Source organism: Ursus americanus, chromosome 12, assembly GCF_024610735.1.
Source record: "Ursus americanus isolate L20-20 chromosome 12, mUrsAme1.1.p, whole genome shotgun sequence".
In the NCBI taxonomy this organism is placed as follows: domain Eukaryota; kingdom Metazoa; phylum Chordata; class Mammalia; order Carnivora; family Ursidae; genus Ursus; species Ursus americanus.
This window is the reverse complement of record NC_142138.1, coordinates 5,364,901-5,436,989: the sequence shown is the minus strand read 5'-3', so window position 1 is coordinate 5,436,989 and position 72,089 is coordinate 5,364,901. Positions and strand designations below refer to the sequence as shown.

At 41.0% G+C, this 72,089-nt stretch overlaps 1 protein-coding gene and 1 pseudogene across 1 annotated transcript; one reads left to right on the top strand and one right to left on the bottom strand.

Moving 5' to 3' along the window:
• Positions 1–13,994: 13,994 nt before the first annotated feature.
• On the bottom strand, positions 13,995–59,877 carry LOC123793726 (cytochrome P450 4X1). The gene is made up of 12 exons (XM_045799625.2): positions 59,573–59,877; positions 49,644–49,785; positions 48,237–48,281; positions 46,722–46,849; positions 43,977–44,104; positions 43,737–43,891; positions 23,111–23,217; positions 22,361–22,551; positions 19,290–19,423; positions 17,936–18,000; positions 15,602–15,684; positions 13,995–14,820 (listed from the first exon to the last, which is right to left on the bottom strand). The coding sequence occupies exons 1-12, from the start codon at positions 59,747–59,749 to the stop codon at positions 14,652–14,654; spliced, it is 1,524 nt and encodes a 507-aa protein (XP_045655581.1). The 5' UTR covers positions 59,750–59,877; the 3' UTR covers positions 13,995–14,651.
• Positions 23,656–31,717, top strand: LOC123793603 (cytochrome c oxidase subunit FA4 pseudogene; annotated as a pseudogene).
• Positions 59,878–72,089: the final 12,212 nt, after the last annotated feature.

Here is a 72,089-nt window from a genome sequence, read left to right as displayed (position 1 = left end):
GGAACAAGAGACTGGGAAGGGCCTTCCCTCAAGCCCATACACAGTGATGGTGGGGGCGGCGGTGCTGGTTTTTACATAGAAGCTGAGGGCTACTGCGCGGCAGGGAGACTGCTTTGTGATTGGAGCCTCATTCTGATCCTACCAGGTGGATATAACTGGGCCCATTTTCTTAGGGAGAAAATGCAGACTCAGAAAGGGAGGTGACTTTAGTGGCACTGGCCTAGTTAGTGGCATTGGGCTAGTTAATGGCATTGGCCTCTAGTCTTTTGACTTCAAATCCATTGCTAATTCTACCCCAGCATAGAGCTCTCTGTGTGTGGGGTGTGTGTGTGTGTGTGTGTGTGTGTGTGTGTGTGTGTGTGTGTGTGTGTGAGAAATGGGGAACTGAAGAAAACAGAGGGTTTGCCATTGCAAACTTACAGTGTATTTGGAAAGATGCATCTGGGAAAGTGGAGAGGGTTCCCTTCAAGTATCTAAGAGGAGTGGTCAACATTTGCCGTTTCTGCCTCCAACCTTCCCACCTGCTCCTCAACCTCGTAGCCTCAATTCCACCCCTCACACTGCCGAGACGGCTCTCACAAGGGCGCTAGAGTCCCATCTTCTCATCACCAGGTGTGATGCTTTATCTGAACCTTCCGCTCTCAACATAACAGGATCATGGCCCTTTTCTCTACGGCGCTGCTCCTGGCCCCCTGCGCTCATCTCACCAGGTCCCCACAGGACTGTGGGCTCAGGTTGGTCATGGCATTGCTCTCTGAGCAAGACTGTGAACTTGGCATTCCATGAGGCAGAGACGCACCTGTCTTGGTATTGTAGTGTCTGAGTGCCCAGCACAGGCCCAGAATCCTGCGGGTCCCAGGACGTGTTTGTCGAAGGAATGACATGGGAATCCCATCCACTCAGTTCATTCCCATTACTGCCGTGAAGTATCAACTTCCAAATCAGTCCCATTCCATCTGGTCCCCAGTTGCCTCCTGAACCACTCCCTGGGCACCTTAGATGCAAAAGGAACCCCGATATTTCGCTAACCTGAGTCCTCTGTCCCTGTTAGTGGTACCAGCACTCATCCACCCAGGCCAGAGATGGGATTCATACCGAATTTGCCTCTCTCAGCCCCACTCCTCCTCCCCTGCTTCTGGCCTCCAGCTCGCACCGGATGTTCGGATGTTCGCAGCTGCTTTTCCTGTCTACCTGTTTTCACTCACGCTGCGAGCTCACACCAGCCTCCACGCTGCCACTAGAGAGACTTTCCCCAAACACAGCCAGCTGGGGCCCAGCCCTTTACACCTGCGAGGCCAACCCCACTGCTGCAGGCGGGTGTGGCTTAGTGGCTGTGGGCATGGGCTTGAAGCCAGACTTCCTTGGGCAAATCCCTCCCTGCCAACTTTATATTAGCATGATGTTGGGCAAGTTCGTAACAAAGGCACCTTAGTGCCTGGGTCTGAAAATTAGGGATAAAACGATGCCCATCTTATAGGGTTGCAGTGAAGAGAAAATGAGTGAATGCAGCATAGGACGCATATAGTGAATAGTGGGTGAGTGCCTGCAACAGCCGGCATGGATGTCCTTTCAGTTGTACCTGCGTATCTTGAGCAGCCAATAGATGGCCACACTGTGACCTTCTGTGACTTGCCGTCCTTCTACCTCTCTCGCTCTTGGCTGCACACTTGACCCTGCCTGAAGTTCTCCAGCCTTCTGTTCCCTCTCCTCCCCTACTGCTTCACATCTTTGCACCTGTGTTGCTCATGTTCTCGGCTTGTGTTCCTTTTGCCAGCCTCACGTCCTTCAGGATGGCTCTCTGACACCCCTTTCCCTCCCCATGCTCTATGCCTGCGAGCTCCTGGAGGGCAGGACATCCCCAGGACATCTGGCATAATCCCTGCATAGAGCAAGGGCTTGGTGTTTGTTGAATGACTGAATATGTCAGCTAGTCCCAGCTCTGCCAATTAAATCCTCGCCAGGGGATTTGCATGACCTTGAGCAAATCACTTCATGCCCACCCCTTTCCCCCAGACTCAGTTTTCTTTTCCTTGAATGGACATTAAAGAGAGGATCTACTTCATGGTTGGGGTGAGAGTCCAGCGTAAGGCGCTAGTGTAAGACCCCGCATGCTTGTCGGGACCCTTCTCACTCCTGAGAGCTTTTTCTGTATCTTCACTTAATAAACTTCTATTGCTTTACACACACACACACACACACACACACACACACACACACACACAAACACAAAGACCTGGCGTGCGGTAGCCCCAGGGTTGCCACACCCAGTCACCTGCCTATCACTCACCGTGCATTCCCATTGCCTGCCAGCTGTGGCCCACCTGTGCTTACCCTTTTCACCTGGCCCAGTTGAGGGTATTAAAAATGGTTTTACCTTGGGGCGCCTGGGTGGCTCAGTCAGTTAAGCATCTGCCTTTGGGATTATGTGTGATCATGACCCGCATCGGGCTCCTTACTCAGTGGGGAGTCTGCTTCTTTCTCTCCCTCTGCCTGCTGCTTCCCCTGCTTGTGCTCTATCAAGTAAATAAATAAAAGTCTTTAAAAAAATGGTTTTACCTCTTCCCAAAGGTCCTTCTTTACCAAGTAGGGTCTGGGATTAGTCTGTAAGCCAGCGGGGGTGGGTGGACCTAGGCTTGGCTGACAGATCAACTGAGCCCGGTGAGCTCCCATTTGCCTGGAAAGAGTAGCCTAGTCTCCCCCTTCCCTGAAGCCCCATTGTGCCTCCCAGATGACTGCATTCCCAGGTCTTATTTTCTCCATCCACACTTTCCTGATGTCCCAGCTCAGGCTGGGGTGGGGTTGGAGCTCCTAACCACTCCCCGTGGATCTCTGCACTTGGACAGTGCCTCTATCTGGATGACCCTGGTCATGGCGCCTCTTCCATCAAAGCCCTGAATCAATAACCCTTCCTCAGGACAAACTCCCAGGAGTGGAGTGACTCCATCAAAGAATATGAGCATTTCTTTTTTTCAAGATTTTATTTTTAAGTAATCTCTATGCCCAACATGGGGCTTGAACTCACAACCCCAAGATCAAGAGTCACCAGCTCCACCAACCAAGTCAGCCAGGCGCCCCAAGAATATGAGCATTTCTAAGGCTCCTGTAAGGTACATGCTCTCTATTGGTTTCTCTAAGGGTTGAATCCATTTACACTTAATCAGTTCTACCACAGTATAAACAGTAAGGGAAGGGAGGAGATTCCAATTCGCTTTGAGCCCTAACACTTTCTAAAAGCTCATTCACAAAATACAGTGCTTTCTTTTTGCCAGTGTCTGTTCCTGTTATCCTTTCTCCCCATTGCTTATAACATCTTGATTCGCCACCAGATGGCAGAGCTTACGCGGTCCCTGGGAAGATCAATGTGGGACCAGTAACCCGCCTTTTCCTGTGCAGAGAGAGGAGACTGCCCAGGCTGGAAGTCTGGGTGGAGTGACCACTGATGGGATCCTTGGGGAGATGTGGGGGTGGCCCTAATGGATAGAACACTGGCTGGAGTACAGGAGTTTGGGATTCTAGAACTGGCCCTGCCCTGATTCACGTTTAGCGACCATTCCTTTCTTGAGAATTACCTGTAAGCTCCATGTTGTCTAAGCACCACCGCAGAAGCATCCGTCATCGGCATTTGTGTCTCAGGCAACTGGTTGTTTTAGGCAAGTCTCAGGCAATGCAAAGCCCAAGACAAGCGTGTGTGCTCATTGGCCACTAGACAGTATTTATTAAAATGGAGGTTTTGATGGCTGAATTTGTAAACTAGATATGGTGATGCAAAAAAGTGTGCTGGCCAAGGCGGATGAGTTTCCTTTTGTTAAGCACTGCTTCTAGGCAGAATTTAGAAATATTGGAAGAGAGGAAGTGGAGGAACGTGCTAATGGATGGAACAGTGGATGGTGAATGAGTTTGCCTCCTGTCCTTTAGTCACTGAACGCTCTCCTTTAGTCACTGCCCTGGTGACTGAAGGCACACTTCATAACGGTGTCCAGGGTCATTAGGAAATGTGTTCAAAGACATTCAGGTTTGGGTTTGGGGTAATGGGCCTCTCTCATATGTCCTGGAAAGAGAGATGAAGATCACGTCATACCAAATGCTCATCGGTGTCTACTGGCCCCTTTTCCTACATGTCCCTGATGCTCAAATTTTATGGTGCCTTTTAGAGCTTCTTTGAGCTCTGAAGTAGAGAGATATGGTACAAAATAAATGTACAGTATAATTATAAGTACTACAAAGTGAAACAACCAGAAAGCCCTGAATGGAAATGCTGCGTCCAAATTGCCCACTTCTCATCAGTTGTATCACTAGGCTCTGCCAATATGTTTTTTGACTTCCAAAAGATAATTCCCTCTTCAGTGAGCTGACCAGAGCTCTTACAGTTCTTTACACACAATGTTCAGCTTTTAATACAAACTCAGCTGAAATGCCAAGAAACAGTCCCAATTGATCAAAAAAGCAAAAGAAAAAACCTCAGACAATAAAAAGAGTCCCCTGGGTGACCCAGAGAGTGAGTAGCCAGACAGAGACATTGAAATAACTATGACTAATGTGTTTAGAATATAGAGGGGAAAAAAGAAGAATTTCATCAAATAATTTAATCTATAAAAAAGTGTGAAATGGAAAAAAAAAGAGTGAAATGGAAATTCTAGAATTACTTAGCAAAGTTTTATAGTTTGGGTCTATAGGTTTGAACATATTCTTGTAAAACTTGCTCCTACATGTTTTATACTTGGGGCTACTACTGTAAATGGACTTGTGTTTCTAGTTTCACTTTACAATTCTTCATTGCTCCCATCTACAAATACAACTGATTTTTATATGCTGACCTATTGGCCTTTGTGTTGGGGGTTCCCAAGACCACCATCAGGTTTGAGGATTCACTGGAAGAACTCAGAGAATTCAGAAAAGCTGTTCTACTCACAATTACACTGTATTACAGTGAAAGGATGTACATTAAAATCAGCAAAGGAAACAGGCACATGGAGACCAGAAGTGAGATTCATGCTCTCTTCTACCAGTGGAGTCAACAGCACTTGATTCTCCCAGCAATGACATGTGACAACGCATACAAAGAATGGCCAACCAGGGGAGTTTGCCTTAGCCTTGGTGTCCAGGATTTAATTTTCTTGGGAGTCAGTAATTTAAGAATGGAGAATGTGACTGACCTTAGTTACTCAATCTCTCCAGCCTCTTTGGAGGTGGAAATGATACAGCATGGCCCAAGGTCTCCACCATAAATCACATTGTTAGCATAAACTCTCTGGTGAGGTCTGAGGCCCCAGGTGTATTAGGACACTCATCAGGCAAGATATTTTAAGAGCTTATAGCTTAATTCCCCGGAGTCCATCAAAAGGCAGTCTGTTTTCTGGCACGAGTAGGGTTTGAACATCTCAAGTCTGGTGAGTTAATTCTTTAGTGCACAACCTTCTCTCTTGTAACCTTCCCAACTTAGTTATTAGTTTTGGTAGCTTTTTATCTTTTTAAGATTTTATTTATTTATTTTAAAGAGAAAGCATGAGCTGGGGGAAGGGGGAGACAGAGGCAGAGGAAGAAGCAGACTCCCTGCTAAGTAGGGAGCCCAGTGTGGGGCTTGATCTCAGGACCCTGAGATCATGACCTGAGCCGAAGGCAGACGCTTAACCAACTGATCCACCCAGGCGCCCCTTGGTGGCCTTTTTTGTAGATCCCCTAGGATTATTTTAATTGACTTTATTTTTAGAATGGTTTTATATTTATAGAGAAATTGACGAGATAATATAGAGTTCCCATATTCTGCACCTAGTTTCTCCTATTATTGACATTTTTACATTATGTGGTACATTTGTTACAATTAATGAAATGGCAATAGTTTTATTCAGCTTTCCTTAGCTTTTACCAAATGTCCATTTTCTGTTCCACGATCCCATTCAGGATACCACGTTGTATTTAGTTGTCACGTCTCCTCTGGCTCCTCTTGGCTGTGCTATGGGAGTTTCACAGACTCTACTTGTTTTAGATGACTTTGATAGTTTTAAGGAGTCCTGGTCAGGTATTTTTTAAGATGCTCCATTAATAGAATTTGATATTTTTCTCATGATAAGACTGGATTATGAGTTATTGGGAAGAAGACTACAGACGTTTTGACAACATCAGAGGGTCTATTAAGCCACTCCAACTTACAAAGTACTATTCTAGAATGAATTTCAAAATACTCACAGGATCAGATGATGATCAAGGATGTCCTAAGAGCACTGCTTAGCTTAGCCAGAACATAGGGGATCCAGAAAGTTCTTCTGGCCATGGAGTCATGCCCAGCAAACCACCTAGCCCAAACGTCCTCACTGGACAAGTTTTTCCTCTGTAGATTGGTACAATAGCACCATTTAAAAAGTGAAACATGATACTTTGAGTCAATAGATTCAAGAATAAAAATAATTCCCTACGAATTCAAATGTTATTCAACTGTGGACACAACTTTGAAGAACAAGTCAAAATACTTAAAGGAAATGAAATGCTTTGAGCCAGTTTATTTCATAAAGAAAAAATTGTGATACCCTGATTCAGGAGATGGAAAGCTTTTGACAGCACAGGTGTGTGGTCTCACACAGTAAGTTCGTTAGCTTCAGAGCCAAGTAAGGTCTTAGCTCTGTCATTAGCTCTTGTTGAAATAGTTAAGAACAGGCAAGATGAAACAAGAAGAAAGCGTTTCATTCCTTTAAAGGAAGCTTACTCAGCACGCACCCAAGGAAGTTACTCAAGGCTGGGAAAGCATACCTGAACGTCTTAGCAGGAACAAAATCAAAGGTTCATGGTCTGGGAATATTTTGTGTTCCCACCAAAAGAGTGAAAAACCTCAGAATTCATAAGCCATCAGGTAAAGTACTCAAAGGGAGTTTGTCATAGTAGTAGGACAGAATGAGACCTAGACTTAATGCTGTGCTGGTCCAACACAGCATGGAAATAAGACTTGAAAGGACCACACTGTCTCTGAATAACTTAACTGCCCCCTTTAAGAATAAAGACCCCAGATACTCACAGCTATTCACCTAGTGACCAACAGTGAAATCAGTTTATGGATCTAGAATAGATCAACAAATCAGGCCTAAACCAACATTAACAGAAGATGTAGGCAGACTCATGCTGTGCATTCCAAAAGGTACCTGGTTGAAACCAATCAGATCAATGGACAATCTTTATCACTGCTTGTGTTAGGACTTCATGACCATGAAGAAGAAACTGTCTTCCTCATGCTGAAAAAGCCCTACCTAAACATTAAGAAGCCACTCCTCCTATATCAGCATTGACATGAGAGTGGGCTGTGCGAGAGAAGGCATATGGAGGAATGGAAAAGGCCAGCACTAACAGATGACAGTACGACCCTGGGATGGGGAGACCTGAGGGCCTGTTGACTTCAGAGGCATTTCCGGAGGAAGGTGCTAGGGTGGGCAAGGGAGATGGTGGCAAGCCCTCCCTGATCCAGAATCTTTTGTTTGACTGTTTCTTGAGACTTCTCTTGAAAGGTAGAGTTATGTAAGTACGCTCAGAATTTCCTGATTATTATTGTAGAAGTGAAGGAGGAGTCATAGCAGACAGACTTCCTGTTAACAGGAAAGTTAACTTTGGCTTTCCAAGAACTCCAGACCCTGGCTACAACTTTAGTCTGACCCTGTAGGGTCTTGGTAACCTTGACTGTTAAAACTGAATGAAAATGGTAGACAATCTGGTTAGTCTTTAGCTGAACTGAACAATTGTAAGACAAATGAAAACTTAGATTTGAGGATTTAATCCAGGGTTTATTCAAGGTTCTCCAGAGAAACATAACCAATAGGTTGTGTGTGTGTGTGTATACACACACACACACACACACACACACACATATATATATATAATGTTATATATATAACATTGTGTGTGTGTAAGGAATTATCTCATGCAGTTATGGAGGCTGAGAAGTCTCAAGATATGCAGTCAGCACTTTGGAGACCCAGGAAAGCCAATGTGTAGTGTTCCATCTCGAATCTGAAGGCCTGAGAACCATAAGAGCTAATGGTGTAGCTCCAATCCAAAAGCCAGCAGGCTTAGGACCCAAGAAGAGCCAGTGTTTGAGTCCAAGTGTGAAGGCTGGAAAAGATTGATTTTCCAGCCCAGCAGTCAGGCAGGAAGTGCTCATTTAGGTCTTCTATTTAGTTAATTGGATGATGCACATCCACACTGGGGAGCGTAATCTGTTCTCCTCAGTCTACCCATTCAAGCAGTAAGGTCATTTGGAAACTCCCTTACAGACGCACCCAGAATAATGCCTGGCCCAATGTCTGGCATCTGGGACCTAGTCACATTGGCACATTGGATTAACCACTGCATTCAGCAACTGATATGCAGTAAACTCGGGGGGAATGTGCAAAGAACATGTGACTAGAGTCGAAAGTCTGTTGTAGGAAATTATGTTCCTGGCAGTGTGACTTAGTAGAAAATAAACTTAATTCCTTCAGTCTTCCAACAGATAAAACCAGCTCTCAGAGGAAAGGCAATTGAAGAGGGCAGGCACAGGTGGAAGGAGGAAAGGAGAAGCAAGCCAGAAGCAAAGAAGAAGATGGCAGGAAATAGAGAAAAGAAAGCAAAAGTTGTAGAGAAATAGAGAGAAAGGCCAAAGAACTGAGAGCTGCAGGTTTTTTGTTTTTTTCAAATGAGCACTTTGGGGGATCAAGTCATAAAATGTTAATTTTAAATATTGGGTCTTCCAAAGTTGTTGTTGCCCTCATGGCACATATCCAGTCATTTATGGTGTCCCTCTGCACTCTCCAATATGTTAGGAGGGAAAACAGTTCTAAGGGTTTTTGATGATCTTTGGTTGCTATTTTGTGAGCTCCTTGAGGTCTGTACCAGCACTAAAAGTGTCAGCTGAGAAACGGGACGGCATAATCAAAACTCAATGTATGGTATGTAACAATGGCAGAAGAGCTTTACGGACAGCACTCAAATTCCAAGTCTCCACATTAGAATTTTAGAGGTCGTTTTCCATTCTATCCCATGAAGCCTGTGGATGAAAAATTTTCTTGGTCTCTTCTCAGATCATCCTCTTGGTAATTCTGTTTCCATCCATATTGTGTTCATTATACAACAGCTGTCTTTATTACCATCTCATTAATATCTCTGAGGGGAGTCATTTCCATGGTGATGCTAAAACTTATACCTTTAGAGATGTTACTAACGCTCACTGGTTTAGAGTGCCCCTCACGGCTGATTGAGTGGAGGCCAGCTTGGAGTCAATGTGTCATGGCAATTGTCCCTCCCACATCCTTTATGTAGGAATTTTATCAGTAATGTTGGATTAGTTGAGATGAGCACTTAGCAACATGAAGTCTCCCAGAAAATTATTTCCTTGATTCTAAGTAATATTGCTGCTTGCCATATTCATGAAGGAGCCCAGCCTGATAGTAAGGGTCTACAAAAAGAGGCATCACTTCCTTTGGGAAGCATGTCCTACCTGACTTACCATCGCCATCACCACATGGCTGCTTAGCAATCACTCCCTTAGGCTCCCATTGCACCCTGGGCAAATCTGAGGAACAGTGCCCTTCACGATGCATTATAAACATTGTTTTACTTACCTTCTTCCTCACTGTACTCCTCTCAATAAAAAAAACATGCCTAATTATCTTTGATATCTTCAATTTCTAACATGATTCCTAGCCCACAGTAGAGTCAATAAATGAATCAGTGAATGAATGTGTTGCTAATAAAAATGGAGAAAAGGAGTTGAATTCAAGAGAAAATTAGAAAACAGACTTTGTGACTGAGTCTGATGAGTGGGGATAGGAGGGAAGTAGATGGCTCTCTAGCTTTAGTAACTGGGTGGTTGTTAGAATCATTAATAAAGTTAATGAAAGTTTGTTTTGTTTTGGTGGGAGAACATAGAAGTATAGTATTGGGTTTTTGGATTTTTTGGGTTTTTTTTTTAGTATTTATTTTAACTTTTTTCTTCTTTTTTTAAAGTAAGCTCTACACCAATGTGGGGCTTGAACTGGCAATCCTGAGATCAAGAGTCATGTGTTCCACTGATTGAGCCGGCCAGGTGCCCCGAAGTATGGTAGTGTTTTGCACTGGTCTCAGCCTATCAGTAACCGATGTGGCTGGACCAGCCCTTGTGGTTCTTATGAATGCAAGACACCCTTCAGCAACAACCACCAGGAAACCTTGAAAAAATAAAGGTTTATTACTTAGAAGACCTGTAAATTACACAGCACAGCTAGGGCCATCCAGCAAAGTTGTGGGTAAAGAGAGCGTACATGGGTCTGGTATTCCGCTTTTATTGGGGTTGAGGGTTTGTCAGGCTCACTCTTTTTTGGTGTATTTAAAACGTAAGAGTAGAATTTAAAGTACAGGAGGAGAAAAAACAAGTGGCCCAAATGGTCAGTTATCAAAATCAACCAAAATCCTTTCAACCCTTGGGAAAGGGGAGAGGAGATCTAGAGCAAGCAGCTTGGTATTAAAATATGACATGATCCAATCATCATATTGATTTTACTCATATCCCATTGGCCTAAACTAAGTCTCATAGCCACACCTAACAGCAAGAACATCTGAGAAATACAGTCTTTTGGGATAGGGTTGAGGGTCTTTATTACAATTTTCCTGTCTCTTCTCCATCATTAAGTGAAGAGAACTCATCTTTTAGTTCATAGAACCCTAGAACACAAGGAGTCCTATCCAGGCCTGATGAAGAGAAATGAGCATCACTCAGAGATTTTAGATATCCAGCAAGATAGGACTTTTGCTGTCATGCTCACGGAGGGAGTAAATGCAGTCTGTATTTGGGAAGAAAATAAACCAAAGGGATAGACTGGCACAGAGAAGGGCAATATTTGTTTTGGGGCATTTGTTGGTTACTACAGCTAGTCTAACCCTAAGTAATGTATTCATTTATTCACTTACTTTTTAACAGTTTGGGTCCCCTCTTGAATATAAGCTTCAAGAGGTCAGTCTTTGTCTGTTTATTCCTTACAACGTCCCCAGTGCCTAGAACAGTGCCTGGCGCACAGGTGTTCCACAAGTATCTATGACTGAAGAAGGGCAGACCGAATTATGTCCCCTGCAGTGGGCAGGAGCTATGCGAACCCACACAACGTCTCACCAAACCGTGGCTGAGACTGACATCATGATTAACTCAGAGCTGCAACATTTATTTTGTCTGAACATACATAACTCTTTGTTGGCTGGACAGTCAGTACAACAGCTGGGGCTAGAGATCAGCTCGTGATCATAGTTCATTTGTTCACTCATCCATCCATGAATTCATTCATTCATTAACCAAATATGTTTTGAGTGCCTACTCTGTAGTAGGGTATACAGAGCTACGAGGTCAACCTGTGGCAAGAGGTGGGGCCAATCTATAGTTAGATGTAGTCAAGCAGGTATAGTTCCGTATTCCACAACAAATGTCCCTAATCTTGACTGAGAAAAAGGAAGAGTGTGGGTGGTTCAGCACAGCCTGTTTCTAGCCAACAGTATTCTGAAGCGCTATTGTCAATGACAAATGCCTAGGGATGCAGTGACTTGCTTCCTGAACTGACGGGAACCTCCATTACTAGACACAGCTGTCTGCTAAGGTTCTTACGGATAGGAGGGCAGTGGAAAGGCTATCAACTGGGTCCAGGCATGGGCTCGTGGAGTCCACCAACGTCATGAAATTACAAACTCTGTCGGTACTTGGGGTGCACACACATCTCTGGAGAAAAACCACAATTTTCTTTAGATTTGTAAAAAAGCCAATGATTCACAAAAGATAAAGAATAAAAACAGGGTACTTGATATTACTTACAACTCTGTTGAGTGTATTATCCCATCTAGACTTGAAGAAACTGAGCACAGTTTTGTTTTGTTTTTTTTTTTTTTTTTTGCTTATGTGCCATCTTCCAGTTGAGGAGACAGAGAGAGTCAGAGTATTTCATCCAGGACTATGTGGTTCCTTCAAGATGCTTGCCCACCCCATCCGTTTCTGGCTTGGGACCGAGTATTTATAAATTTACGTGTATGGCCTGTTGAATGCTGGCTCTTGATTACTATACTCTGAATGCTAAGATACCTTCATGGTCAGCAATATCTCCTATACTATTTCTAGTTTAAAGGACCTGTTCTAGTCCATGCTTAAATGATAGACTTTTGGTGGCAGTGGTGACTCGGTGTCCCTTCAGCATCTCTTCTCCACTCCTACAGAAATAGAAGATTTAGCTGAGCACGAGCTTGCCAGCCAAAGACCATATTTCCCAGTTTCCCTTTCAGCTCTCGGAGGGACTGGGTTTTCCGCAGAGCTGTGAGCAGAGTGATGAGTACAACTTCCAGCTAATATCCTAAAAAGGAAAGGCACCTGCCTTCCCATTCCCTTTCGTCTCCTCCCACTTGCTCGAAGGTAGATGTGGTGGCAGGGGCTAGCAACTTAGCTTAGATCATTCATTGACTCATTCATTGACAGCCGTGTGTTGAAGATGGAGAACAAGATATGCAGAGCCTAGATACCTGACGATCCTGTAGACCAAACTACCCCAGTAGTTCTGGACCACCTCCCTCCTCAAGACTTTCATATGAGAGAAAAAGACATTTTTATCTTGTTTAAGCTCCTCTCTTTGGGGATATTTTTGCTATAGCAAGCCGTTATGGATGTGACCAGGACTTTATTTTCATTTCTTATCCATCCAGATAGTCAAGATCAGTTTGCTTTTACTTGGCAAGGACAATATCAGGGCTAACAAAAATTTTTTTTATTTGAGTATAGCTTACACCCAATGCTACATTAGTTTCAGGTGTACAACATAGTGATTCCACTTCTCTATATGTTATGATATGCTCAGCACAAGTGTAACTACCACCTGTCACCAGACAATGCTATTAAAATATCATGGACTATATTCGCTACACTGTGCCTTTTATTCCCATGATTTATTCTTTCTTTTTTTTAAAATTTTTTAATTTTATTTTTTATTTTTTAATTATTTTTTTAATTAAAAAAAGTTTTTTTTAAAGTTCCGTGATTTATTACTTGCGTATAACACCCAGTGCACCATGCAATACATGCCCTCCTTAATACCCATCACCAGCCTATCCAGAGGGGAGGGGGGCGGGGAAATGGGATAGGCTGATTTATTCTTTCTATAACTAAAAGTGTTTCGGAGCTATTTAAATTGTCCAATGAATTGCCATAATTTTGCCCCTAGGGGGCATCTGAGAAAGAGTAGGGTTAGCCTTCTAGGCTTTGAGGTCACAACTTACAGAGGATTTTCTAGACAACCCAATCTAAAGTAAGTTCCCCTTCATTACTATCTAGCTCAGCCCATTTGTTTCCTTCATGGTACTTAGTGAAATTTGTAATTATTTGTCTGTTATCCATCTTCCCCTTTAGGATACAAGCTCCGTGAAGGCAGGGGTCATGTCTGTTCATTCACTGAATGCGTATCACAATATCTGACATGTAGTGAACACATAAACATCAAATAAGTGATGAATCTGGAAATAATAATAACATTATTAATATTTGGAAATTATTTAAAAATTCCTGCTCAGGCTTCACAAGCATTGTTAGCACCAGGAAACGACATAGACTATTTAGATAATATTCCAAATGGAGGTTTTCTTATCCAAGATTACAACCCAGAAACCATAAAGAAAAGTTTATTTATCTTATTTCATGAAAATTTAGTTCTGTATGCTAACAGACACCATTCAGTTTTATAAAAGCAAAAGATTGGGGAAAACTATAAAGAAAAGTTACAATCAAGGACAATCACCCACTGTATTAAAGAACTCATATAGAACTCCACGGAAAAAGAAGCATAAGTGATGTATGAGTCACAGACAACAACATAAACACAAGTGGCCAATAAGCATTTTTTTTAAACCACAAATAATTTAAATATCCAATAATAAGAAAATAGTTCAATAAATTATAATACATCCATATTATAGAATATCATGAATCTACGATTAGGAATAAGATGTATTTTTTATTAAGTGAAAAAAGCAAGAATAATATGGATACGATCCCATTTGTAAGAATACATACATACATACATATGTATTTATGAAAGGTATAGGAAAAGTTCTGAAAGAATGCACACCAAACTATTCTGTTTTTAGGAAAATGAGTAGGATTGGTCAGGGCAGAGAGGTGGACAGTATGTGGAGTGGGATTTTTACTTTTTGTTCTACATGCTTTTTGAATATTGGATATCTTCTACTGTAAGCATATGTGCACCTATTGTGTAATTCCAAAAACTATCTTAAAAAGCAACAGAAAATATATGGAAGTCACCCAGCAAAATTCTTGGTATATGGCATTAACAGCAGCCAGAATAAAACAGAAATGATTGGAAAATTTCCCCAAATCATACAGACACACATCTAGGTGACACAGGGTATCACCTAGAAATGGTTTTGGATAATGTACAGTTACACAGAGACCCCCATCCCACCTACCCCTAACCCTCCCACCATATTTTTTGATTCCTTTTCATTTTCTTGGCCCAGTAGCTGTAGTTTAACTTTAAAACTATATATATAGTATGTATATATATAGTATGGATGGATGGATATATATATCCAAGCTGTATGTGTGTGTGTGTATATATATATATATATATATATATATATACAGTTTGAATATATACATAATCTTTGTACCCGGGGCTGTAACATCAGGAGAGTTTCTTCAGGTGCAAGTGGACCCCGTCCTTGGCTTTGAGGACAATCTTGTGCAAGAAGACTAGAGGTCTGGTGGGGTCCGGAGCCACCTTGAAGCGGAGTAGAATCAAGGCAATGGCCACCTTTAGCTCAATCATGGCAAAATGCTGCCCGATACAGTTTCTGCAGACACCGAGGGAAAGAAAGATACACGAGGAAATGGTAGTTGTTTCTGGCTCTTTAGTTAAGATGCTAGAATAATGAATCTACTGTTCACGGTAAAGCAGTATTTTCACCGTGAACTTTTGGACTTCCACTATTCCCTGCAACAATATGAACTGAGAGGCTATAATGTGATGCCCTCCCTAAAGAGAGTGGCACTTGGAGGTGCTCATAGAACCGTTTCTCCTGTGAGGATGTAATGTAAAACGTGGTGATTATAGTTGGTAACACTGTACTGTGTAATTGAAATCTGTTAATAAAGTAGAACTTAAACGTCCTCACGCACACACAGAGATCAACTGGTGAGGTGGAGGAGGTGGGAATTAACTAGAGGGGGAAGAACCCTTTCACAATGAATGCAGATAGTGAATCACCAGGATGCCCGTTTTAAATATCTTACAATTGCATATGTCGACTATACCTCAATAAATCTGAAATTGAGGGGAAAACAAAAGAATTGTTTCTCCTGCATTGGGGGTGGGCTGCATGGCTTATGAGCAAGTTTGCATCGTGGGATAACTTTCTGAGGCATGGCTGTATAGGATGTGACAGAGAAGGGCCTTGTCCTTTGTGAAACTAAATGGTCTTTTCGGGAGCTCAAACAGGTACCACGATCTACCTCATAATCTGGTGAGAAGATGGGGTTCGGTGAAAGAATATATGGAGCTGAGGCACCAAAGGGAAAGAGCTGTTTCCAAGTAAACATTTCTGTGAATTTTCAACAACTTCACATTGTCCTTACCTTGGTCCAGCTGAGAATGGTAAAAAGGAGTGGGGGTGTCTCTGCTCAGAATTCTCCTGGGAGAACCTCAAGGGGTCAAAGACCTGAAATGACAGGGCAACCCCACCCCCATTCCCAAAACACCATCAGCACATTTCTTAAGCTACTACTAAGCACTAATCAACAGAAATACATGAGCAACATATGTAATTTCAACATTCTGGTAGCCACATTTTTATGATTTTATTTTATTTATTTTTCAGAGAGAAAGAAAGATAGTGCACACAAGCAGGGGGAGCAGCAGGCAGAGGGAGAAGCAGGCTCCTCGCTGAGCAGGGAGCCTGATGTGGGACTCGATCCCAGGACCCTGGGATCATGACCTGAGCCAAAGGCAAACACTTAATGGACTGAGCCACCCAGGCATCTCACATAGCCACAGTTTTAAAATGTGAAAATAATTTTAATAATAGAATTTATTTTGTAGAAAGTATTATCATTCCAACATGTACTCAATATAAATAATTATTAAGGAAATATTCCACATTTTTGTACTATGTCTTCAAAATCCAGTGTGTATTTTGCATTTCCAGCACGTCTCATTTCCGACTAACCACATTTCAAGTGCTCAATAACCACGTGTGATGAATAGCTACCACACTGGACAGGGCAATTCTAGACCTGCAGCCCTCGTTTGGCCTCCTAGTGGACTAGTATGCTATCCAGACTAAGTATGGAGAAAGCAGAAACGCTAGGGCCAGTGATATTGTTTTCACTTTGGAGGTAATAATGTACCCACTTAATTTACGCAAAGATAATGAAAACACTAATTTGAAAAGATATATGCATCCCTATGTTTATTGCAGCATTTACTTATAATAGCTGAGATATGGAAGCAACCTAAGTGTCCATCAATAAATGAAAGGATAAGGAAAATATGATGGATAGAATGGAATATTACACAGCCAGAAAAAGGATGAGATCATGCCACTTGAGACAACACGGATGGACCTAGGGGGTATTATGCTAAGTGCAGTAAGTAAGACTGAAAAAGACAAATACTATATGATTCCACACATAAGTCGAATCTAAAAAAAACCAAACCAAGTGCATAAACAAACAAAAAGCAGAATTAGACCTATAAATACACAGAATAAACCGATGGTTGTTGGGGGTTGGACAAAGTGAGTGAAGGGGAGAGGGAGATACAGGTTTCCAGTTAAGGAATGAATAAGTCACAGGAGTAAAAGGCACAGCATAAGAAATATAGTCACTGATATTGTTATAGCGATGTGAACATAGCATCAGGTATCAACTTGTCAAATTACTAAGTTGTGCCCCTGAAACTAATGGAACACTGCATGTCAACTACACTCAAATAAAATTAATTTGAACATAAAAAAAAAGAATGCACCCACTTAGAAGTCTAGCCAAAATGATTATGTGATCAATTGTTACTGAGACATGCAGTCCACCTCCCAACACACATAAGAGATCTTAAGCCCTAGCCACTCAGTGAAAGGAAGTATCTTTGGGTATTGTGAGTGTCTAGAGTTTAAGAAGATCGAATCAAGCGCTATGGTTAGCTAGGTGTCTTCTTTTTGCCTCTCCAGATCCTCTCTCCTCCCTTTCCTGCTCTGCTCTGGGCTCCAAGAAGCGGACCCGCATAGTTTGCTCTTAGGTTTGGCTAATAAAAGACATTGATGGGTGATCTGGTGGGTTGGTGGGTGGAGAGAGCTTTTGGGTTATTTATTCCCTGGACCTCACCCTACCAATCTGCCTCAGGTTGGCTGTTCTACTAGAGGCCCAACTCCCGCTCAGGACCCTTCCCAGCACAACAATCTCCCTCCGGTCTTTGTAACTCTCTCTCCCGCCAAGCTCAGAGGTGGGAAGCCCTTCAGCAATTGCGTGCTCCATGTTGCTCTTCTAAACCCTACCAAACCTTTGTAACTAGTTCCTTTACTATTCCTTCTCCTCGAAGTGCCCAACTTGAGTGTGTCATCGGTTTCTGCCAGAATTCTGATTGTTCCATCCAGCAAAAGAGAGTTTGAGTCGCCTGCCTGGCTACATGGACAGTCTACACTCCTGCAGATGTCCAGGTGAGGGCTTGGCAGAGCTTGCAAAGCACATCACTGCAGTACAGATTGCAGTTTGGGGCAGATTGTGTGGCATTATGTCAATCTGTTCATTCGAAGCAAACATGAAGTAGGAGTAGGGGAGGGGGCAGTTTTCTTTTAGGAGAAAAGTTGAACAATTTTGGTCTTTATGTTTATTTTATTTGCTTTGTGTCATTTGCCACTTCCACATATTGCTAACAAAAAGTTACTTGCACAGCATTTGTTTTTTTGAAGTGTTTACCTTTGGATTTTCCCAGATGGCAGGGTTATGGTGAAGTCCCCAAATACTGAGAACCACAGTTATTCCTGTGAAAGGAAAGAAGTAAAAAGATTACAGGAGATAGAGCAAGTTGTGGGCTACTGTTACACCACTCTTCAGTAAGAATTTTCTTCCTGAAGGGAATGAGCTGGCTCCTGGCAGAGTTCTGTGCGCCGTAGCTGATGTCAGCAGTCAAGGACCCATGGGAAGATGAGGCTTGAGTGACACCTTAGTTTTCAAAGCAATGACTTATTTAATACCTGATTCTATCTTAAGGAGCTGTTGGTATCATATCAGAATGATATCTGTTAATGGACAATACAGCACCCACTAGAGATAGCTTGCATCCCAAAGAACAGAACCACAATTCCATCATGTAGGTCCAATGACAAGTTTCTGTTGGTTCTGTTCATAAGTGGAAGGGAGGAAATTTTGGCAAATATCCACATGGTTTGGGGATTAAAAAAGAAGGGGAGAGAGATTTTGAAGATTTTTTGATTACCATAAAAAATTCTGGTAAATTAATTTTGGATCTGTCAACAAAGTCGCAGTGACAAGCTGTTGGTTTTTGCTATAAGAGATCCTGTCGGCTTGTTTCCAAGGGCAAGAGTTAACAGAACACTGAAGCAGACAAGTGAAGAGTGTCTCACGTGACACCCTTCTGCCTCCCACTTGCCCTGCTCAGAGACCTGTGCTCTGAAGAGCACTGGGCTCCAAATGTGGGGCCTCAATGCAAGTTTTAGTTCTGCTCATCTGCACTTTGGGGTCTCCAGTGGGTTTTTGGCTACACCATAGGTATTTGAAAGTGCTTTGTAAACTGAAAAGCACCATATAAGTGTCTGTTAAGATCATGTTCCAAGGGTGGGAAAATGAGATAATGTGCTTGAAGGTTCTATGTTAACTAGTAAGAGCTGCACACTTATAAGAGTGCTATGATGATGATGATGATGAAGCCAAAGACCCCATCTTGGGTCTTCTAGATAAAGACAATGCTGTTCATCTCCCATGAAGTTTCACCTGGGTCTCCAAATAAGCCAAACAAAGGTTATTTTAGAAACAATGTCCTGTGAACGAAGAGACCCTGGGTCGGGATTCTGGCCACCCAGGTTCTGGGCAGAGACTCTTTGCAAATGACTACGTGCTTTTGGGAAAGTCTGGAAACCACGTCTGACCAAAGAATTACCCACTAAGTTCTTAATAAGCACCCAACCCTAAGCCAGACTTCCTTAGGTTTGTCTTGACTCCTCCAAGAGCTGAGAAAAAAGCCAGTCTTTGTCACTGTGGTTGCCAGGATCCCCTGGTCTCTAGGAACTGCTAAAGAAAGGAATGCAAGGACCTGCAGGCAAGGAGCGTCCATCTGGGAAGGTAATGGGCTTGCTGAGCTCTCTGGAAATGGATGGGATTGGAGGCGCCAGTCGGAGTGACTCCTTGATGCACATTGTGGTGTATGCCATCTCACCCAGCTGGTCCCTGTGAGGACAAGTGAAGGAGGGGAGGGAACTCAGGCTCCATATTTAGTTTGTAAATATTGATGTTTTTTTCTTCTTTGGTGTTTATTCCTAGTACATATCATCTCTAGGTTAAAGTTATTTTGCAATTGGCTTATGTAACAGAATATGAGACTCTTTCTACCTCAAGATCAGCTGAGGTTCCAAACAAGTGCCAAATATCCACATTATAAAATGAGATGCTAATCTACCAGTAAAGGATTTGCCAGGGAGATTTCTGAAGCCAGTATTGTAACTCTTAGCTCACCATATAAATCAAGACTGTAGAAGTAATGACTAAGGCCTGAAGAGAGAGGGCATAAGAGTTTTGAGAGGTAAGAAAAAATCCTTTAAAGAGAATTGTTGGAATGCCAGAATGCTGTGGAGAACAGAGGAGGGCCCCCCAACCATGTTAGGCAAAGAGGGCCTTCTTGGGTCACTTAGATGATCTGACATGTGCCCCCTGGAGTTTGGGGAACAGAGGACTGAGAGGAAAGTCTGTGATTCAGAACAGACAGGGAGTTGGGGGAGAGCAACAGGGACAAACAAGTCAGGAGTGCTCCACTGTGCTCTATGGGCCAATGAACTGGCAAGAGGGAGAGCTTCAGAACCAGCTGGAAAGGAATTCTGAGGACAAGAATTCCCTTGCCCCATGAATCACCATGGCAAAGCTCCAGTGAGGGAATCTCCAAGAAACTCACAGATGTGCCCCTTGAGAGTGAAAGGAAGCACTGAATAGCCAGCCACCATGCTCAGAGGGCAAGATCTCCATAGTACCAACCCCTTTCTTCTTCTTGCTCCCTCCTGGGACCACTTATGGAAGGGTTAGAAACAGAAGCTACTGGGTTGGGGAGGACCTGGTCAGTAAAAAGAAGCCAACCACAACCCCCTCACCCACCACTGGCTTCTGGACTCAAAGAAATGCTGAGTTGGGATGGAGGGGGAGGATCCAAGTAGATACGAATTTGCATTTTTCATTACTCCACTGGACCAGACAGCTTCATTACTGAAATGAGACTGCTCTTGTGACTTAAATGGATAGGTGCTCTAGGAGATTCACTCAAGATTTCACCCCAGAGATAAAAAGCACTTGTCCCACGCAAGTGTGAAATATCAGTGGGAGAAGAATAAAGGGGTTTTTTTGGCATCCTAGACAGTCAGCTAGTCATAAAATGACTGCATATATTCAGTCTATTTGCTTTATTGTATTTCTGTTTGCTTTTCTGATTACTTATTTTGAATGCAGGCTCTGGCCATTCAGTAGTGTGAAATTTTCATTTTGAGCTCTTTCCTCCTCAAGCCCAGAATAAAAAGGGTAATTCTGCTTAGCCTGGCACTTTGCATATTTTAGAAACACAATGTTGTGCATCTTAGCCCTGGTGCAAGAAGAAGACAGGAATTTTAACACAATGCAGAAATGGCTGACAAGCCAAATGGAGACATGAACAACTTGCCAGTTTTTTCAGAAATTGCTCTTTGCAATGTGGTTTTATTATCTGTGTAAAAGAATTATACATTTTTAGCATGCTACATACAAATTTCATAAATGTGAGTATAAAGCCATATTATGGAATAAAAATGTATTTTATTTTTTATAAAATTATTTTCATTTCTCTCATTAAAATAAATGGTAGCTAACAGATCCTTTGCACTTCGTTTTCTCACCTGGCAAAAATTTCTTTATTGTTTTCACATTTCACATAGGCCAGACAAGAATGAGAAAGGCCAATATTGGGGTTGTATATGTATCCACCCTAAACAGTTAAAATAACGAATTAATGTTAAAGAGTGAATAAAAAATGACTAATCAATACCATATTTTGTGCTACACAGATTAAACCTTTAATTTATGGTAGGAAATAACTAGTATTTCCTTATAAAAGGTTGGAGCTCTACCATATCTATATAAACCCAAATTTTTCCTTACAAATGTTCTAACTGAGCTGACCTTTGCATTTGAAATATGTTTTCCCCCAGTCCTGGGGCTGAGTAGCCCTTAGCATTTCTACCTTTCTGCCCCTTTGGCCAACAAAACAATGGTAAGTTAAATATATAGCTAAGGTGAAGAATGTGGTTTAAATCAGAGACACGTGTTTGGTTTTCTTTCAGACAGCGTGTCTGAGGGGCAAATCCATAACCTGGGCATTGTTTAACAACCAGATAAGCTCAACATCTTGCTTTGACATCTTTCACCTGGCTAACCCATCCTATAAGAGGCAGTTTGGGTGTCAAATCTCCCAAGAAGCCCTCTTGAGTCCCCTATACTGGACTAGGTGCCTGTCTTCTGAGTTTCTGTGGTAGCCAGCACGTCTCTTTCTCGCTACCCTTACCAGGTTTTATGGCAATTATCCATACGGAGGCCTGTCTCCTGTCCCAGGGTGTGAGTTCATTGAGGGCAGGATCCACACCAAATCTTGCATATTTCTTAAGTGCCTAAGTACTTAGAATGTTCTCAGTCCATAATCGCTAGACTTAACTACAGTGTATATCGTTTAGTACTATGTTTAAAGTCTAAGCCAGTCCTGAGGAGTGAACACAGAAATGGGTGGGAATGACTACAATGCAGGCTTAAATGATATGGATGCTTGCTTGGGTCTCAGAGAGGAGACCCACTTGAGTCCTACCATTCAAACTCTCAAAGCAAGTCTAGGGATCAAGTCCCCATTTCCAGTGCACCAAGGCAGGTGAAAGAAATGGGACATTACACAACACTGATTGGAAAACCAATGAAGCAGATTACTTGTGGATGAGTGAACTTCTTTTGCAAAGATATAGGGATAATTTTGGTCTCTCTAGTAAAAGAGCAGTTTTTACAGGCACATATCTTGAAGCACAATGGTTACCAAGGTACCAGAGGAAAAAATAAAGCAAAACCCATGGAGAGGAAGAAAGATGAAATGTTTAAGAATGCAGATCTTACCAGGTGATAGAAGACCCGTCCCCCAGGATGCCCCTGATCTCTTCCCGGCATCTCTCCTGATGCTCAGGGTTCAGAGCCAGGTAGTAGAGGAGCCAGGAAATGCTCCCTGCCGTGGTGTCATGCCCTGCCAACATGAATGTGTTCACCTCAGACCTTAGGTCAATATCTGAGAAGCTGTTGTCATTTTCAGCCTGGAAGGTATAGTAGAAATATGTTTATGCAATGTCAGTTTATAGATGTCTGCAGCCCCAATCAAGATAATGGCTTTAGGGGGAAAAATTAGAGTTTCATATGAGAGTTTCAATTTTAATTCAGTTCAACAAATACATAGTAGGAGCCACACTTTGACCAGAGCCCAAAGGAGAACCAACATTAGATAAGGAAAGTAGGCCTTGCAAAGAGTTCCTTAATTCATCCTGCCAGATTCATGCAGATTTCCCAGCACCTCCTCCTCATCATTTTACCAACTTACACTATGACCCGTTTTCCTGTGCTTCCCTAAACTGCCATGCAATAATCACCAAGCCCTGTCCAATTAGTAAACAATTTTTATCTTACCTGACTCCCTTTACTGACAGCATTATAGACTTCTATCTTTTCCTGAAACTGTGTGGAGCCAACCCATCAATTCAAAAGTACTGTTAAATTTAGTTGATCAATTTTCCTCTTGTCTCCCCTCCTCCTCACTCACCCATTTACCCACACAATTAACTACATATATGAGCAGCCTCAGACATTTGAAAGATTTACCTGGGCAGAAAGGATAATATCCAGAAAATCCTGGTACTTCTGCTTCTGAGTGTTACCATGCTTCTTCTCATCTTTGAGGAATTTCTTTCTATCTTGGATTACCTTTTCTGGGACAGAATAACAATTCCCCATTACCAAAGTGACAGCAAAGTTAATCAAAGTAAAATAATTACAGAGCAAGCCATGGCCCATGAATAACTTCAAATCTTACCTATTTCCTGATCTCAGAATGGGTACATTGTTTTTAAATAGATTTAATTTTTGCAGATGTTTGTTCTCTCGTCAAATGGCAAACTTGGATCAAAGCTCCAAAGAAACACAATATACGTGAATCAGACTTTATATAACTAAGTAGGCAATATAATAAAGATGGTTTCAAACACAGGTGCAAGTGGCCAAGCATTCTTTTCTTTCTCAGTCTAATATCTCATTTTCATGGAAATGTTATCAAATGAAATGGAAGTCAGGCAAAGAAACACAAACATCTGTATAACTGAAGGGGCTTAAAAGAGAACCCCACAAAAATATGAAACAGAATATCTAAAATGATAATCCAAGAAAACTTTCTGGAAGTGAGACAAAATTTAAATGTATATATTAAGAAGCCCACCCTATCCCTGGAAAAGTTGGAACAGAATAACCAATACCAATATATACCCTAATAAAACGATTCAACATTGTAGACAGAGAAAAGAAACTCCTCAGAGACTCCAAATGAAAAGGACAAATGACTTTTAAGGGTAAGAAAATTAAGGCAGCATCATGCTTCTCAAGAACAATAAAGAAATCAAAGCAAGATTAAAGCATTTTTGGGGTGCCTGGGTGGCTCAGTCAGTTAAGCATCTGACTCTTGATTTCAGCTCAGGTCTTGATCTCAGGGTTGTGAGTTCAAGCCCTGTGTTGGGCAAAAGATGAGAGCATTTTCAAGAAACTCAAGGAAACAAAGTAACAGTAAAGTATTTTATATCCAGGAAAATTGTCATTTGAGTAAGTATCAAGTCTCCCAAAAAACAGGTATAAACTTGCATGGACTCAGAAAATACTATGCTCATGAGCCCATCCTGAGGAATCCAGTGTGGTTGAGCTTCATCCAACCAAGAGATGACTAGGAAAACTTCATTAAAGAACTGAGGTGTGCATTTCATAGATGTAATTCTAGATCTCAGATCAAAATAAGGATTGGCACATGGGCAGAGGAATATCACATAAACACTAACGGTGAAAATAATTCTTCTAAAAATAGGAGGAGAAGAGAGGGAGAAATGGGAAAGTAGAAGAATCACTAATTGTTAGGGGCCTTGCATATTTGATCTTTTCTTCCTCTGGACCTGAGGCCTCTGCTGCAACCATTTTACACCAGATCCTCAGTCAGGCCAATCAGCCTCGGAGCTTGATCCTCCTCCTCATATTTATTGGAGCGGGAGGTACTGGAGCAGCACTGTGATACTTGCACCTGGCATTGCTCAATCCAGATGTCAGTGGGGATAGGAATAACCCAGAATCCTAGAACAAACTGGGCCTCTGTGATTAATATAAGTTCTGCTCAGTGAATGTAGATTATAGCAAACTGAAGAAAGAAGATCCAGACTTCTAAATGAAATGTTTCAATATAAAGCTGCTCAGAATGAAGGCCTTCCAGAAACCATCCTCACAATTTCCCACTTATCCAGGAATTATTTCCCCTCTAAATGCATGAAATCATGTTGGTGTATTGTGTTGGGGTTTATACTGATTAATAAATATCTGAAGCTTGAAACAAAAAAATCACTAATAGTTGTATAGGTAATAAACGAAAATCAAAGGATATTATTAAAAACTGACAAACCATCAAATAACCAGTCACAAAAAACAAATACTATATGATTCCTCATATATGTATATGAGGTACCTAGAATAACTAGTCAAATTTGTAGAGACAGAAAATAGAATGGTGGTTTCCAGGGGCTGAGAAAGGAGTATAAAGAGGAATTATAATTTAATATGTATGGAGTTTTAATTTTGCAAGGTGAAATGATTCTGGAAATGGATGGTGGTGGTGATGGCACAATAACGTGAATGTAATTAATAGCACTGAACTGTACACTTAAAAAGATTAAGATGGTAAATGTTATCTGTATTTACCACAGTAAAAATGACAGGCCAGATAGCATTACAAAGCTGTGATCACCAAGACAGCATGGTACTGGCACAAAAACAGACACACAGATCAATAGAACAGAATAGAGAGCCCAGATATGGACCCTCAACTCTATGATCAACAACTCTTCAACAAGGCAGGAAAAAATATCCAATGGAAAAAAGTTTCTTCAATAAAAGGTGATGGGAAAATCGGACAACTATATGCAGAAGAATGAAACTTGACCATTCTCTTACACCATACACAAAGATAAACTCCAAATGGATGAAAGACCTCAATGTGAGACAGGAATCCAACAAAATCACAGAGGAGAACATAGGCAGTAACTTCTTCAACATCAGCCACAGCAACTTCTTTCAAGACACGTCTCCAAAGGCAAGGGAAACAAAAGTGAAAACGAACTTTTGGGACTTCATCAAGATAAAAAGCTTCTGCACCGCAAAGGAAACCATCAACAAAACTAAGAGGCAACCCATGGAATGGGAGAAGATATTTGCAAATGACACTACAAATAACAGGCTGGTATCCAAGATCTGTAAAGAACTTCTCAAACTCAACACCCAAGAAACAAATAATCAATTCAAAAAATGGGCAGAAGACATGAACAGACACATCTCCAAAGAAGACCTACAAATGGCTAACAGACACAGGAAAAAATGTTCAACATCATTAGCCATCAGGGATTCAAATCAAAACCACATTGAGATACCACCTTACACCAGTTAGAATGGCAAAAATTGACAAGGCAAGAAACAACAAATGTTGGAGAGGTTGAGGAGAAAGGGGAACCCTCTTACACTGTGAGTGGGAATGCAAGTTGGTACAGCCACTTTGGAAAACAGCATGGAGGTCCCTCAAAAAGTTCAAAATAGAGCTACCCTATGACCCAGCAATTGCACTACTGGGTATTTACCACAAAGATACAGATGTAGTGAAAAGAAGGGCCACATGCACCCCAATATTCATAGCAGCATTGTCCACAATAGCCAAACTGTGGAAGGAGCCGAGATGCCCTTCAACAGATGAATGGATAAAGAAGATGTGGTCAATATATACAATGGAATATTACTCAGCCATCAGAAAGGATGATTACCCTGCATCAACGTGGTTGGAACTGGAGGAGATTGTGCTAAGTGAAATAAGTCAAGCAGAGAAAGACAATTATCATATGGTTTCACTTATTTGTGGAACATAAGGAATAGCATGGAGGATATTAGGAGCAGGAAGGGAAAAATGAAGGGGGGTGGGGAATCAGAGAGGGAGATGAACCATGAGAGATTATGGACTCCGGGATACAAACTAAGGGTTTTAGAGGGGAGGTGGGTGGGGGAATGGGGTAGCCAGGTGATGGGTACTAAGTAGGGCACGTGTTGCATGGAACACTGGGTGTTATACGCAAACAATGTATCATGGAACACTACCTCAAAAACTAATGATGTACTGTATGGTGACTAACATAACATAATAAAAAAAATTTTAAAAATAAAGGCTACAGGATCTCAAAAAAAAAGTTTAAATAAAGGAAGGGGAATTAAGGATTTGGAAGGACTAAACACTATGGTAGCCAGAGAAAAAATATAAACTTTCTTAAATATCAAAAAATATATTTTAAAAGAGCAAAGAAGACATACCACATAGAGAAAGGAACACAGCGTACTGACTAGAATAATGTCCCCCCCAAATTCATGTTCACCCAGAACCAGTGAATGATTATTTGTTAAGGAAGCCTTTAGGAAACTAATACACACAGTAACTATAATATAATACACATAGTAGAGCATAATAATGTGTTAAGTCCAAACATACCAGTCATTTCAACAAATAAGAATGGGAATGACTTGTTTACTAAAATAAAAACATTTTCGAATTGTCTCATAAAGCAAAACTGAACTATGTGCTGCATGTAAGGAAAACACATAAAACAAAGCAATTCAAAATGTCTACAAATAAAGGGATGGACAAGGATATACCAGACAAATGTAGATAATAAGAAAATTGGGGTTGCAATCCTGATATCAAACAAAGTAGAATTTGAACAAAAACTCATCAAAGAAGGCCAGTTTTTATTTATTTATTTGCTTATTTATTTATTTATATTTAAAAAAATATTTTATTTATTTGTCAGAGCGAGAGTGAGAGAGAGCACAAGTAGGGGGCGTGGCAGGTAGAGGGGGAAGCAGGCTCCCTGCTGAGCAAGGAGCCCAACGCAGAACTGGATCCTAGGACCCTGGGATCATGACTGAACCTAAGGCAGATGCTTAACTGACTGAGCCACCCAGGCTTTCCAAGAAGGTCAGTTTTTAATGTTAAAAGTCAGGATATCACAGGACACCTGGCCGGCTTGTTGGTAGAGCATGTGACTCTTGATCTCAGGGTTATAAGTTCGAGCCTCACATTGGGTGTAGAGATAAATAAAATCTTTAAAAAGTCATGATATCACAGGATATAATACTTATGAACATATATACACACCAAATAATGCAGAAGTACCTATTTAAAGCAGAAACTATAGGAAATGCAAGGAAAAATAGGTAGACTCACACTAATAATAAGAGTCTTCAACATACCACTCCCAGTACAGGACAGGTCAAGTTGACCAAAAGAAGATATAGAAGATCCAAACAAAATAATAAGGCAGAACATATGGGGGAAAATATCAGACACCATACCTAATAATAGACAATTTATCTTCTTCATAAGAGTGCATGGAACATTTACAAAAATTGATCACATATTAGAGCAAAAAAACCATTAGTAAGTTCTGTAAAATGGAAATACTACAAACAATGCTTTCTAATTGCAATACAATTAAATTAGAAATTTTTAAAAATAAAAAAATAGGAAAGTTTTTCACCCAGAAATTTATAAACCTTTTATTAAACACCTTTTTAGTGAAAGGGATACACAAACAGAAATTAAAGAATTTCTGGAAAAGTAATGATAATAAAAACATTACTTATCAAAATACATGGGATATATTTAATCAATGAACAAAAGAAAATTCATAGTCTTAAAAACACATAGAATAAGAAATATAAAAATCCATCTCAAAATTCTTATGGAATCTCAAGGGACTGCAAAGAGCCAAAGCCATCTTGAAAAAGAACAAAACTGAAGGACTCACACTTCTTCCTAACTTCAAAACTTACTACAAAGCTATGTTAACCAAAACAATGTGGTATCAGCCTAAAGATAGACATATACCATCTATGAATGGAATACAGAGTGCAGAAACAAACCCTCACATATATGGTCAAATAATTTTTGACAAGGATACTAAGACCATTCAATAGGGGAAAGGATAGTCTTTTCAACAAATGTTGCTGGGAAAACTGGATATCTACATGCAAAAGAATGAAGTTAGATCTTACCTAATACCAGATTTGAAAATTAACTCAAAATAGATCCAGGACCTAATTGTAAGACCTAAAATAATAAAATTCTTAAAAGAAAAATAGGATTAAAAGCCACTGGATTTAGTAAGGATTTCTTGCACTGACACCCAAGGCACAGGTAACACAAGAAAAGATAGACAAATAAGACTTTATGAAAATTTAAAAACAGTCTCCATAGAGTAAAAAACAAAACAAAACAAAACAGTATCCATAGAGTAAAAAGGCAACCCACAGAATGAGAGAAAATATTTGCAAATTATCTATCTGATGAGGGACTCAGATCCAGAATATATAGAGAACTCCTAAAACACAACACCAAAAAACAAACAACGTGATTCAAAAATGGGTAAAGGACTTAAGTGGACATTTCTCCAAAGGAGATATATGAATGGCCAATTAGCACATGAAAAAAAAAAGACGTTCAACATCACAGATTATTAGGGAAATGCAAATCAAAATTACAATAAGATACCACCTCGGACTTATTAGGACTGCTACTATCAAAAACCCCAGAAAACAACTGTTGATAAGAATCTGGAGAAATCAGAGAGGGAGTTAAGATGGCAAAGGAGTAGGGGACCCCTTTTTCAGCTGGTCCCCTGAGTCGAGTGGATAGGTACCAGATGAGCCTGAACACCCACAGAATCAGCCTGAGACGCAGGAAGATGCATCTGGATCTCTACAAATGAACATCTCCAGTGCTGAGTATTGAGGTACAAAGCGGGGAACCGTGAAACCGCGCACAGATATCAGAAGATAAACGGAAGGGGGAGGGAGCCGCCGCGTTGGGGCGCCGGGAAGCGGTAGCCACCTGCACTGGGGAGCGGGCGGACTCGCGGACGGGCACCCGCGAGAGAGCGGACTGAGACCGTGAGCCGGGGGAACATGCGCGACCAGACTTCTCACGGAACACCGGAACACCGGTGCGCTCACTGGAACCAGACTGAGACCGGGAGCTCCAGAAGCACGCAGGGGCGGCTGGCAGCTGGTGGCTGGCGGCTTTAGAAACACAAAGGACAGAGACACGCCGGCCCTGGAAGTGAGGGCTGGGACACCAGCTGTGGGGCGCACATCTCGGGAAGCTGCAGGGTTGAGCAGCACCAACAGAAACAGAGTTAAAGTGGCCAGAACATCAGTGGAGAACGGTCTGCGATCCCTTGTTCTGTGACAGAAGCTGAGATTCGGCCACTGCTGCTCTGACTCTCAGAAGAGGCACAGCAAACCGCCAGGGAAAGCTGCCAGAGAACAAAGCCCGGAAAGACCGGCTCACAGTGTGCCCACCCCTATCCTCCCTCGCAGGGGACACGGAGACTCTACCCAAACAGGGTTGCCTGAGTATTGGTGCGGGAGGCCCCTCCCCCAGAAGGCAGGCGGAAAAATCAAGAAGCCCACATCCCTAAGATCCCTATAAAACAAGGGCGCACGGCCTGGGTCCCGGTCATTAATTTGGGCTCTGGACAACCCCACAACCTCTCCTCATCAGAATGACGAGAAGGAGAAATCCTCCCCAGCAAAGAAAAGACAATGAGTCTGTGGCCTCTGCCACAGAACTAATGGATATGGATATAACCAAATTATCAGAAATGGAATTCAGAGTAACAATGGTCAAGATGATGTGTAGACTTGAAAAAAGTATTAATAAAAATGTTAATGAGAATATAGAATCTCTAAGGGCAGGAATGAGAGTGAATCTGGCAGAAATTAAAAATTCTATGAGCCAAATGTAGGCAAAACTAGAGGCTCTGATGGCCAGGGTGAATGAGGCAGAAGAATGTATCAGTGAATTGGAAGATGGGTTAGTAGAAGAGAAAACTAAAATAGAATCTGGACTTAAAAAAATCCATGCTCATGAATGTAGGTTATGGGAGATTACTGACTCAATGAAACGTTCCAATGTCAGAATCATCGGCATCCCCGAGGGGGTGGAGAAAAACAGAGGTCTAGAAGAGATATTTGAACAAATTGTAGCTGAAAACTTCCCTAATCTAGCAAGGGAAACAAACATCTGTGTCCAAGAGGCAGAGAGGACCCCTCCCAAGCTCAACCACGACAAACCTACACCACGTCACGTCATAGTGCAATTCGCAAATATTAGATCCAAGAATACAGTATTGAAAGCGGCCAGGGCAAAGAAATTTCTCACGTACCAAGGCAAAGGTATCAGAATTACGTCAGACCTGTCTACGCAGACCTGGAATGAGAGAAAGGGGGAGGCATTTTTAAAGCTCTTTCAGAGAAAAACATGCAGTCAAGGATCCTTTATCCAGCAAGGCTGTCATTCAGAATTGATGGACAAATAAAGACCTTCCAGAATCACCAGTCATTGACAATTTCGTAACCATAAAACCAGCCCTACAGGAGATATTAAGGGGGGTTCTATAAAGGTAAAAAGGCCCCAAGAGTGATGCAAAACAGAAAGTCACAATCGATAGAAACAAAGACTGTACTGGCAACATGGCATCATTAAAATCATATCTCTCAATATTCAGTCTCAATGTAAATGGCCTAAATGCTCCCATAAAATAACACAGGGTTGCAGATTGGATAAAAAGACATGACCCATCCATTTGCTGTCTACAAGAGACTCATTTTGAACCTAAAGATACATTCAGACTGAAAGTAAAGGGATGGAATACCATCTTTCACACCAATGGACCTCAAAAGAAAGCGGGGGTAGCAATTCTCATATCAGACAGATTGGATTTTAAACTAAAGACTATAGTTAGAGACACAGAAGGGCACTATATTATTCTTAAAGGATGTATCCAACAAGTGGATATGACAATTATAAATATATATGCCCCCAACAGGGGAGCAGCAAGATACACAAGCCAACTCTTAACCAGAATAAAGAGACATATAGATAAAAATATGTTAATAGTAGGGGACCTCAACACTCCACTATCAGAAATAGACAGAACACCCATGCAAAAAATTGACAAAGAAACAAGGGCTTTGAATGCCATACTCAAGTTGGACCTCATAGATATACATAGAACACTACACCCCAGAACCAAAGAATACTCATTCTATTCTAATGCCCATGGAACATTCTCAAGAATAGACCATGTTCTAGGACACAAAACAGGTCTCAACCGATACCAAAAGACTGAAATTATTCCCTGCATATTCTCAGACAACAATGCTCTGAAATTGGAACTCAACCACAAGGAAAAATTTGGAAGAAACTCAAACACTTGGAGACTAAGAACCATCCTGCTCAGGAATGACTCGATAAACCAGGAAATCAAAAATCAATTTAAACAATTTATGGAGACCAACGAGAATGAAAACACAATGGTCCAAAACCTATGGGATACTGCAAAGGCAGTCCTAAGGGGGAAATATATAGCCATCCAAGCCTCCCTCAAAAGAATAGAAAAATCTAAAATGCAGTTTTTATATTCTCACCTCAAGAAGCTGGAACAGCGACAGAGGGACAGACCTAATCCACGCACGAGGAAGCAGTTGACCAAGATTAGAGCAGAAATCAATGAATTAGAAACCAGGAGTATAGTAGAGCAGATCAACAGAACTAGAAGCTGGTTCTTTCAGAGAATCAATAAAATTGACAGACCGCTGGCAAGACTTATCCAAAAGAATAGAGAAAGGACCCAAATTAATAAAATTATGAATGAAAAAGGAGAGGTCACAACCAACACCAATGAAATTGGAAGGATTATTAGAAACTTTTACCAACAGCTATATGCCAATAAACTAAGCAATCTGGAAGAGAAGGAGGCCTTCCTGGAAACCTATAAACTGCCAAGACTGAAACAGGAAGAAATAGATTTTTTAAACAGGCCAATTAATTATGAAGAGATTGAGTCAGTGATAAACAACCTTTCAAATAACAAAACTCCAGGCCCGGACGGTTTTCCTGGGGTATTCGACCAAACATTCAAAGAAGAAATACTACTTATTATCCTAAAGCTATTTCAAAAAGTAGAAACAGAAGCTACCAAACTCATTCTATGAGGCCAATATTACCTTGATCCCCAAACCAGGCAAAGACCCCATCAAAAAGGAGAATTACAGACCAATTTCCCTAATGAACATGGACGCCAAAATCCTCAACAAGATCCTCGCTAGTAGAATCCAACAGTACATTAAAATGATTATCCATCAGGACCAAGTGGGATTCATCCCTGGGATGCAAGGGTGGTTCAACATTCGCAAATCGATCAGTGTCTTAGATTTAATCCAGAAAGAAAAATTCAAAAATCATATGATTCTCTCAATAGATGCAGATAAAGCATTTGACAAAATACAGCATCCTTTCCTGATTAAAACCCTTCAGAGTGTAGGGATAGAGGGTACATTCCTCAATCTCAAAAACCATCTATGAAAAGCCTACAGCAAATATCATTCTCAATGGGGAAAAGCTGGAAGCCTTTCCCTTAAGATCAGGAACACGACAAGGATGCCCACTCTCGCCACTATTATTCAACATAGTACTAGAAGTCCTTGCAACAGCAATCAGACAACAAAAAGGGATGAAAGGTATCCAAATCGGCAAAGAAGAAATCAAAATGTCTCTTCGCAGACGATGTGATACTCTATACGGAAAACCCAAAGAATCCACTCCCAAACTATTAGAAGTTACAGAACAATTCAGTAATGTGGCGGGATACAAAATCAATGCTCAGAAATCAGTTGCATTTCTATACACGAATAATGAGACTGAAGAAAGAGAAATTAGGGAATCCATCCCATTTACAATAGCACCAAAAACCATACGTTACCTTGGAATTAACTTAACCAGAGACGTAAAGGACCTATATTCTAGAAACTATAAATCACTCTTGAAAGACATTGAAGAAGACACAAAAAGATGGAAAAATATTCCATGCTCATGGATTGGAAGAATTAACATAGTTAAAATGTCCATGCTACCCAGAGCAATCTACACTTTCAATGCTATCCCAATCAAAATACCAATGACATTTTTCAAAGAACTGGAACAAACAGTCCTTAAATTTGTATGGAACCAGAAAAGGCCCCGAATCTCCAAGGAACTCTTGAAAAGGAAAAACAAAGCTGGGGGCATCACAATGCCAGATTTCGAGCTGTACTACAAAGCTGTGATCACAAAGACAGCATGGTACTGGCACAAAAACAGACACATAGACAATGGAACAGAATAGAGAATCCAGAAATGGACCCTCAGCTCTTTGGGCAACTAATCTTTGATAAAGCAGGAAAAAACATCCGGTGGAAAAAAGACAGTCTCTGCAATAAATGGTGCTGGGAAAATTGGACAGCTACATGCAACTCTCTCACACCATACACAAAGATAAACTCCAAATGGATGAAAGGAATCCATCAAAATCCTAGAGGAGAACATAGGCAGCAACCTCTACGACATCGGCCAAAGCAACCTTTTTCATGACACATCTCCAAAGGCAAGAGAAACAAAAGATAAAATGAACTTGTGGGACTTCATCAAGATGAAAAGCTTCTGCACAGCCAAGGAAACAGTCAAAAAAACTAAGAGGCAGCCCACGGAATGGGAGAATGTATTTGCAAATGATGCTACAGATAAAAGACTGGTATCGAAGATCTACAAAGAACTTCTCAAACTCAATACGCGAGAAACAAATAAATCATAAAATGGGCAGAAGATATGAACAGACACTTTTCCAATGATGACATACAAATGGCTAACAGACACATGAAAAAATGTTCAAAATCATGAGCCATCAGGGAAATTCAAATCAAAACCACACTAAGATACCACCTTACGCCAGTTAGAATGGCAAAAATTGACAAGGCAAGAAACAACAGTTGCTGGAGAGGATGTGGAGAAAGGGGATCCCTCCTACATTGTTTGTGGGAATGCAGGTTGGTACAGCCACTCTGGAAAACAGTGTGGAGGTCCCTTAAAAAGTTAAAAATTGAGCTACCCTATGACCCAGCCATTGCACTACTGGGTATTTACCCCAAAGATACAGACGTAGTGAAGAGAAGGGCCATATGCACCCCAATGTTCGTAGCAGCATTGTCCACAATAGCTAAATCATGGAAGGAACCGAGATGCCCTTCAACAGATGACTGGATTAAGAAGTTGTGGTCCATATATACAATGGAATATTACTCAGCTATCAGAAAGAACGAGTTCTCAACATTTGCTGCAACATGGACGGCACTGGAGGATATAATGCTAAGTGAAATAAGTCAAGCAGAGAAAGACAATTATCATATGATTTCTCTCATCTATGGAACATAAGAACTAGGAAGATCAGTAGGGGAAGAAAGGGATAAAGAAAGGGAGGTAATCAGAAGGGGGAATGAAGCATGAGAGACTACGGACTCTGAGAAACAAACTGAGGGCTTCGGAGGGGAGGGCATGGGGGAATGGGATAGGCTGGTGATGGGTAGTAAGGAGGGCACGTATTGCATGGTGCACTGGGTGTTATATGCAACTAATGAATCATCGAACTTTACATCATAAACCAGGGATGCACTGTATGGTGACTAACATAATATAATAAAAAAATTAAAAAATAAAATAAAATAAAATAAAATAATCCACTGGAAAAAAAAAGAATCTGGAGAAATCGGAAACCCTTGTGCATTATTGGTGTGAATGCAAAATGGTACAGCTGCTGTGGAAAACAATATGGCAACACCTCAAATAATAAAAAAATAGAATTATCATATGATCCGGCAATTCCATTTCTGGGTATACCCTCAAAAGAATTAAAAGCAGAGTCTTGAAGAGATATTTGTACCCCCATGTTTCTAACAACATTATTCACAAAAGCTAAAATATGGAAGCAGCCCAAGTGTCCATTGATGGATGAATGCATAAACAAAATGTGATAGAATATGCATAGGATGGAATATTTTCAGTCTTAAAAAAGTAGAAAATTCTGACATATGCTATAACATGGATAAACCTTGAGGACAAGCTAAGCAAAATAAGCCAGTCACAGAAAGACCAATATCCACAGATTCCATTTATAGGGTACTTAGAATGGCCCAAATCATAAAGACAGAAAGTACAATGGTGGTTGCCAGGGACTGAGGAGAGGGGAGAATAGGGAGTTACTGTTTAATAGGTATAGAATTTTAGTCTTACAAGACAAATAGATTTATGGGGATGGATGGTGATGGCTGCACAACAATGTAAGTGTATTTAATACCACTGACCTGTACATTTAAAATATGGTTGGGGCACCTGAGTGGTTCAGTCAGTTAAGCATCTGCCTTTGGCTCAGGTCATGATCCCAGGGTCCTGGGATTAAGCCCACATTGGGCTCTCTTCTTAGTGGGGAGCCTGCTTCTCCCTCTCCCTGCCACTCTGCCTGCTTGTGCTCTCTCTCTCTCCGTCAAATAAATAAATAAAATCTTTTTAAAAATAAAAAAATAAAACATGGTTAAGATGGTAAAGTTTACGTTATATGTATTTTACCACAATAAAAAAAGAAAAAAAACCTACAAATACACACACACACACACACACACACACAGAGAGAGATTAACAAAGCAAATAAAAAAGAGGAAAAATAATGAAAGAATAAAATACAGTAGTCCTCTCTTATCTGCAGGGATATGTACCAAGACCACCAATGGATACCTGAAGCCACAGATAGTACCTAGCCCTAATCTGTTTTTTTCTTATACATACATACATACTTATGATAAAGTTTAACTTATAAATTAGGCACAGTAAGAGATTAGCAACAATAAAAACGAAATAAAATAATTATAAAATATGCTGTAATAAAATTTATGTGAGTGTGGTCTCTTGTTCTTTCTCAAAATAACTCATTGTACTATACTCTCACCTTGCTTCTTGTGATGATGTGAGATGATAAAATAGCTATGTGATGAGGTGAAGTGAGGGGAATGACACAAGCACTGTGATGTAGAGTTAGGTTACTACCGACTTTCTGATGATACATCAGAAGGGTCATCTTCTTCTGGACCATGATTGCGCATGGGTAACTGAAACCACGGAAAGCAAAACCATAGAAGAGGGAGAGCTACTGTAAATATATTAAATCCTAACTTAAAAACTAGAGAAAGAACAACAAATAAACCAACAGAGAGTACAAAAAATACAGAAAATAGCAAAAGTTAATACGGTAAAGAACAGAAAAATAGTAGACCAAATTAATAAATCAAAATTTTGGCTCTTTCAAAAAAATCCGTAACAGACATATACTAGCTAATTTAATCAGGAAAAGAGAGAGAATGTACAAATATATGAGGTAAGAAATGACAAAGGGAAAATAACTATTAATACAGAGAAATTTTTAAAAATTTAAATTGTTTATTTATTTATTTTTTAAGATTTTATTTTTAAGTGATCTCTACACCAAACGTGGGGCTTGAACTTCCAACCCTGAAATCAAGAGTTGCATGCTCTACTGACTAAGCCAGCCAGGAGACCCCAGAGAATTTTTTTTTAAAGATCAGAGAAATTTTTTAAAACCATGAGCTTATTGCTTCTATCCAAATAAATTTTAAAACCTAGATGAAATGGAAAATTCAGTATACCAGAGTTGACCCAAGTAGAGATAGAAAACTTAGATTAATTTCCACATAAGAAATAGAGAAGGTCATCAAGGAACGATCCCCACCAGAAAAATGAAAAATAAAAGACCAAAAAGAAGAAAAAGAGAAAGGAACAGAAGAAGTATTTGAAACAATAAACAACTGAGAACTTTCCAAAATTAATGATAGAACCAAACCACAGATACAAGAGACGCAGAGAATACCAAGCAGGAAAACATCAAAAAATCTACACCAAAAAGTCAATATGCACAATGTATTCAAATTACAGAAGATCAAAGACAAAAAGAAAATCTTAAAAGAAACCACAGGAAAAAAACAATTTACCTACAGAACAGCAGTGACAAAAATGACATTGGACTTCTCTTCAGAAACTAGGCAGAGAGTGGAGTAAAATATTTTAAGCGTTAAAAGGAAACACCCACCAACCTTGAATTCTTCCAGATTACCCTTAAAAATGAAAGAGAAATAAAGACTTTCTCAGACAAAAATTGAGGAAATTTGTCCTCAATTTATCCTGCTTTGCAAGATAGTAAAATCTGTTCTTTAGAAAGAGGGAAAATGATATAGGTTGGAAGCTCAGATCTACATAAAGAAAGAAAAACATTAAGGAAGGAATAAATGAAAGTAAAATAAAACCTTTTGTTTCCTTATTTTTAATTGATCTAACAGATAACAATCTGTTCAAATAATAATAATAATAATAACAATGCATTCAGTTTAATAGCTTATGGAGAAGTAAAATAAATTAGAGCGATGTTATTAGAGATAGGAGAGAAACTGGGAGTTGAGAATACCCTTGTTATAAGGTACTTGCAAGTATAATTTGAAAGTGGGCTTGGATTAGTTCTAAATATATATTACAAACTCAAGGACAACCATTAAACAAGGTAAAAAAGAGTATAAATTATATGCTAAGAGAGGAGAAAAATGGAATCAGATAAAATGCTCAGTTAAAACCAGATAAGGCAGAAAACAAGTGGAAGACCAAAAAGGAAAAAAAAAAGCAAAGAATAGTAAGAAGTAACATACATGGTAGCTATTAATCCAAATATATCAATAACCATATTAAGCAACAATGATTTAAATACACCAATTAAAAGATGGACTGTCAGATGGATTAAAAAACCCCAATTACATGTTGCCTACAAGAAACCCACTTTAAAATATAAAGATACATATAGATTAAGAGTAAAGGAATAGAGAAAGATACGCCATGCTAACTAACCAAAGGAAAGCTGGAGTAGCTATATTAACTTCAGATAGAACAGATTTCAAAGCAAGGAAAAATATTAGGGAAAATATTATTAGGGATAAAAAAGGGCATTACATAATTATAAAGGGGTTGATTCTCCAAGAAGACAACAATCTTTAATGTGAAAGCACCGGGGCTCCTGTGTGGCTCAGTCAGTTAAGCATCTGCCTTTGGTTCAGGTCGGGATCCCAGGGTCCTGGGATAGAGCCCCACATCAGTCCCGCATCAGGCTCCCTGCTCTGAGAAAAGCCTGCTTCTCCCTCTGCCTCTCTCTTTCTGTCTCTCATGAATAAATAAATCAAATCTTTTTTAAAAAATGTGAATGCACCTAACAACAGAGTGTCAAAATATATAAGGCAAAAAAATAATAGGACTCCAAGGAGAAACAGATGAATCTACTCCTACAGTTGGAGACTTCAACACTTCCCTGTCAGTAATGGACAGATCCAGCAGTCAGAAAAGCAGCAAGGACATAGTTGAATTAAACAATATCATCGGTCAGCTGGATCTATTTCACATCTATAAACACATCATCCAACAGCAGCGGAATACACTTCCTTTACAAGATCACAGAGAACATTCTCCGAGATAGACCACATTTGGGCCATAAAACACACCCTAAATTTTAAAAGAACATAAATCATATAACGTATGCTCTCAGATCACAATGGAATAGAAATCAATAATTGAAAGCTAGTTGGAAAACTCCAAAATAGTTGGAGAGTAAACCACACATTTCTAAATAACATATGGGCCAAAGAAATCTCAAGAGAAATTTTTTAAATATTTTGAACTAAATGAAAACTAAAATACAACTAATCAAAATTGTGGAAAACAGTGAAAGCAGTACTTAGAGGGAACTTTATAGCATTGAATTAATGTATTAGAAATGAAGAAAGATCTCGGGCGCCTGGGTGGCGCAGTCGTTAAGCTTCTGCCTTCGGCTCAGGGCGTGATCCCGGTGTTCTGGGATCGAGCCCCACATCAGGCTCCTCTGCTGGGAGCCTGCTTCTTCCTCTCCCACTCCCCCTGCTTGTGTTCCCTCTCTCTCTGGCTGTCTCTCTCTGCCAAATAAATAAATAAAAATTAAAAAAAAAATAAATGAAGAAAGATCTAAAATCAACATAATCTTCTGCCTTAGGAAACAAAAATGAGAACACATTAAATCCAAAGTAAAAGAAAGGAAATAATAAAAATTAGAACAGAAAGCAGTAATATTGGGGCCCCTGGGTGGCTCAGTTGTTAGGCGCCTTCCTTAGGCTCAGGGCGTGATCCCGGCGTTCTGGGATCGAGCCCCACATCAGGATCCTCTGCTGGGAGCCTGCTTCTTCCTCTCCCACTCCCCCTGCTTGTGTTCCCTCACTCGCTGGCTGTCTCTCTCTGTCAAATAAATAAATAAATAAATAAAATCTTTAAAAAAAAAAAGAAAGCAGTAATATTGAAAATAGGAAATCAAGGGACAAAATCAATGAAGCAAAAGTTGATTCTTTGAAAAGTCCAATGAAATTGATAGATCTCTAGCCAGGTTAACTAAGAAAAAAAGAGAGAAGACAAAAATAAAAAGGGGACATCACTACTGATTCTATGGGCATTAAAAAGGAATATTACAGGGGCGCCTGGGTAGCGCAGTCGTTAAGCGTCTGCCTTCGGCTCGGGGCGTGGTCCCGGCGTTCCGGGATCGAGTCCCACATCGGGCTCCTCCACTGGGAGCCTGCTTCTTCCTCTCCCACTCCCCCTGCTTGTGTTCCCTCTCTCACTGGCTGTCTCTCTGTCAAATAAATAAATAAAATCTTAAAAAAAAATAAAAATAAAAAGGAATATTATGAACAACTGTATGCTCATAAATTTGATAACCTACATGAAATGGACAAAATTCTTGAAAGAAATAATCTACCAAAACTCAACAAGAGAAACAGATAATCTAAATAGCCCTATATCTATTAAAGAAATTAAATCAATAATTAATATCCTTCCCAAAACAGGAAGGATGAGGTCTAGATGACTTCACTGGTTTATTCTATCAAATATTTAAGAAAGAAATCATACCAATTCTTTACAATCTCTTCCAAAAAATAGCAAAGGGAATACTACCTAATTCATTTTATGAGGCCAGACATTATCCTAATACCAAAACCAGACAAAGACATTACAAGAAAGGAAAGCTACAAACCAATATCTCTTATGAAATAGATGCTAAAATCCTCAATGAAATATTAGCAAATAAAATCCAACAATGCATAAAAGGAACTATACACCATGACCAAGTGGGATTTATTCCAGATAGGCAAGTCTGATTCAACATTCAGAAATCAGTTAATGTAATCTATTGCACCAATAAGGTAAAGAAGAAAAATCATAAGACCATATCAAAAGATGCAGAAAAAAAATCTAACACAATCTAATATCTATTCATGATTAAAAATAAAACACCTCTCAGAAAACTAGGAATAGAGGGGGATACATATCATAATGTATTGGTCAAAACCCATAGAGTATACAATATAAACAGTGAACCCTAAAGTAAACTGTGGGTTTTAGCCCCATCAAATATAACAAAGGTACCACACTAATGCATGATATGAATAATAGGGGAAACTTGTAAGTGGAGGCAGGGGGATGAGGTGAGAAAGCACATGAGAACTCTCTGTGCTTTCTGCTTGGTTTTTCTGTAAACCTAAAACTCTCTGAAAAATAGTTTGTTATTTTTTAAATTTATTTTAGGAGAGAGAGAGCTTGAGCATGGGGTGGAGGGGCAGAAGGAGAAGGAAAGAGAATCTTAAGCAGACTCCACGCTGAGTGGGGAGCCCTAAGCAGGGCTGGATCTCATGACCCCGAGATCACGACCTGAGCCAAAACCAAGAGTTGGACACTTAACTGACTGTGCCATCCCTAGTTTCTTATTCAAAACAAAACAAAACAAATAAAAAAACCCCAACATACTACAAAGTCTCTTTAAATAAATCAGTGTGATTCCAATGCATGAAAAAATAGATCGATGAAATAGAAAAGAAAGTCCAGAAATAAGCTCAAGTACATATGTCAATTTAGTATATGATAAAGGTGGTTATCTCAAATCACTGGAAAAGATGGAACTTTTAAATTAAATTAAATTTTTAATTGAAGTGTAATTAACATACAGTATTATATTAGTTTCTGGTGTACAATATAGCGGTTCAACAATCCTATATATTACTCAGTGTTCATCATGGTAAGTATACTCTTAATCCCCTTTATCTACTTCATCCTTCCCCCTACCCCCCTGTCTTCTGGCCACCACCAGCTTGTTCTCTGTATTTAAGAGACTGGTTTTTTGTTTGTCTCTTTTTTCTTTGTTCGTTCATTTGTTTTGTTTCTTTAATCAAAACATCTGAGTGAGATCATACAGTGTTTATCTTTGACTTAACTTCATTTCCATAATGCCCTCTAGGTATGGATGGATGCTGTTGCAAAGGGCATGATCTCAATCTTTTATTGTTGAGTAATATTCCATGGTATATATATATCACAGAAGAGATGGAACTGTTTAATATATGGTGATGGGACAACTGGATAACCATTTGGAAAAGTTAGATCAACACTTCGTACCATACATAGGAATAAATTCTAAATGCAAAAAGAACAAAATCACACCAGCACTGCAGGAAAAACACGGATGAATGTCTCTACAGATTGGGTATAAGGCAGTGGTTCTCAGTTGCGGATAATTTTTTAAAAAGGTTTTATTTATTTTTTTTAAAGATTTTTATTTATTTATTCGACAGAGATAGAGACAGCCAGTGAGAGAGGGAACACAAGCAGGGGGAGTGGGAGAGGAAGAAGCAGGCTCATAGCGGAGGAGCCTGACGTGGGGCTCGATCCCATAATGCCGGGATCACACCCTGAGCCGAAGGCAGACACCGGGATCACACCCTGAGCCGAAGGCAGACGCTTAACCGCTGTGCCACCCAGGCGCCCCTAAAAAGGTTTTATTTTTATTTTTTACTTCTTGAGAGAGACACAGAGAGAGAGTGAGAGGGAGCACGAGTGGGGGTGGGGGGGAGTGGAGGGGTAAAGGGAGAGGTAGAGAATCTTAAGCAGGTTCCACAGCCAGCGCAGAGCCGAATTCGGGGCTCAATCTCATGACCCTGAGATCATGACCTGAGCTAAAATCAAGATTTGGATGCTTAACCAACCGACCCACGCAGGCAGCCCAGCTGCAGATAATTTTGTCTCCATGGGACACTGAGCAATGTCTGGAGACATTTTCAGTTGCCACAACTATCAGAGTCCTACTGGCATCGAGAGTGGGGATGTCAGGGATGCAGCTAAAGGTCCTGCACTGCACAGGACAGCTCCCCACGCAACAAAGACTGATCCAGCCCAAAGTGTCATTAGAGCAGGGACGGAGATACTCTAGAACAGGCGAGGGCTAGTGACTACTACTTAAAATCCAGATGCAATTTTTAAAAAGTATTGATAAATTTGACTACATAAAAATAAAAATTTTGAAAAGGTTTTATTTTGAATAAATTTAACATCTTCCCCTAAAACTTTGTATTTTGTTTTTTTATCATAATTATGTAATACAAAGAAAGAGTAAAGAATTTTTTCACCAAGTCCTTCATTCGATGCCCCCAGATCCACTCTAATGAGCCATACAAATTTAGCATTTTCTGTGTGGGCCACGATGTGGACAAGTTTGGAACTACTGCTATATATATATCCGTGTTCTTAAATTCTTAACCTAACCTGCCTCTCTGAGTGTCCTCCTTATAATATCTACATTCCTGTGTGTCTATGTGTGTATGACTGTGCATGTGTAGATGTGTCTTGCAAATTTCCAAATACATTTGCTAAAGTAACTATATTTTATGTTTAACATTTATTCAGTGCGAGGCACTGTCCTAAGTGCTTCACGTATGTTAACATATTTAATCATCACCACAAACCTAGGAGATAGGCTCCTTTTTATCCATGCTCACTCTGCTCCCATATCCATTTCTATGTAGCATGAGTGTTTTCAGTTTGTCAATATTCCTTTGTTACTACTGCAAACCCTGCACAAAAAGCCATATGCCCTGTGTGCTTTGGGATATTAAATGTCCCCTTGTTATATTTGTATTAATAACAATTATACATAATGAACATGATATAGAAAACTTCCGACAGGACTACTACTATGGATCTAGCAAACTCTTCTAAAGCAGCTCTGTCCCTACAAAAGCTCCATTAAGAACAAGAATGTTTTCTTTTTTCACACTGAGGCCTATTCTTCTAGACAGACACAATGCAATTATGACAGCGCATGGACTTGGGCCACCCAAATGCAAGAAATACCTGTGTACTGATGTAGAATTTTGACCATCTCCTGTAAGCGGTGGCCCTGAGGGCTGAATTTGAAAATGATGTCATGGTGATGTAAGAAACTGTATAAGCGGTAAAAGATGATTTTGCTGGCTTCAAACGTTGCTTTAACATAAAGATCACGGGTGCTAGAAGAGAAAGCAGGGACAACGTGTCAATGAATGACTTAGATGATGGCGAACAAGTACCTTTTTTTGCTTTCCTGTCACTGACCTGCTTATCTGGCAGTTGGTTTCCTGGCTGAAAGCACATTTCATAAGTATGTCCAGGGTCATCAAGTCGATGTGCTCATAGACCTCCACAACTGTGTCCTGAGGGCTGCAAATCTTCTCCCACTTACCCTGGCACGGGAGGTCAAGATCAACGACATCATCATCATCAAACTTCCTTTATCTGAAAGCTCCTCCCTGACCCTGCGCTTAGGATGTAATGTGGACAGCCCTGGCCTAAATTAAGCAAATGCTTACTTGGCATGAGGAAGGGAAAACTGCACCCAGCCGGGTGAGAAAGAACATGGAGCAAACCAGGTCTGGTACATGGCTGAGTTAAGTATCTTTGGCCTTGCAGTTATTACCATAACTCTGCCTTACAGCAGATCAGAGTCCCAGTAAAACAGACCTGTAATTACAAAGGGTCGCCCCAGGGCTTCCTCCATCTCCAGTCCCCAAATTGCTAAACACCCCACCCCACCATCACTACTGCCAACCACCATAGCCACATTTAAAATAAACTTGGAACATTGTAAAAAAACATTTTCAAGTCAGGGGCACTTGGGTGGCTCAATTGGTTAAGCGTCTGACTCAATTTCGGCTCAGGTCATGATCTCAGGGTTGCGACATCAAGCCCCGCTTAAGGTTCTCTCTCTCTCCCTCTGCCCCTCCCCTCTCTCTTTCTAACAAAACAAAAACAAACACATTTTCTTTTTTCATTTTTTTGTCCCTTAACTCAATGTGGTTTTTTTTTTTATTTTGTTCAGTTAGCCAACATACAGTACATCATTAGTTTTTGATGTAGTGTTCAATGATTCATAAGTTGCGTATAATACCCAGTGCTCCTCACTACACATGCCCTCCTTAATACCCATCGCCCGGTTACCTCATGCCCCCAACCCCTTCCCTTCTGCAACCCTCAGTTTTTTTCCTGGAGTCCAGAGTCTCTCATGGTTTGTCTCCCTCTCTGATTTTTTCCTATTCAGTTTTCCTTCCTTGCCCTGTGGTCCTCTGTGCTATTCCTTAATTGCCACACACGAGTGAAACCATATGATAATTGTCTTTCTCTGCTTGACTTATTTCACTTAGCATGATCCCCTCCAGTTCCATCCATATCGTTGCAAATGGTGGGTAGTCATCCTTTCTGATGCCTGAGTAATATTCCATTGTATATATGGACCACATCTTCTTTATCCATTTTCAATTCAGAAGCGGTGGTCAGAGAGAAGCCATGAAAGGAATAGCTTTGGGGAGTGACTCCCAGTCAAGTGCTCCCTCTGTCCACTTTACTTCTGTGATCTACTCATGACGTGAGATGTTTTGTGGCTGAAACTGCCATAAAGTTCCCTGTTGAAAATATATTTGTCATAATAAGCATTCTTTGTGTAAAACACAAATACATCTGAATGGTTCAAGTCAGATCAACCTACATTTGCTGAGTACCTATGCTGTAGCTAGGGGCTGTTATGCATTTCGAAGTCTCGGAAAAAAAGGCAGAGGTTTTTTTTTTTTTTAAAGCTTTTACCCAAATGTCAACTGTTTATTCAATTGTTTTCATCTTGAATTATGTAAGTTTTACTGAGTAAATAAAGTAAATTTAGAAGAAATGGGAGCAAAGGGGAGGCTCAATGCTGGAGGCACTTGGGCACAGTTCAGCAGAGGGAGGGGCTATGAGTGAGGTCTCAGGCACAGGTGGGACAGAGAAATGAGGAAGACAGAAGCAGTTTTATTTGAACAGAGATAAACCCAGTACCACCACTGGCTAGTCTGCAATTGTGCACAAAGCCGCTCAGCACGAGAATGGAAGGAGCACACCCCTTGCCCCAAGCCCGCTAGCCTTCACCTCTGGTTCTCTGCCAAGAATGAGACACGGGTCTTTTTACCCCAACCAGGGAGACTGAGGTTAAATCTGCTTCTATGAGAACCCAGTCAATCATCTGATAACAGTGGTTCTCTCTTGGGAAAAGTGATGGGCTTGCAAATGAAGGTGGAGGGAAACTTTGGCTTTGTTTGTGGAGTTTGAAGTGTTTCTGATAAAATTTGTATTAACAAATTACTTATCTGACTTTTAAACAAGTACAAATTTTAAAATTCAAAATATACCATGTACAAGTGGAGTTTTGGAATGGAACTCATTTACAAATCAGAGACCACCCTTAGCAATATTCCTCTGCCAACATCCTCCTGCCCCTTTGAAAAGGCTCAAGTCAGCTGCTAATGATGGACCACAAGAAGAAACTCACAGCTGCGACATTAATGTAGATACTATCCTTTGCTAGGGTCTTTGTGACCATCAGGCATGTTCATTCCAATTTCCACACCTTTGTCCATGCTAACTCACTCTGCCTAGAATTAGCCACACCTGTATTAGCCACATAATCAAGTCCAGCTCATATTTCTTCGCAAATCTGAGTCTCCTCTAAATCTGAAGCCACTATAGCTGTTCCTGGTTCCCTCTCCTATCATTTATAGCACTTACCATCTGAATCTCACTACTCAGTACTTGGTTTACTGCCATAGGGTCTCAAAATATATCTAAGTCAGATGACCAGATCTTCATCATTTTTTTATCACCCAAAGAACCAAAGCAAAAGTTTACAATGACGCCTCTTGCTCAGCTGGTAATTGCACATTGGGTAATTTCTAAAGGCATCCCCTTTTGACTTTCACTACCCACTACACATGTTGAATACATTCCCTGTTGGCAGCATTCTGCAACACACTAGAGCACTTCTGTCCCTTCACTTACCAGCATTGTGTTCACAGAATGGGCCATCACCTTGACATATGATTTCAAGATGTTAACATTGAACGCAGGAGTTAGTAGGCGACGGTGCTGGAACCACTTGGGTCCGTCTAGACTCAGCAGTCCTTTTCCTTGAGTAATAAAAAGGACAAAACCTCATGCCATTTTATTAGATGATAAGGAAGGAGAGGTGAGGAACACAGCACCATGGGGTGACCGTGGCACACAGGTGTCATAGCAGAATGGAAATCAGAGCAGTGCTCATATATTAAGTTGGAAGTCAGTTTGATGCTTACATCTGGGATGGGTGTACTTACTATTGTGAGGAAGACCCCAAGTTTTGCAGCCTGATGAGTGTGCCAATCCTGAAATCACCAGCTATTACCTGTGTAGTAGCCGAGTAAGTCACCTAATCTTCCTGAGGCTTGGTTTTTTCAATGATAAAATGTGATAATAAGCATCTACTTCACTGTGTTGCTGAGCAGATTAAATGAAGGTATATACATGAAGCACCTAGACTGGCTTCTAGCTCATGGTAGAAACACAACAAATATTTGTCTCCTCTTGATTCCAAACCAATCCATAAAGTACACTGTGAACACAAAATGTATAAGGAACTAGACCTGAGTATTCACTCTGTCCCCAGATGTCTCCTCCTTGAGCCCTAGTCTGTGCTTTACACCTATAAATGATATGAAATGGAAATACTCATCAAGGCCAATGCTTTACAACCTTCTGTTGCAAGAAAGATCACTAAAGATTTGGCTTTAAAATGACCTTTAAGTTTATTAATATGTAATTTCCATCATTCATTGAAAGCTTACAACATGTCAGGCTTGTGATGCATGGTCCGGTGCTGGTCTAGTGCCAGCCATTACACTAAGTATAGAAAATATGTGCTTCACTTAATCCTCACAATGGCCTAGAGATGTAACACTCATTAGATATTTCCCCCAAAATCACATTCAACTAGTCAGTGGGAGGATTCAAATCCAAGTAGCTCTAAACCCCAAACCTACAGTTTTTTCATTTATTTCCCTCTTTGTCTAACATAAATACCAATCACATGACTAAAAGTCTTAATTTATCTGCTCATGGAATACTGTCGAACCATATTTCAGAGCAAAACTGCACTGGTTTGCAAATGGAAATAGAGGAACTCCAAAAAGAAAGGGGAAGAACCAAGAAAACAAGAGAGAAGAAAAGATAAAATAAAGAATACAGATGTGAGGCTGCACTTTTAAAGACAGAGATGGGACCCATTCGCACACATGTGCCTTGAGAATGAGACTTTTGGGAGAGAAATGGACAAAGAGGGTTCCTAGGAGGTTGTGCTGTGTTGACTTAGCCCTCCCTCTCGATCTTCCCCCTAGATAACTTGTAGTATAGATCTACCACCCTCTTAATGCTTTTGAGCATTCTGATTTGTTTCTTTGGAATGCTCTACCTCATGAGGGGACCTCATGAGGGGACCTCATGTGAGAAAGTGAGTCACCCCGCTCTCTTGCACATACATACCAAGACATGGAATCAAGAACTTGTACAGGTACTTGGACTTGGGATCTGCAGAGTCAAGTAGAGGAAACAAATGACAGCATTAGAGGGAAATTACCAAAGTTGGTGAAATTTCTCTTCGTTTGCCTGCGTTAAGTATAAATAGCAAAGAGAAGCCCAGAGCTCACCCCCTACAGCCTTGGCAGGCCCAGGAAAGCCACAGGTCTTGGCTGAGGAACCAGAGAACAACAAACCCCAGGAGGCAGACAGGAACACAAACTCGGATTCTTCCCTTGCTTACACTTTCTCCAATAGAAATGAGATTGCCTGAGGGTTACCAAGTTTCCAGAACAGAATTTAGGACAATATATTATGCCTTTCCTGGAAGATAGATTAGTGATTAGAGCAGAGGCTGGCAGACCACAGGAAAGGGAGACAAATGTCTCTTGGGGTTCTCGTGAACTCTAACATGGAGGTGTTTTACAGCTCTTGTCCTTTAAGAGGTGAGCAAGAAACAAATCAGGGCTGGGGGCATGGGAAACATGGAGACTTTCAGGGAAAAGCTGTTTTCCTTTATTAGGTTTTATTAAAAGTAATGGAGACAGTGGACAGGGAAGAAAGATTAGAATATAAGATCTTAGTTAAAACTAAGTTAGTTAAAACAAAGATGATCGAGCAAAAACCAGCTATTTTAATTATGTGCTATGAGATGATCCACCACAGATGCCTTGAAAAAGGCTTGCATGGGGGAGTTAGATGACTTGTGCTCCAAAAGGAAACACAGTAGAGAAATATGCAGAAAACAAAAAACAAAATTGGGACCACAATCAAGAGGTTATACTGGCAAATTAATGATCTAGCATTCAGGTTCATGTTGTGAACCAGCAGAGGCAGAGCTAGTTCTGAAGTCCCCTGAAGACTTATGCTCAAGCAGGGGGCTGGGGGTGGGGAGTATTGCTGATGCTCAAGTCACAAAACCAAGAGGCAAAGGAAGCCCTTGGTGATCCAGTGGTGCCAGTCGGGCTTTAAGATACACCCTCAAGGGCCCAAGGGAATCTGAGCTGGACAAGGGACTGGGGGGAGGGATGTGATAATCCCTTTCAGGGTTGGTCAGAAACCTCTCCCCACTTTCTCCAGGTCTCTCTTTCTTTTTTTAATTCCAGGATAGTGAACACAGTGTTATATTAGTTTCAGGTGTACAATGTAGTAATTCAACAATTTCATACATCACCCAGTGCTCATCATAAGTGCACTCCTTAATCCCCATCACCTATTTCATCCACCCCCCCTTTGGTAACCATCATTGTGTCTCTAGGTCTCTTAAAGGCCCAATTCTAATCTTTGCTTTAGGATTTCTTTAGAATCCTGCCTGTGAGTTTTGCATATCACTCCTAGGAGGATTAAGTTCCTGAGATGCATCCCTTTTCTTACCTGTTCTGCCCAGAAATGTCTTTGCGTAGTCTGGGTCATAGATATAAAAAAATGCCTGAAAAGGCCCAACCCAGCAAGGAAAGGCACAATGGTATTTTTCGACAAGCTCCTCAAATTTCTCCATTTTACCATCCTGAAGTAACTGCAGTGAAAAAGAAGAGTGAAGGAAGTTAGAGGAGCCAGACAGTCTGGACTCATCCCCTCTTACAGAGCAAGTGAATCTAGGGCCTGGATAAGATCACACAAACATGCTTTCCTTGGCATTTCCAAGCTTGGAGTATAATTTTTAAAGGATTTATTTATTAATTTGAGAGAGAGAGAGAATTGAGGGGAGAGGCAGAGGGAGAGGGAAAAGGAGAGATTCTCAAGCAGACTCCCTGCTCAGTGTGGAGCCCAACGTGGGGCTCATTCTCACAACCCTGAGATCATGATCTGAGCTGAAACCAAGAGTCAGACACTTAACTGACTATGCCACCCAGGTGCCCTGGAATATAATTTTGTAATGAATATCAGTGTATTTATCTTCTCAATGTAAATGTATGTTGCATCCCCAGAGTAAGTCCCTGTCAAATGACATCTATGGTGAGCTGCTTTCCCAACTGAGAAGGTGAAGAGAGTCGAGTCTGCCTCACCTGCCAACATCACACATTTTGATTAGGAGTGGAGTCTGGAAGCTGAGAAAGATTTTTTTCCTATGTGGGAAGCTAATTGGTAGTAGATTGAACATGACCCATGATCCAGCTCACTATTTCCTCTCCATTTTCCTTTCTCTAGTTATTGAAGAGCGATTCTTTCTTGTGACTTCATTATTATGAAAGCTTTTCCCTAAAAACCTGCCCACTCCATCTACTAAGAAAATCCCATTCTTTTCCCTTACAACAATAGAAGACTCATTTATACAGGTGTGTGAAACTTGAAGCAAGTTTAAATTAAAAACTCTTAGCTTCCAACATTTATAAACCAGATTACAAATGCCACCATCAGAGATGAACTTTTTGCCTTAATAAGCAAGTTACTAATGACTCATTTAAATAGTTCCTCTAAATCACTGACAAGAAGATTCATTTATATCCACTTCTCGTATAAAGTGAGAGTGTGGGGGGCACCTGTATGTGTGTGTCTGGGTGTGCCCAGTGACACATGATCGTGGGGGTCTTGACTTGTGAAGAAACCTGAAGTCTGGCAAGTTCTTCCTTGGGTGACCAATCATATAGAGTTTGACATGTGATTTCTCTTACCCTAAGAAAAGGTGGAAAATTTTGGCTCCCAATTTCCTCTGTTACCAGCTACCACCTTTATCCCATGAAGTGTTCCCTGGAAAGTTTAGGACCCCTAGGAGGTTGAGATTCTTGAAATCTAGCTCCTGAAATGGTACAGACTCATTTTTGCTAAAATTCCCACAATCAAGCCAGTGACAAGCACTCACTGACAATGCAAATGATGTCTCCCAACAAAGCAAATGTTCCTTCATTAATTTGTAAACAATAGACAAGTGAGTATTTATTAAGTGCCTACTATATATGCCAGGCAATAGAGATGCAGGGAAATATAAGACAGGCAAGGTTCTTGCCCTTATGGAAATTATAGTCTAATATGAGGATTATTTCTTTAAGTTAGAAATTGTCATGGACACCCTCAGCCACAAGCATTTGGTTATACTTTTAGTAACTCCTGTCTGGGCAAAAAGGAGAGAAAGCCATTGTGACTCCTGTAATATATGAATTTATATTTCTTCATCCACAGCAGTATCTTAATACATTTGAAAATATGTCTTACATATATTTAGGAAACATTGTTTAGAAACATTCAGAAAATGCTTAGTCTCCAGACAAATAGTAATAGCTAACACTTACAAAACACTAGTATGAACTAGGTGCTGCCAAGATCATGCTTTCCATGATTTATATTGTTTAATCCTTATACCAGGAACCCTATGAAGCAGATATGACTAGAACCTACATTTTACAGATGAGGAAACTGAACCTTAGGGAGGTTAAAGAAAATAGTTCCAGCTGTTCCTTGTGACTATCTAAGTGATGAATTGTCAAAAGAAACATAAAGTATAAAAAAAGGAAGGTAAATAGGTAGAGTTGGTAATATTAGTCAGCTTGATATATCAGCCATCTCTCATCTGTAAAACTCTGATAGAGGCCTCTCTAAAACACAAAAAAATAATTTACTGACAGTCAAGAGGGATCTCATAAAAACCATCTATGAAAAGCCTACAGCAAATATCATTCTCAATGGGGAAAGCTGGAAGCCTTTCCCTTAAGATCAGGAACACGACAAGGATGCCCACTCTCACCACTATTATTCAACATAGTACTAGAAGTCCTTGCAACAGCAATCAGACAACAAAAAGGGATGAAAGGTATCCAAATCGGCAAAGAAGAAATCAAAATGTCTCTCTTCGCAGATGACATGATACTCTATATGGAAAACCCAAAAGAATCCACTCCCAAACTATTAGAAGTTACAGAACAATTCAGTAATGTGGCGGGATACAAAATCAATGCTCAGAAATCAGTTGCATTTCTATACACGAATAATGAGACTGAAGAAAGAGAAATTAGGGAATCCATCCCATTTACAATAGCACCAAAAACCATATGTTACCTTGGAATTAACTTAACCAGAGACGTAAAGGACCTATATTCTAGAAACTATAAATCACTCTTGAAAGACATTGAAGAAGACACAAAAAGATGGAAAAATATTCCATGCTCATGGATTGGAAGAATTAACATAGTTAAAATGTCCATGCTACCCAGAGCAATCTACACTTTCAATGCTATCCCAATCAAAATACCAATGACATTTTTCAAAGAACTGGAACAAACAGTCCTTAAATTTGTATGGAACCAGAAAAGGCCCTGAATCTCCAAGGAACTCTTGAAAAGGAAAAACAAAGCTGGGGGCATCACAATGCCGGATTTCGAGCTGTACTACAAAGCTGTGATCACAAAGACAGCATGGTACTGGCACAAAAACAGACACATAGACCAACAGAACAGAATAGAGAATCCAGAAATGGACCCTCAGCTCTTTGGGCAACTAATCTTTGATAAAGCAGGAAAAAACATCCAATGGAAAAAAGACAGTCTCTTCAGTAAATGGTGCTGGGAAAATTGGACAGCTACATGCAAAAGAATGAAACGTGACCACTCTCTCACACCATACACAAAGATAAACTCCAAATGGATGAAAGGAATCCATCAAAATCCTAGAGGAGAACATAGGCAGCAACCTCTACGACATCGGCCAAAGCAACCTTTTTCATGACACATCTCCAAAGGCAAGAGAAACAAAAGATAAAATGAACTTGTGGGACTTCATCAAGATGAAAAGCTTCTGCACAGCCAAGGAAACAGTCAAAAAAACTAAGAGGCAGCCCACGGAATGGGAGAATGTATTTGCAAATGATGCTACAGATAAAAGACTGGTATCGAAGATCTACAAAGAACTTCTCAAACTCAATACGCGAGAAACAAATAAACAAATCATAAAATGGGCAGAAGATATGAACAGACACTTTTCCAATGATGACATACAAATGGCTAACAGACACATGAAAAAATGTTCAAAGTCATCAGCCATCAGGGAAATTCAAATCAAAACCACACTAAGATACCACCTTATGCCAGTGAGAATGGCAAAAATTGACAAGGCAAGAAACAACAATTGCTGGAGAGGATGTGGAGAAAGGGGATCCCTCCTACATTGTTTGTGGGAATGCAGGTTGGTGCAGCCACTCTGGAAAACAATGTGGAGGTCCCTTAAAAAGTTAAAAATTGAGCTACCCTATGACCCAGCCATTGCACTACTGGGTATTTACCCCAAAAATACAGACGTAGTGAAGAGAAGGGCCATATGCACCCCAATGTTCGTAGCAGCATTGTCCACAATAGCTAAATCGTGGAAGGAACCGAGATGCCCTTCAACAGATGACTGGATTAAGAAGTTGTGGTCCATATATACAATGGAATATTACTCAGCTATCAGAAAGAACGAGTTCTCAACATTTGCTGCAACATGGACGGCACTGGAGGATATAATGCTAAGTGAAATAAGTCAAGCAGAGAAAGACAATTTTATCATATGATTTCTCTCATCTATAGAACATAAGAACTAGGAAGATCAGTAGGGGAAGAAAGGGATAAAGAAAGGGGGGAGTAATCAGAAGGGGGAATGAAGCATGAGAGACTATGGACTCTGAGAAACAAACTGAGGGCTTTGGAGGGGAGGGGGTGGGGGAATGGGATAGGCTGGTGATGGGTAGTAAGGAGGGCACATATTGCATGGTGCACTGGGTGCTATACGCAACTAATGAATCATCGCACTTTACATCAGAAACCGGGGATGTACTATATGGTGATTAACATAATATAATAAAAAATATTAAAATAAAAAATTATGAATGCAATAAACAATCTGAATGAAAATAAAACCATTCTGTTTACAACAGTATCAGAAAGAATAAAACATTCAGAAACAAATTTTAAAAGATAAATGTAAAATTTATACTCTGAAAACTACAAAACATTGCTGAAAGAATTTTAAAAAGACTTAAGTAAATGTAAAGATGTCCCATGTTCATGGATCAGAAGACTCAATATTGTTAACATGACAATATTTCCCAAATTGATCTACAGATTCAACATAATCCGTATCAGAATCACACCCGGGTTCTTTGTAGACATTGACAAGCTGATCCTAAAACTTATATGGAAACCAGAGGTATCCAGAATAACCTAAATAATCTTGAAAAAGAACAAAATATGGGTGCTTGGGTGGTTCAGCGGGTTAAGCGTCTGCCTGCAGCTCAGGTCATGATCTCAGTGTCCTGGGATAGTGTTCCGCATCTGGCTTCCTGCTCAGCGTGAAGTCTGCTTCTCCCTCTGCTTCTGCCCCTCCGCACTGCTCAAGCTCTCTTTCTCTAGCTCACTTGCTCTCTCTCAAATAAATAAATAAAATCTTTTTAAAAAAAGAACAAAATAGGAAGACTCATGCTTCCTGATTTCAAAACTTACTACAAACAAAAGTAATTAAGACAGTGTGGTATTAGCATAAGGATAGACATATAGATCAATAGAACAGAATTGAGAATCTAGAAATAAACTTCATGTTTACAGTCAACTGATAGCAGTGTCTTTTGTTCCAATGAGGTGGCTCTTAGTGGGCCCTTGGATGAGGGCTGGTCACCAGAAAGATCAAGCCATAATTAGAAGCTTGGAATTTTCAGCCCCACTTCCCATTCTCCAGAGAGGGAGAGGGACCAGAAATGGAGTTAATGTTCAATCATGCTGACGTGATGAAGCCTCTGTAAGAATTCCAAAAGTACAGGGTTTGGAGAGCTTCTAGTTTGGTGAACATGTGGAGGTGCTTGTAGAGTGATGCGTCTGGAGAGGGCATGGAAGCTCTGCACCCCTTCCCACATACCTTGTCCTATGCATCACTTCCAACTGCATCTGTATCCTTTACCATATTCATTTATAATAAACTGGTAAACAGTAAATTAACCGTTTTCCTGAGTTCTGTGAGCTGTTCCAGCATATTAACCAAACCCAAACAGGAGGTCACGGTGATTGGTCAGAAGCACAGTAACAACCTGGACTTGCCATTGGCATCTGAAGTGGGGAGGGGGTAGTCTTGTGGGGCTGAGTTCTTAATCTGTGAGATCTGATGCTATCTCTGGGTAGACAGTGTCAGAATTGCATTAAATTATAGGACACTCAGCTGGTATCACAGGATCACTTGGTTTTGGGTGAGGGGTGGGGTCACTCACCCAACATCTGGTGTCAGAAGTGTTGTGAATATGGTCATAGTGTGAGAGTAAAGGGGAAACAGGAGGACTTGGTTTTTCCAACTCAAGTTCCAAAACAATTCAATAGGGGAAAAACAGTCTTTTCAACTAATGGTGCTGGGATAACTAGATATCCACAAAAAATAGAATAAAGTTAGACCCCTACCTTACACAATATGCAAAAATTAACTTACTGGATCAAGGATCTAAATAAAAGAGCTAAAACTATAAAACTCTTAGAAGAAAGCATAAATAATTAACCTTAGGTTTGGTAGTCAGTTTCATTTCTATACTAAAACGTAGAAAATCTACATTTTCTACACAAAACCTAGTTGTGTTTCTAACAATAAACAATGAGAAAATAATGAAAACAAGCCCATTTGCAATGGCATCAAAAAGAATAAAATATTTAGGAGGTGAAACCAAGTATTGGAAAACCAAATATTCTCCACCAACAAGGTGAAAGACTTGTACAGTGAGAACTAAACATTTCTGAAGAAATTTAAAAAGACATACATAAATGGAAACACGTTCCTTGTTCATGGATTGGAAGATTTATTATTGTTAAGATGTCAATACTACCCAAAGCAATCTACAATTCAATGTAGTCCCTACCAAAATCCCAATGATGTTTTCTATAGAAATAGAAAAATCCATCCTAAAATTTATACGGAAAATCAAGGGACCTTGAATAGCCAAAACAGTCTTTAATAACAAGAACAAAAGTGAAGGATTCACATTTCCTGATTTCAAAACTTACTACAGAGCTACAGTAATCAAAACAGTGTGGTTCTGGCACAGAGAGACATATAGGCAAATGGGATAAAATAGAAAGTCTAGAAATAAGCCCCCAAATACGTGGCCAAATGATGTTTGACAAAGGAGCTAGGACCATTCAATGGGAAAAGGACAGTCTTTTCAACAAATGTTGCTGGGAGAACTGGATATCCACATGGCACAGAATAAAGTTGGGCCCTTCCTTACCTAACACCATATATGAAAATTAACTGAAAATGGTTCAAAGACCTAAATGTAAGACCTAAAACTGTAAAATTCTTAGAAGAAAACACAGGGCAAATTCTTCACAACATTGGATCTGGTGGTGATTTCTGGAATATGACACCAAATGCACAGGAAAAAAGAAAAAATATACAAATTGAACTTTATGAAAATGAAAAATTTGGGGGCACAAAAAAGAGTATAACAGAGTTAAAAGTAAAAAACACAGAATGGGAGAAATATTTGCAAATATCTGATGAGTGGTTAATATCCAGAATACATAAAGATCTTCTAAAACTCAAAACAAAAAACAAACAACCTGACCCAAATATGGGTAAAGGACTTAACTAGACATTTCTCCAAAGAAGACATACAAATGGCATTGAGCACATGAAACGATGCTTAACGTCACTAATCATTAGGGAAATACAAATCAAAAATATAAGATACTACCTCACACCCATTAGGATGACTGCTGTCAGAAAAAACAAACAAACAAACAAACAAAAATCCAGAAAACAGCAAGTGTTGTAAAAATGTGGGGAAATTGGAATCCCTGTGCACTTCTGGTGGAAGTGTAAAATGGTACTGCCACTGTGGAAAACAGTGTGGTTGTTCCTCAGAAAATTAAAAATAGAGTTACCATATGATCCAGCAATTCCATTTCTGGGTACGTAACCAAAGAATTGTAAGTAGAGTGTCAACGAGATTTTTGTACACCCATGTTCACAATAGCTAAAATGTAGAAACAACCCTGATCGATGACTAGATAAACAAAATGAGGTATATAGGTACAGTGAAATATTATTCGGCTTTTGAGAGAAAGGAAATTCTGACATATGCTACAGTATGGATGAACCCTGAGGACATTATGCTAAGTGAAATAAACTAGTCACAAAAAGATAATTACTACACGATTCCACTTATATGAGATAGTAGTAGTCAAAATTATAGAGTAGTCAAAAATATAGAGACAGAAAATAGAGTGGTGTTTGCCGGGGGCTGGGGAGAGACAGAAATGGGAAACTATTGTTTAATGGGTATAGAATTTCAGTTTCACATCAAAAGAGTTATGGAGTTGGATGGTGTTGACTGCACAACATTATGAATGTATTTAATATCACTGAACTGTACACTTTTTAAAATGGTTAAGATAGTAAATTTTATGTTTTGGGCATTTTATTATGGTAAAGATGTTGGGAAAAAAGTCAGAAAGGTATCAGAATTTTCAACAGTCATCCTGAAAGCTAGAAGACAATGGAATGATGTCTTCAAAATTCTGAGAGAAAATTATTTCCCAAGTGTAATCCTATACCCAGTCAAACTATCGATCAAGTTATGAATTTTAATAGACATTTTCAGCAGTTTGGAGAGCTCAAAAAATTCACCGGACATTTCTTCACTCAATCTCAAGAAGCTACCCATAAAAATGATGAAATAAATCAGGAAAAAGAAAAGACATAGTATCCAGGAAATGGAAGATATGACACAGGATAGCACAATATCTTTGTACTTGGCCTCGAAAGCAACCAGTCCAGATTAGAACGGGAGGAGAGGTCTTTGGGAGAAATGCTTCCAGAAAAGCATATAGGCTGACAGATTTTTTTATATGTTTCAATATTTGGAAATATTGTTGAGATGTGTTTGAAATATTAAAGGCATTTGGGGGGGGCGCCTGGGTGGCACAGCGGTTAAGCGTCTGCCTTCGGCTCAGGGCGTGATCCCGGCGTTACGGGATCGAGCCCCACATCAGGCTCCTCCGCTATGAGCCTGCTTCTTCCTCTCCCACTCCCCCTGCTTGTGTTCCCTCTCTCGCTGGCTGTCTCTATCCTGTCGAATAAATAAATAAAATCTAAAAAAAAATAAAATAAAATAAATAAAGGCATTTGGGGAAAAAATAGTGATAGACTTTGAAAAACTAAGCAGATGAGAGGAGGAGGGTAATAACACCATGGGAGGAAAAAAGTTCTATGAGAAAAGGAACAAAATCAACCATTAGGTGGTAAGTAAACATTTACATGATCAAAATAATATAAATACTAACTATTCTATTTAACAAAAAATATAATGTAACTATATTGGGACAGTAAATGATGAGGTATAAGTGATGACCCATCATAAGGTAGTTAATAAGTGGATATCTAAAATTATTAAATTAAGAAATGCAACATATTAATATTATTTTGCCGGTAAGGATTGAAATAAACAGGTAAAACAGTTGGGAGTGGTTGCTTTTGGGCAAAGGATCATGCAGGAGCTCTGCTGGGGACACCCTCCCCACCCCAGCCATGCTCTAAAATTCTGCCCAGACTTCTATAGACTTTCCTTCCTTCCCTAGGTAGAGACACCTACTTCCCTCCAAGATCCCCTTGTCCCTAGGCTGCTATCAAAGCACTCCCTGCCCTGTATTTGCATTTTCTCTTTGAGGTCTAAGTATGCATCTGGCTTGGGCCTTTGAGGGCTGGTACCTGTCTGCTCTTTGTAATCCCAGCACCCATCACACAATTCCACTCAAAGCTGGTTGACTGAATAAAACAGGGAATCAGGGGTGAGTGGATTTGGAGAACAGGAGGACCAAAAGGTAAAGGTCTCCTTCTTACAATTTTCGATTCGTCATCACTTTTTGAGTGATTGTTGGGGGCTGCTCTCTACTTCACAAGAATCTTGGGAAAAGTTCATTTTCTCTGGTTGTAATGCACTAAGGCTGGCAACTAATTGCGTTCGATTTTGCATATTTTCTGCGGCTAAAAAGCATTATTTAGAATAACATAACTATTTCTCAGCGATCCATGTGGAAGGCTTTTTAAGATGCAGTCCATAAATGCACAAGATTGGTGAAGCAACTGGAGACCTCCCTGAGTTACAGGACGCTCCTTTTCTGTACTGTCTCTATACAGGTCCTCCCAGCCCCCAAAGTGTCCACTCCAGGGGCTCCAGGCTTGTTTCCCTTTCTCTGCAGCGCTGTGGCGGAGCAAGCCCAGAGTAGTGGAAAGATGCCGAGAGCCACAGGCTGGGCCAGAGAGGTCTGTGCAGGATGCAGCGATGAAAGGAAAGGGAGGAAGCAGCCCACCTCTCCGCCCGCCTGGTGTCCTCGGCACCATCCTTCTCCGTCCCTCCCTTCCATTACCTTCTGGTGCCCGTAGAACCAGTGGGCGGGGGGCCCGGGGAAGGCACGCAGGTCTCGCAGCAGCCGCCGCCGCCGCAAGTAGAGCTTGATGGCCTGCAGCAACCCCAGGGCCAGGCAGAACACGAAGGCCAGGTACAAGGGCCGCGCCCAGCGCGTCTCGAGCCAGGAGGACTCCATCGCTGCGCGCCGCGCGGGTCGCGGGCAATCTCCGGGGCCCCCCGGGGCTGGGGGATGGGCTTTCTCCGCGCGGCGCCTGGAGAGGATGGCCCAGCCCCGCGCGCCTCTGTGCGCTCGGACAAGCTCCCTTCTTCCCCGCGAAGGAGGATGAGCGCTGGGAGGGACTGCTTCAGCTCGGCCAGAGGAGGCAGGCGAGAGTTTTCTAACCCTTTCTAACCCTTTATCAATTGAGGAGAATCTTCATTCAGGGCGACTTCTTAATGCCCTTCTGGAGTGTCACACTTCAGCTGTGACAGTTTTCAATCACGGAAGGTCAGAATTAAGGTTTTGAAATAATACCGAGGCTGAGGCTATTGTTTTTCTTCTTTGCCACAAATACATGGTAAACTGCTATGTTAAAAAAAAAACAACCCCAACCCAAAACCCTTCTTCCCCGCTCTGAAATTCTGCCAGAACCCACAGGCATCTGGGAGTTGGGAATGGACATGTATAATCATTATACTTATATAGTGTGGCTTGTCCAGTGGTGTGCTGGTAAATGTTTTACAATTGGTCTTCACTAGGATTTCTTGCGTTTGCCAACGTCCACCATGTACTACTTCAAGCTGCAGAAGACACTACAGATACAATCGGGGCCCACTACATAATTCGTGGATCCCAGTGCAAAATGAAAATGTGGGGGCCCTTGTTAAAAAGTTATTAACAACTTCAAGATGATGACAGCAGAGCGTTAAGCCAAGCACACGCCCTTCGCAGTATGGGGCCCTATTCAACGCCCATGAAGCCAGCCCTGGATAAAAGAGACATAAATAAACTCAAGAGCATTGATAATAGGAAAATGTAGTAAAATATTTAGAAAGTAATGAACTTTTGGTATTTATTACTTATTAGGTGGTGAGCTAGGATCCAGCAGACCTGACTTCCCAAGCTGCTGTCCCCCAATCCCAACCTTCTTTATAGGCATTGCCCAAAATGTATGTATGTATGTATGTATGTATGTATGTATGTATGTATGTATGTATGTATTTATGCTAAGAAAGACACATGTTAGGTGTTGGCTTTACAGCCTTGAACAATAAACTCAATCTCTACTACAACCTCTATTCTCCTCCCTGTCACTGCCCCCACTCCTCAAGCCCCCACCCCAGTCTCCGTTGCCAGGTTTTATTTGGTGGGTTAATAGTTAAGACAGACTCCAGTTGTGATAACTTCATCTGGACCAAGTACCAGTCCCTGGGATGTTCCATTATGTCCCACACATTAAGTGTTACAGCTCCTTCTTCCCCAGACCTTCCCACCTCCTGCCTACCTCCATCCCTTAAATGGAAGTTGTTATTTGACTGTGTCTCAGAATCTCTGGTTTATACAGTCTTCTCTGAGTAACTCATGGCATTTTAGTTTTTCAGATTCTTCCTCTGTACCCTGCCCTTTCCCCAACTCATGATAAGTATATGGTGGCCTTCATATGACCACATCATGATGATCCAAATGGAGATCTCAGTCCCATGTTCTGTCTTCAGGATCCAGGCTGCTCTTGGCTTCGTGACATCTAGTCTGCTCTGGTCCTGCAGTCCTCTGGGCTGACTGACAAACAGTAGAGTAGAGTCAGTGAACTTCTCGTTAGTTTTTTCAGCAAGGTCAGGGCCTGGGGACTCCCTAGTTGACCCAGTCTTACTCAGGCTTTTGCTGGAGATGTTAATCCTTTCTGAGACCTGGCTGGTCCATCCATGGCATTCTATGTCCTTCCTTAGAAAACAAAGAACTTTGGCACTTTTTGCTATACACAGGAGCCTAAGAGAGGCTCGAGGGTGCTAGCTCAAGTCTTCTGTCTGTTTCACTGCCATTTTTCACTCTAGTTCCTCTCCAAAAAGAAACAAGGAAAAATCTATCCAAATCCCCACTTCCAGAAATTTAGCCTAGAGGGGAAAAATCAGATGCTTTCTTGACCTCTGGCTTTACCACTTCTGCTAATTCTTACCCTACTCCACCAGGCTGGAAGAGGGGGACTTTTTTACAACTTCCATTCATGTAGTAGAAACTTTCTTTATGACACAGCCTGTGTCCACTCTACCCCTGATTGAGACTGAAAATCTGTTCCAGTAGGACATGCTAATGGGACATTCAGAAAGTTAGAAAATTATTTATTCTGGCCAAAGACTGGCTTTCTATACTTATTGCAACTTGAAAATCCCATTTTGGAGACCAATGGCGGGGCATCTATCCCTTCCTTTTCTTGGCATACCTGTGCAAATGTCCACTGAATTGAATTTGCTTGGCTGTAGGATGGGGGATAGGGACACTGAAAAAGCCCCAGCAACATGGTCAGCCCAGATGAGGATTTCAGACTTTACAAAAGACGATGGGAATCCACCGAAGGAATTTAAGATGAAAAGTGACATGGTTAGGTGGTAGATCACAGCTATTTGGGAGATAATAATAGTCAAATATTTACTGTGTTCTCATTAAGTGCCAAGTATTATTTTATTTTTTTTTATAATGATTTTTTATTATATTATGTTAGTCACCATACAGTACATCCCCGGTTTTCGATGTAAGGCTCGATGATTCATTAGTTGTGTATAACACCCAGTGCACCATGCAATATGTGCCCTCCTTACTACCCATCACCAGCCTATCCCATTCCCCCACCCCCCTCCCCTCTGTAGCCCTCAGTTTGTTTCTCATAGTCCATAGTCTCTCATGTTTCATTCCCCCTTCTGATTACCCCCCCTTTCTTTATCCCTTTCTTCCCCTACTGATCATTCTAGTTCTTATGTTCCATAGATGAGAGAAATCATATGATAGTTGTCTTTCTCTGCTTGACTTATTTCACTTAGCATTATCTCCTCCAGTGCCGTCCATGTTGTAGCAAATGTTGAGAACTCGTTCTTTCTGATTGCTGAGTAATATTCCATTGTATATATGGACCACAACTTTTTTTTTTTTAATGATTTTTTATTATATTATGTTAGTCACCATACAGTACATCCCCGGTTTCCGAGGTAAGGCTCGATGATTCATTAGTTGTGTATAACACCCAGTGCACCATGCAATACGTGCCCTCCTTACTACCCATCACCGGTCTATCCCATTCCCCCACCCCCCTCCCCTCTGAAGTCCTCAGTTTGTTTCTCATAGTCCATAGTCTCTCATGTTTCATTCCCCCTTCTGATTACCCCCCCTTTCTTTATCCCTTTCTTCCCCTACCGATCATCCTAGTTCTTATGTTCCATAGATGAGAGAAATCATATGATAGTTGTCTTTCTCTGCTTGACTTATTTCACTTAGCATTATCTCCTCCAGTGCTGTCCATGTTGTAGCAAATGTTGAGAACTCGTTCTTTCTGATAGCTGAGTAATATTCCATTGTATATATGGACCACAACTTCTTAATCCAGTCATCTGTTGAAGGGCATCTTGGCACCTTCCACAATTTAGCTATTGTGGACATTGCTGCTATGAACATTGGGGTGCATATGGCCCTTCTCTTCACTACGTCTGTATCTTTGGGGTAAATACCCAGTAGTGCAATGGCTGGATCATAGGGTAGCTCAATTTTTAACTTTTTAAGGGACCTCCACACTGTTTTCCAGAGTGGCTGTACCAACTTGCATTCCCACCAACAATGTAGGAGGGATCCCCTTTCTCCACATCCTCTCCAACAATTGTTGTTTCTTGCTTTGTCTATTTTTGCCATTCTAACTGGCGTAAGGTGGTATCTCAGTGTGGTTTTGATTTGAATTTCCTTGATGGCTAATGATTTTGAACATTTTTTCATGTGTCTGTTAGCCATTTGTATGTCTTCATTGGAAAAGTGTCTGTTCATATCTTCAGCCCATTTTTTGATTTGTTTATTTGTTTCTCGTGTATTGAGTTTGAGAAGTTCTTTGTAGATCTTGGATACCAGTCCTTTATCTGTAGTGTCATTTGCAAATATATTCTCCCATTCTGTGGGCTGCCTCTTAATTTTTCTGACTGTTTCCTTGGATGTGCAGAAACTTTTAATCTTGATGAAGTCCCACAAATTCATTTTATCTTTTGTTTCTCTTGCCTTTGGGGATGTGTCATGAAAAAGGTTGCTTTGGCCGATGTCGTAGAGGTTGTTGCCTATGTTCTCCTCTAGAATTTTGATGGATTCCTGTCTCACATCGAGGTCTTTCATCCATTTGGAGTTTATTTTTGTGTATGGTGTGAGATAGTGGTCAAGTTTCATTCTCTTGAATGTAGCTGTCCAATTTTCCCAGCACCATTTATTGAAGAGACTGTCTTTTTCCCACCGGATGTTTTTTCCTGCTTTACCAAAGATTAGTTGCCCAAAGAGCCGAGGGTCCATTTCTGGGCTCTCTATTCTGTTCCATTGGTCTATGTGTCTGTTTTTGTGCCAGTACCATGCTGTCTTTGTGATCACAGCTTTGTAGTACAGCTCGAAATCCGGCATTGTGATGCCCCCAGCTTTGTTTTTCCTTTTCAACAGTTCCTTGGAGATTCGGGGCCTTTTCTGTTTCCATACAAATTTAAGGACTGTTTGTTCCAGTTCTTTGAAAAATGTCCTTGGTATTTTGATCGGGATAGCATTGAAAGTGTAGATTGCTCTGGGTAGCATGGACATTTTAACTATGTTAATTCTTCCGATCCATGAGCATGGAATATCTTTCCATCTTTTTATGTCTTCCTCAATGTCTTTCAAGAGTGATTTATAGTTTCTAGAATATAGGTCCTTTACGTCTCTGGTTAAGTTAATTCCAAGGTAACATGGTTTTTGGTGCTATTGTAAATGGGATGGATTCCCTAATTTCTCTTTCTTCGGTCTCGTTATTCGTGTATAGAAATGCAACTGATTTCTGAGCATTTATTTTGTATCCTGCCACGTTACTGAATTGCTCTATAACTTCTAATAGTTTGGGAGTGGCTTCTTTTGGGTTTTCCAAATAGAGTATCATGTCATCTGCGAAGAGAGACATTTTGACTTCTTCTTTGCCGATTTGAATACCTTTGATCCCTTTTTGTTGTCTGATTGCTGTTGCAAGGACTTCTAGTACTATGTTGAATAATAGTGGCGAGAGTGGGCATCCTTGTCATGTTCCTGATCTTAAGGGAAAGGCTTTCAGCTTTTCCCCATTGAGAATAATATTTGCAGTAGGCTTTTCATAGATGGCTTTTATGAGATTGAGAAATGTACCTTCTATTCCTACACTCTGAAGGGTTTTAATCAGGAAAGGATGCTGTATTTTGTCAAATGCTTTTTCGGCATCGATTGAGAGGATCATATGGTTCCTGAGTCTTTTCTTTTGATATGATGTATCACGCTGATTGATTTGCGAATATTGAACCACGCTTGCATCCCAGGTATGAATCCCACTTGATCGTGGTGGATAATCCTTTTAATGAACTGTTGGATTCTATTAGCAAGTATCTTGTTGAGGATTTTGGCGTCCATATTCATTAGGGAAATCGGTCTGTAATTCTCCTTTTTGAGGGGGTCTTTGCCTGGTTTGGGGATCAAGGTAATATTGGCCTCATAGAATGAGTTTGGTAGCTTTCCTTCTGTTTCTATTTTTTGAAATAGCTTTAGGAGAATAGGTATTATTTCTTCTTTGAATGTTTGGTAGAATTCCCCAGGAAAACCGTCCGGGCCTGGAGTTTTGTTATTTGGAAGGTTGTTTATCACTGACTCAATTTCTTCATAATTAATTGGCCTGTTTAAGAAATCAATTTCTTCCTGTTTCAATCTTGGTAGTTTATAGGTTTCCAGGAAGGATTCCATCTCTTCCAGATTGCTTAGTTTATTGGCATATAGCTGTTGATAAAAATTTCTAATAATCCTTCCAATTTCAATGGTGTTCGTCGTGACCTCTCCTTTTTCATTCATAATTTTAATAATCTGGGTCCTTTCTCTTTTCTTTTGGATAAGTCTTGCCAGTGGTCTGTCAATTTTATTGATTCTCTCCAAGAACCAGCTTCTAGTCCTGTTGATCTGCTCTACTGTACTTCTGGTTTCTGCTTGATTGATTTCAGCTCTAATTTTGGTCAACTGCTTCCGCGTGCGTGGATTAGGCCTGTCCCTCTGTTGCAGTTCCAGCTTCTTGAGGTGAGAATATAAAAACTGCATTTTAGATTTTTCTATTCTTTTGAGTGAGGCTTGGATGGCTATGTATTTCCCCCTTAAGACTGCCTTTGCAGTATCCCATAGGTTTTGGACTGTTGTATTTTCATTCTCATTGGTCTCCATAAATTGTTTAATTTGATTTTTGATTTCCTGGTTTATCGAGTCATTCCTGAGCAGGATGGTTCTTAGTCTCCAAGTGTTTGAGTTTCTTCCAAATTTTTCCTTGTGGTTGAGTTCCAATTTCAGAGCGTTGTGGTCTGAGAATATGCAGGGGATAATTTCAATCTTTTGGTATCGGCTGAGACCTGTTTTGTGTCCCAGAACATGGTCTATTCTTGAAAATGTTCCATGGGCATTAGAATAGAATGAGTATTCTTTGGTTCTGGGGTGTAGTGTTCTATATATATCTAAGAGGTCCAACTCGTCAAGTATGGCATTCAAAGCCTTTGATTCTTTGCTTAGTTTTTGCCAGGGTGTTCTGTCTATTTCTGAGAGTGGAGTGTTGAGGTCCCCTACTATTAATGTATTTTTATTTATATGTCTCTTTATTCTGGTTAAGAGTTGGCTTGTGTATCTTGCTGCTCCCCTGTTGGGGGCATATATATTTATAATTGTCATATCCACTTGTTGAATACTTCCCTTAAGAATAATATAGTGCCCTTCTGCGTCTCTAACTATAGTCTGTAGTTTAAAATCCAGTTTATCTGATATGAGAATTGCTACCCCAGCTTTCTTTTGAGGTCCATTTGAGTGAAAGATGGTACTCCATCCCCTTACTCTCAGTCTGAATGCATCTTTGGGTTCGAAATGAGTCTCTTGTAGACAGCAAATGGATGGGTCATTTCTTTTTATCCAATCTGCAACCCTGTGGAGTTTTAAGGAAGAATTTAAACCATTAATATTAAGACTGAGTACTGAGAGATATGCTTTTAATGCTGCCATGTTGTCAGTAAAGTCTTTGTTTGTATTGGCTGTGACTTTCTGTTCTGTATCACTCTTGGGGCCTTTTTACTTTTATAGAACCCCCCGTAATACCTCCTGTAGGGCTGGTTTCGTGGTTACGAAATTGGTTAGTGACTGTCGATTCTGAAATGTCTTTATTTCTCCATCAATTCTGAATGACAGCCTTGCTGGATAAAGGATCCTTGGCTGCATGTTTTTCTCTGAAAGAGCTTTAAAAATGCTCCCCCAACCCTTTCTCTCATTCCAGGTCTGTGTAGACAGGTCTGACGTAATTCTGATGCCTTTGCCTTGGTACGTGAGAAATTTCTTTGCCCTGGCCGCTTTCAATACTGTATCCTTGGATCTAATATTTGCGAAATGCACTATGACGTGACGTGGCGTAGGTTTGTCGTGGTTGAGCTTGGGAGGGGTCCTCTCTGCCTCTTGGACACGAATGTTTGTTTCCCTTGCTAGATTAGGGAAGTTTTCAGCTACAATTAGTTCAAATATCTCTTCTAGACCTCTGTTTTTCTCCACCCCCTCGGGGATGCCGATGATTCTAACATTGGATCGTTTCGTTGAGTCAGTAATCTCCCGTAGCCAACATTCGTGGGCATGGATTTTTTTAAGACCATCTTCTATTTTCATTTTTTCCTCTATTAACCCATCCTCCAATTCACTAACCCTTTCCTCTGCTTTGGTGACCCTGGCCGTCAGAGCCTCTAGTTTTGCCTGCATTTGGCTCATAGAATTTTTAATTTCTGTCAAATTCGCTCTCATTTCCGCCCTTAGGGATTCTATATTCTCAGTAACATTTTCCTTAATACTTTTTTCAAGTCTACTCATCATCTTGACCATTGTTACTCTGAATTCCATTTCTGATAATTTGGTTACATCCATATCCGTTACTTCTGTGGCAGGCCACAGACTCACTGTCTTTTCTTTGCTGGGGGGGGGGGGGCTTCTCCTTCTTGTCATTCTGATGAGGAGAGGTTGCAGGGTTGTCCAGAGCCCAAATTATTGACTGGGTCCCAGGCCGTGCCCCTTGTTTTATAGGGATCTTAGAGATGTGGGCTTCTTCTTTAAAGATTTTATTTATTTACTTATCTGAGAGAGGGAGACAGACAGTCAGCAAGAACGGAACAGAAGCAGGGGAGTGAGAGAGGAAGAAGCAGGCTCCCAGCGGAGGAGCCCGATGAGGGACTCCTTTCCGGAACCATGGGATCACGCCCTAAGCCGAAGGCAGGCGCTCAATGACTGCGCCACCCAGGCGCCCGGGTTGTGGGCTTCTTGATTTTTCAGCCTGCCTTCTGTGTTCTGGGGGAGGGGCCTGCCGCGCCGATACTCAGGCAACCCTGTTTGGTTAGAGTCTCAGTGTCCCCTGCGACGGGGGATGGGGATGGGCACTCTCTGAGCCGGTATTTCCAGGCTTTTGTTCTCTGGCGGCTTTCCCTGGCGGTCGGCTATGCCTCTTCTGAGAGTCAGAGCAGCAGAGGCTGCATTGTCACAGAACAGAGGGATTGCGGCCCGTTCTCCACTGATGTTCTGGCCACTTTAACTCTGTTACTGTTGGTGCTGCTCAACCCTGCAGCGTCCCGGGATGTGCGCACCAACCCGGCGTCCCTGCCCTCACTTCCAGGGCCTGCGCATCTCTGTCCTTTGTGTTTCTAATGCCGCCAGCCACCGGCCGCCCCGGCGCGCTCCCGGGTCTCCCAGTCTCAGTCTATGCCCGGTGAGCACACCTCGATTCTGGAGTTTCGTGAGAAGCCTGGTGGCGCGCGCACCCGGTTCAGGGTCTCAGTCTGCTGTTTCGCGGGTGCTGACCGCGAGCCCGCCCGCTCCCCCGTGCAGGTGGCCCGCCAGCCGCCAGCCGCCCCGCGCGCGCTCCGGGAGTTCCCGGTCTCAGTCTGGATCCCGTGAGCACACCGGAATTCCGGTGTTCCGGGAGATGCTTGGTGGCGCGCGCGTTCACGGCTCACGGTCTCAGTCCGCTCTCTCACGGGTGCCCTCTGTGAGTCCTCCCGCTCCCTTGTGCAGGTGGCTGCTGCTTCCCGGCGCCCAAACGCGGCGGCTCCCTCCCCCTTCCGTTTATCTTCCGATATCTGTGCACGGTTTACAGCTCCCCTCTTGTTACCTCAATACTCAGCGCTGGAGATGTTCATTTGTAGAGATCCAGATGTATCTTCCTGCGTCTCAGGCTGATTCCGTGGTTATTTAGGCTGGTCTGTTACCTATCCAGCTCGACTCAGGGGACCGGCTGAAAAAGGGGTCCCCTACTCCTCCGCCATCTTAACTCTCCCCCAAGTATTATTTTAAAGTGATTTACATGTAGTAACTCATTTAATCCTCATGGTGATGGGTAGTAAGAAGGGCACATATTGCATGGTGCACTGGGTGTTATACGCAACTAATGAATCATGGAACTTTACATCAAAAACCAGGGATGTACTGTATGGTGACTAACATAATATAATAAAAAATATTACTATTAAAAATTTTGAGGTAGATATTACCATTAACCTCATTGTATATATACTGAAACTGACAGAGAGATTATGAAGTCTGCCCGGAAAATCAGAGGGTGAGAAGGGATCAGGATTTGAATCCAGTCAGTCTCAGGAATCCAGGTCCTAGGATCTTAATATTTACGGAAACAAATAATATGTGTATGGGGTGGGTGAAAAACTGGCACTAGAAGACAAGTTCTGATGCTGTTGCAATATTCAGATAAGGTGTGATGGTGACCTGCAAGGGGGAGTGCCATGGGTCAGATAGGCAGAATGAGTGGGAGAAATACTAGAGAGTGTTTTTGATGGAGTTGGTGACTGACTGGATGTGGGCCCAGTAGGGAAGAAACCTAGGATATTCTCTGTGTTTCTCTTCATTGAGGTAGAAAGAGCAAGAAGAATCACTCTTTCCCCTTGCTCCTTCGCCCCATCCCATGTGTCTTCTGCTCTTCTTGAACATGCCCTCAAGATTTACCTCCTCTATGAATGCTTCTCTAACCACCCAGCCCATTGGAATCGATCCTATGAACAATGGAAACACTCATTTTCATACCTCTCATTTGATCCTTCATTTATTCATGTTTTCATTTATGACTCATTCCATAGTCACCAATCCTATGCAACCTCATTATGTATCTCTTTTCATGTTCAACTTATCTTCCTAATTAGGTCTGGAAACTCCATGGTAGTGCAAACACCCCCCCACCACCACCATCTTTTGGATTCCCTCGGAGCCCAGCTCTAGGCTAGGCACATAGTAGATGTTTTAGATATAGTTACTCAATTCACTTGAACTGGGGAGACATATTGGGGGCTTTTAGGAAAGAGCAGGATGAGGAATATAAGATGTAGTTATGTGATCTGCAAAACTAGAGGACAGTGAAGGAATGGAGACATCCCAGGTCAAGGGTCTTGTCTACTAAGAGAATAAGCATAAGGCAGGGGGTGGGAAGGGAGGTGAGGAGAGGAAGAATAAAAAAACGACAACTGTTTTCACAGTGGGGGAATCTGGGGCATATTCCTAAGGGAGATGGTGCTGATAGAGAGGAAGGATGGAAGGTGCTGAGAGAGGGGCAATGAGAGAAAAAAACAGGGCCCGGGGGTGAGTGGGGTGTTGAATAGAAGGAATAAGCTGGATGGGATGGGGTACAGAAACATCATAGATGTCCAGTCCCAGACTGTTTTATGAAAATATCTAGGCTGAGCAGTGATCACTTCAGTCTGCTCTTAATTGACGGCATATTAGTTGCAGGTTTGAAGGAGTCAAACTGGGAAGACCAACATGTTAGAGGCATAGGAGGCAGGATAGAGGGAGGGAGTGGGCAGATTACATCTCTGATGCCAGATAACCTCAATTTTCTCAGAGGATTCTGAGGCATCTTCTGCCCTGGCAGGGGCAGAGAGGACTGAGTGCCTGGCAGGGTGGGGATTCAGAGCAGTTGCTGCAGTGATGCTGAGGGCATTGGCAAGCAGTTGTTAAGAGACTGAGGAACCAGTGGAATTTACAAGCAGGTTCCATGCAGAGGGCCCAGGGCACATGGCTCCATTATGTATTTTCTCCCACAATAGTCCAGAGTAAGAGAATGGAAATGTTCAGAAAGGAGACATATAGCCAGTCCTCACCCTCATTGCTGTGTCCTGTACACTGGCCAGTACTGGACAATGACAGGATAAAAAGATGGATCCAGGGTAGGCCTCTCCCTGGGACAGCTCACAATCTGGGGGAGGGACAGATAGATACAGTATAATGAATAGCTGCAGTGACTGGAAAGACCTCAATGGATTATCTAGACTTCATCTGGTCTTATGAATAAAGAAATTAAATAAAAAAAATTTAGAAAGGCAGCTTGCCCTGAGCCCCTTCTCTTCAGATCAAGAATTCCAAGGTTTACACTCCTTCCAATCCTTGCTGCCTGTGTGCCACACTGGTTGTGCCCATCTCTCCACTCCTTCGGATTACACAACCAGTGAGTCAGGAAACTGTCAAATGTGTCTAGCAGTGTTGCTCAATTACCTTAAGTAATTCCAATATTTAAAAAACTGGATTGAGAAGTGTGAGCTTCCAGAGGAGGAAAAGGAGCAAACAGAGGGATTGGAGGGACATGAAGAGCACCAGGTGTTGTGGGATACAAGGGGACAATGTGGAAACACTTCAAATGATAGTTGATGTCCAGTGTTCCTGAGACAAGGGTCAAGTTTGAAATGTGTTTCTTGGAATTAGTGACACGGAAGTCAGCTATAACCATAGGAATAGTTGTTGAAGTGACAGATACGGAAGCCAAAATGAAGTGGGCTAGGAAGGGAAAACCATGGCAATTAATTTGAAACTATGGAGAAAATATTGTCAGCTCCAAAAAGTTTGGCTGTGAAAAAGCAGAGAATTAGGATGTGACCAGATAGGGGGACAGGGATTCCAGAGTGGAAGGATGGGGAGGACTCTCTCCACCACACCTTGCCTCCCTCCACACTGTTCCTAGAAGAGGCAGAAATTAGGATCTGTAGCAAAGTTGTTGTCCTTGACCTAGAAGAAAGAAGGAGAGGTTGGGGCAGGTATAGAACTTCACATTTTATGGTGTTTCCAACCACAACAGAGAATAGCACGAAGTATAAATTCCATAAAATTCCATTAAAAAATCTCCAGATCATAGACAGTTTTAAATTAATTTAAAATACACTTAGTTTAACAATTTTGAGATCCAGTCTCCTTCTTCTTTTCTTCGTGTAAATGTAACACTCAAAACAGCTGAATTTAAGAGTACATAAAAGTCGTTTGGTAAAAGTATACT

Bases quoted from the DNA above. Each gene is read 5' to 3' on its own strand.
- LOC123793726 (XM_045799625.2), bottom strand. From the start codon at position 59,749: ATGGAGTCCTCCTGGCTCGAGACGCGCTGGGCGCGGCCCTTGTACCTG. The intron at 23,218-43,736 runs GTATTTCTTGCA...ATTCTGTCCCAG, and splicing joins AATTCTACATCAGTACACAG to AAAAGGTAATCCAAGATAGA. The intron at 15,685-17,935 runs GTAAACACTTCA...CTGTCATTTCAG, and splicing joins CCATCTGGGAAAATCCAAAG to GTCTTTGACCCCTTGAGGTT.